The sequence below is a fragment of the Grammomys surdaster genome, unplaced genomic scaffold (assembly GCF_004785775.1).
Source record: "Grammomys surdaster isolate TR1022 unplaced genomic scaffold, NIH_TR_1.0 126048, whole genome shotgun sequence".
Classification (NCBI taxonomy): Eukaryota; Metazoa; Chordata; class Mammalia; order Rodentia; family Muridae; genus Grammomys; species Grammomys surdaster.
The window spans coordinates 4,299,714-4,370,775 of NW_021620860.1; the positions used below are offsets into that span (position 1 = coordinate 4,299,714).

At 46.5% G+C, this 71,062-nt stretch overlaps 2 protein-coding genes across 4 annotated transcripts; both read right to left on the reverse strand.

The window, feature by feature from the left end:
* Positions 1 to 5,096: 5,096 nt before the first annotated feature.
* On the reverse strand, positions 5,097 to 11,917 carry Slc35b1 (solute carrier family 35 member B1). Of its 2 annotated transcripts, none has more exons than XM_028755039.1 (9): positions 11,660 to 11,917; positions 10,858 to 10,961; positions 10,146 to 10,251; positions 9,525 to 9,555; positions 8,842 to 8,999; positions 7,569 to 7,695; positions 6,374 to 6,480; positions 6,078 to 6,231; positions 5,097 to 5,394 (listed from the first exon to the last, which is right to left on the reverse strand). In XM_028755039.1, the coding sequence occupies exons 3-9, from the start codon at positions 10,191 to 10,193 to the stop codon at positions 5,342 to 5,344; spliced, it is 678 nt and encodes a 225-aa protein (XP_028610872.1). In that variant the 5' UTR covers positions 10,194 to 10,251; positions 10,858 to 10,961; positions 11,660 to 11,917; the 3' UTR covers positions 5,097 to 5,341. The 2 variants fall into 2 exon arrangements, with proteins under 2 accessions (XP_028610872.1, XP_028610871.1); XM_028755038.1 differs by having other exon boundaries at positions 10,146 to 10,276; positions 11,660 to 11,911.
* Positions 11,918 to 14,471: 2,554 nt separating this feature from the next.
* Fam117a (family with sequence similarity 117 member A) lies at positions 14,472 to 58,944 on the reverse strand. Of its 2 annotated transcripts, none has more exons than XM_028755007.1 (8): positions 58,704 to 58,944; positions 32,051 to 32,220; positions 24,370 to 24,465; positions 20,969 to 21,079; positions 20,401 to 20,535; positions 18,647 to 18,845; positions 17,377 to 17,527; positions 14,472 to 15,691 (listed from the first exon to the last, which is right to left on the reverse strand). In XM_028755007.1, the coding sequence occupies exons 1-8, from the start codon at positions 58,897 to 58,899 to the stop codon at positions 15,391 to 15,393; spliced, it is 1,359 nt and encodes a 452-aa protein (XP_028610840.1). In that variant the 5' UTR covers positions 58,900 to 58,944; the 3' UTR covers positions 14,472 to 15,390. The 2 variants fall into 2 exon arrangements, with proteins under 2 accessions (XP_028610840.1, XP_028610841.1); XM_028755008.1 differs by lacking the exon at positions 58,704 to 58,944 and adding an exon at positions 42,092 to 42,279.
* Between the last annotated feature and the right edge of the window lie 12,118 nt (positions 58,945 to 71,062).

Consider the following 71,062-nt stretch of genomic DNA (forward strand, 5'->3'; position numbering starts at 1 on the left):
ATCATGTCTGTCAGATGGCTTAAACAAGGAAGTGGCTTCTCTCCAGAATATTCTGGATGACATAGGGGAGCCCTGTGACTAAAGCCAGTCCGAGAATACTGTAGGGAGGTTTCAGAAAGAACCACGGGAGATTTCTTGCAACCCTTCTTGAAAAGCCTCTGTAGCCTCCACAGCCTACCCTCCAGCTGGCCGCATAGAGGAGGTTGAGGCCAGGGGAGGTGATCTAGGGCTCCCAAATTGCTCTAAATGATGGACACTCTCATCTCAGGTCGCTCTCTTAAGTCTTTTTCAGCACACTTGACCTTGAGCCTCTGCAGGGTTGGCTGCACTGTGGAACATGGCCTCTGAATTGCAAGGGATTTTGGTTTTCCAGCTCTATGACTTGATCTGAGGGCTTCACTCATGCTAGGTAAGTGCTCCTGTCACTGAGTTACACTCTCAGCCTTTTCTTTTTTCTTTCTTTTTTTTAAAATTTATTTATTTCATTTATATGAGTACACTGTAGCTGTCTTCAGACACACCAGAAGAGGGCATCAGATCCCATTACAGATGGTTGTGAGCCACCATGTGGTTTCTGGGAATTGAACTCAGGACTTCTGGAAGAGCAAGCAGCCAGTGCTCTTAACCACTGAGCCATCTCTCCAGCCCCAGCCTTTTCTAATTTTTGCTTTGAGACAGGGTCTTGGGAAGTTGCTTAGGCTGGCCTTGAACTTGCAATTGTCTTACCTCTGTCCCCTCAGCAGCTAAGATTCCCAGGAGTGAGCCACTGTACTAGCTCAAACTGAAAAGCACACCACATGAACTCTCATAGTAAGATACCTTGCGATATCTAATCAGAGACTATGTTTATTTGTGCAGTACTGGGGATTGAACCTGAGGCTCTGCCACTGAGCTATATCTTGAGTCTCTGCTCCCCTTTGTTCTTGTCCTTTGAGACAGGATCTCATGTAGCCAAGGTTGACCTCAAACCTACTGTTTAGTTAAGAAGGCCTTGAATTTCTGGTCCTGCCACCTTCATCTCCTCCAGAATGCTGGAGATACAGGCATGTTCTGCCATGTCTGGTTTATGCTATGCTGGCAATCTCATGGACTTCACGAATACGCAGGCGATAACTCTTACCACATGAAACCACACCCCCCAGTATCACTCATGAGTTATTTAAAAAAAAAATTAAGAGAGAATCTCAGGTAGCCCAAGCTAATCTTGAATTCTGCATGGAGCCCAGGGTGACCCTGAATTCCTGATCATCCTGTCTCCAACTCCCAAATGCCGGGATTCCAGGCATGCTAACTACGCCCCGCACTCTCCTTCTCCATTTGTTTTTTTTTTGAGTCAGACTGTTATTAACTCACCCAGGATAACCTTGAACTTGCAACTCACCGTAGCCTCATAGCTGAAATTGGAGGCATTTGCCACCAGACCTGTCTACAGAGAATAACATTTTGTCCAACATCTTCTACAATGGAAAATTGAATTTATCACCAAGATAGTGGGATGATTGTATTCTCTTTGGAAGGGACTGGATAAAATTTTCCCTAAAATGTCCAGTTTTCTAAACTGTAATGGTGTTGGGCATGTATTACACACCATGTAATCGTAGCCCTTGAGAGGTAAAGACAGGAGTTTGTGTGTGGGTTGTTGTTGTTGTTTTATTTTTCAAGACAGGCTTTCCAGGTATAGCCCTGGCTGTCCAAGAACTCACTCTGTAGACCAGGCTGTCCTCGAACTCTGAAATCTGCCTGCCTCTGCCTCCCAAGTGCTGGGATTAAAGGCATGTGCCACCACTGCCTGGCTTGTGTTTCTTAATTATATGCATGTGTGTCTGTGTCGGGGTGTGTGCATGTGAGTGTGAGTGTGAGCCACCACCGTGGATACTGGGAACCCAAGTTCAATACTCTGCAAGAGCAGCAAGTACACTTAACCCCTAAGCCATCTCTCCATCATCTAGACAGGAGGAGTTTAACTTTAGTCCCAACTACATATTGACTTTTGAGTTTTAAGCCACCCTGGGCTAGATGAGACCCTGTCTCAAAAAATAAAACAAAGTAAACTATAGTAGATTTAGTTATACATACATACATACATACATACATGATAATAGTATTATATATATTATATACCCTAATATATATTAGTTTTACATATTACCATAAATATTTTTTATATAGTATTTGTTGTCAGTTCCCAAATTTTTTGGAAGTTATACTAGGAATTGCCAGAAAATCTGCACAGCTGAGATCCACCAGCTCAGCTTACTGAGGGTAAAAGTAGTCTCTGACCCAATATAACCCAATATACACAGACCGTTTTTGCCACACCCCCACCCGTCTTCCCCATCCCACCCCAGCCCCCCAGCCCTCAGCTGAACTGTGTTCAATCTTCAGCTGATGAATTTCAGACTTGGTGAATTTCAGGCTTCCTACTTCAGATGTGGGAGGCTGCTTCTGGCCCAAGCTCTCCCCAGGAGTGTCTTAAGGATAAAATGGCACAGCCTAAAGAGCCCTGGCAAAGCAGGAGAGTTATAAACATGTGAGCTCACTGTTCCTGAAGACAGCTGCTCTGTTGTCAATGGGAAGGACTAAATGATCCCACAGAGACCCGGGGGGCAATTTCTCTGCCAGGGCATCTGGGGAAAATGACCAGTTCTGCTTGTAAAACATACAAACTGTTCCCTGACAAGTGTAACTAGCTATTGAAGGCAGCAGGCCTCCTGAGGGACCTCACATTCCTCCTTTGGAGGGCCCAGGTTCAGGAGACAGCCACAACTGAAGACACAACAGGAACCTACAGCTGATCAACTAATCTTCCAGCTTGCAGGTTCTTCCATCTCTAAAAAACACAGACATTTGCTCAATGTTCCTTGCAAGTGTGTTACAGGGGAGCGAGGGAAGAAAATCTGTTCCTTATGCATGATCTACAATGATACTTAATACCCGCCCTTCTATATCCTTTTAAAAACAATATATTTTTTTTTATTTCTCTGTTTGATTCCAGAATAGCAATCCCTAAGATTACACCCCAAATAGCACTTGTGGGTCACCAGTCCTTGCTGTAGGCCAAAGTGGAAAATCAGTTTGTCAGGAGTACAGAGATCCAAACTGAGAAAGGGAAGACCTGATGCTTTGACCAAAACAGAGTTAGGTACAATGCAGCCAGCTCTGGTGAAAACACAGGGCTTAGGGACGTCTGCAGGCTGGGTTCCTCCTTCTGCACATAGCTGAGAATTAACTGCAGAGGAGGTCTTTTGATCTTTTAAAACCTGAGGCATCAGGTTGCCCAGGGTTAGCAGATCAACATCACCTGTTTGAACTTGCCTGGTATTTCAGTATCAGGCCTGTAAGAGACAATAGGACTGATTTTGTCAACTCTGGCTTTCCGTTTCCCTGCTCCAGGAGGTGAGCATGCCAGACTGAACGGGCTGGCAGCTTAGCTTTTAGTCTTTGAGTAGAATGCTGTCCCATCTGAAAACCATGGTCCTGCCACATGCTCTCACAGAAATTAACCGGACACAGCAAAGCAGGCAAGAGTTCGAGGCAGCTGAAAGGCACTTTTCCTGCTTGGCAGCGAAGCCAACACTCATCTATCCAGGCTTTCATCTTCCCACACAATAGTCAAGCCTCACCTTGCCCGAACACCTTCCTGTTTCTGAGAGGTAGTGGTTTGTTTTTCAGCCTTACTATTAGACCATGGACCTCCTAGAGGCAAGCACCAGTCTTAGCTACCACTGAAGCTCTTGCATGCTCACAGAAGGTGGCACCAGCAGTGTCAGATAGGCAGACAGGAATACCCAGAAACTGGACTCCCAAGCAAGCAGCTGGTAGGACAAGCTGATCCTAGGAGCCTTCTGATCTTAAACTTCTGAAAGCATTTTCGTTTGGTGGCCAGTGTAAGACACCTTCAAGACAGCTAAAGGGCATGGGGAAAGTGGTGGAAAGGGTTTCTTGTTAGGAGACACAGATGTTGGCCACCTGTGAGGCCCTAGCCTTGCCAACAGGATCTAACCGCCATCTGACCCATGGGAGAATGAACACCCAGGAAGGCACTGTAAGTGCAGCAGAGGAGCCAACAACCTTCAGCTTGATGAAAAAGAACAGGGAGGGGGTGGAGAAAGTCACTTCTACCAAATGGATTTAAAACTCTCCCTAAAAAGGAAGGAGTTCAAGGGGGGGGGGTGTTAGAGATGGAGCTTCATGATATCCAGCCCCTAGGAAGCTTGAGAAAGGAAGGGTTTAGGAGGCTGGGCAGAAGGTGTCGTCCAGGCAGCACACAGGAAGGAGGCCAGGCTCCCATCTGGAGAGCAGGGGGGTGGGGAGGGTGGAGCTGCAACAGATGGAAGGAAAGTTGCAGCTGGTGGCAATGCACTTTCATGTGTAAAGTTTGGTCCTCAGAGGATTGTGATCCAGCTCTGAAGGCAGCAGTGGGCAGGTGGCTCTGCTCCATGCTCCTCCTTTCCCCCCCACCCCCCATTACCACCCAGAGCACTTGACAGCTGCTCTGAGCCAGGACTCAGCCACCCTGCCTTCCGCCAGCATCCCTTTCAACAGGCAGAAGCTGGCATGGTGACACCTTGGCACGCTACAACGGCAGAGGACTGAGATGCTTCTGCCGAAGGGGGTAGGGGAATAGAAGGAATGAATCCAGGCTCCCCAGAGGGACCTGATGGACAGGAGGAGGGGGTGGGGGAGTCGGGGAAAACACGTTCATGATTCATGCACAGGTTCTGGGTTAAGTTCTGGCTGAGGGGTGGCAGTGAGGGACAAGACAAAAGCCAGCAGACTCTGAGGCCCTGGGCCCATTTCAACCTCAAGGTGTTCCTTGAGAACACACCTTTCCACTTTTTGGCAACTCACTTGACGCCGTGCTTTGCCGCCACCGTGCTTTGAAGTGATTTTACATCCTCTGGCTCTCAGGGCCAGCCACCTGTCTCAGCATATTTAGAGCTCGCCAGTGGGAACAGAGGCTGCTGGCTCAATCCTGCCAACTCCCAGAGCTCCCCCTGCTCACATACACTTCTGTGCACTTCATGGGGGAGCCTCACCACCCAGTCTCGCCCAGCCCAGCCCAGCAAGCAGCAGCAGGGTCTCACACTTCCAGCTCGCCTTCCTTCTCTTTATTTGTGCTGGTCTGTGCAAAACCAGAAATTAGCAACATGTCTTGTTAAACCCTAAGCGCTTTGTTTAGAATATTCCATCTTGCATCCTTTGATTTTCTTTTTTTTTTTTTTTTTGTATAAAAAGATTAGAACCCAGTCCCTTATCGTGACTGAGTCCATTTTTCCAAGATGTCACGGTTGGAGATAATAATTTAAGTGTTTCTGGAGTGGAGGAAGCCTCTCTCTTCCTAGTGGGAGGTCTTCTTTGTTCCTTTCCCAAACTTGGCATCAAGACCGAGACCTATGGAAAGGAGAAAAGCAGCTTAAGTTTCACAGGAGGCCATGAAGCCACCAATGACCTAAGAAGGCAGCCTAGCATCCCTAAGGTAGGCTTTAGATGCCACAAACTTTTTTGTTTTTATTTGTTTCAAGACAAGGTCTCGCTACATAGATAAAGCTTTCCTGGAACTCACTCTGTAAGTAGAGACCCGTCGGTCTCTCTGCTTCCCAAGCACTGGGATTAAAGGCGGGCATCATTTTGCCCAGCTTTAGGCACAACACACTTAGGATGACTAGTTGTGTATAGCTTCCTCAAAGACAAGAGAATGCCAACAAATGAAAAGTCACCAAGACACTGCTAACACACACACACACCAATACCAGAATCAAAATTCCCGAACTGTTTATAGCTTGTCTATAAACACAGACAGACAGACAGACAGACAGACAGACAGCTATTTCTTTCAGCTCTTATATAACATCACGGGTTAGCAGGGGAGTAAATAACAGACTTTGTCCCACTCGTGATCCTGAAAGCCCATGTCATTAAAGGACATCACTAAGATGGAATGCACAGGAGGAAGGCTGCATTACAAAGACTGTTTCCTTTACTCCTTTAGGAACATTTTCTCTAAAATAACAAGGTAAGTCTCTGCCACTTTTCCTCTGTGGCCCCTGTGGGCACTTGCTCTGGGTAGAACTCACCCATGAAAACCAGCACAGTGCCCACCCACTGCATGGAGCTGATGGGGTTGGCGAAGAGGATCACGGAAGCCAAGATAGTGAAGAACTTCCGTGTTGTGGTGATGATGGAGCAGGTCAGGGGACCAAAGTACACGACTGTCATGAAGATAAAGCTCTAGGAAGAGAAGACGTGTGAGACTGAGCACAGCCCTGAGGTCACCAGAGATACCAGGGCTAACTAGAATACCCTCTGCTCCCAGCCATTCTTTCTGAAGGACCCAGGAGGGAAGCCAACTTGCCTCCTCCAACAAACTCACCTGACCCAAGGCACTAGTCAGGCCGAAGAGCAGGATGTTATAGGTGATGGTCGGGTACCTCTCTGCGAAACTCAAGAACTCCCAGAGCTCCCCAGTAAACAGGATCCCTAAAAAGATCAAGCAGTGACCAGCATGTCTTATTCTCACCCATACACTGGATGCAGCCTGCTTAAATACCATGAGGGTGGCTGGGTGAGGAACCGTATGTGGAGTTTATTCTGGCCTGGTATGCATCTTTCTCAAACTCTTACCTAGTTACAGAAACCAACTTGATTTTCCAAGAAAGACTTCGAAGTTAATGGTTTTCTTCTGTCAAAGTGATTGATGTTGGGTATGTCTGGCTTGTGTCTATAATCTCAGAGTTTGGGATGCTGAGACTGGAAGGATTGGGAGTTCTAGGTTAGCCTCAACTAGAGTGAGAAAATGCCTCAGAAAACAAAAGTAAAAACCAAATCCAGCGGGTTAGAGAGATGGATCAGTGGTTAAGAGAATTGGCTGCTTTTCCAGAGGTCCTGAGTTCAAGTCCCAGCAACCACATGGTGGCTCATAACCAATGAGATGGGATCCAATGCCTTCTTCTGGTGTGTCTGAAGACAGTGTATATGAAAGAAATAAATCTTTAAAAACAAAAAACCCCAGCAATTTAAAAAGTGATCGAATGCAGATGTCCTTAGATGTTGCAGAAACAGTGACCATACATAAGCCTGCAGTGCAAGGAAGCTCCAGGAACTGGTCACCTCTAGCTGTCAATAGTCTTCTCCATTAACCTGTGTGCTACATGAAAAATACTTTCTCAGACTTGAGAAAGTTAGGAGTCACCGACTCCAAAGCAAAGACCTTCATCTGTGAACTCCACTCAGTGTAGTCAAAAGTCGGCAAGCACTATACTCATGTCTCATTTGCCTCATGAGAGACACTGTTCCTAGATATCTCTGTGTGGTTCACTGTGTATCTTCTCAACATCTGGAACATGTCTACCCTTACAGTGTTAGTAACAGGGGGAGGAGAGATATTGCCAGCACTGGTCTTTCCAGGAAGGTCTCTCAGGCATTGAACATAAGTAGGGCATGTTGGAATTAAGTCAGGCCCTTGGCCTGCATGAAGTTAACAACTGGAAGCCAAGCTAGGGGATAACTGGATGAGAGCAGTCTGCCCTCTGGTGATCTGTGCACAGAACAGCAGAATGGCTCCTTACCAGCACCCAGCAAGACCGTGGACCAAAGGTTGATGTTCAACATCATGTGGTTGGAACCTGTTTGGTAATGAGCCCGCATATGGTCCTGGGAAACACCTGTCAGTCCATCCAGGGTCAGAGATAAGAGCTGGGAAAGGAAAAAGAGCAGCCGGCAGTGAGCTGGCCAGCAGGGTGCCTCCCTAACCCAGGACACAAAAAGTTGCTACCGTAAGACAGAGTCCTCAGAACTATAACTGCCTATGGTGGGGGGGGGGGGGGGCACATCATCACCCTTTTTTTTTTTTTTTTTTTTTTTTGGTTTTTCGAGACAGGGTTTCTCTGTGTAGCTCTGGCTGGCCTCGAACTCAGAAATCCGCCTGCCTCTGCCTCCCAAGTGCTGGGATTAAAGACGTGCGCCACCACCGCCCAGCTAATGTCAGCCTTTTTCCTGGCAGGCACCAGACTGATCATAATGGGGCTGTAATCAGAGTAGAGCAGGAAGCCCACTGGTTCTCAATATCAAAGCCTACAAGCTGGTGCATAGGGACTGAGCCAGGGAGCTGGGCAAGGGCTGCTTCATCCTACAGGCTGGCTTTCTGGCTTGGTAAGAACTCTGTTCCAGCTTGGCAGTGGTGGCACATGCCTTTAATCCCAGCATTTGGGAGGCAGAGGCAGGTGGATTTCTGAGTTCGAGGCCAGCCTGGTCTACAGAGTGAGTTCCAGGACAGCCAGGGCTACACAGAGAAACCCTGTCTTGGGGAAAAAAAAAAAAAAAGGAGAGGCGGTGGGAAGAGGAAGAGAACTATGCTCCAGAGTCTAGGTTCTGTGATCAGATTGCCTGGCCTGGAACCCTGACTGCCACTTAAGTGTGTGACAGTGGCTTCTCCTCAGTTTCTTCTCTCAGTTTTCTTCACATCAATGACCATGTGAAGCACTTGGGACAGGGCTTAATACTAAACCATAACTCTCATTCATTCAAGTCTGGCTTCTGTGTTGCCTGGAAACCCAGGGATGCACACTCCATTCTTTCCTCCTCAGCTCTTGGGTGTCTCTGAGCTCACACGAGGATCTAGGCAGACTTCAGAGTGCTCTTCTACAGGAAAAGCTTCCTTAGCTATGGCTAAGTATTTCAGGCTTCTTGTTGTGGCCATAGCAGAGCCAGGGACCTTGCAGCAAAGATCAGCAACAGGAGTCAGGGGACAACACACCCTCCCTTGGCTTTCTGCCTGCCTTGTTGGGGCTGTCCTTGGTGGAATCTGCTAGAAAAGGCTGCCTTCACAATAGGGCTGCATACCAGAAGGAGCTCGCCAAAGCCGACAGTGTGCTCCTCTATCCCAACCACTTTCTTGGGCTTATACATGAAAAGAGCCACGCCAGCCACAATTAGCAATACACACAGGTACTTGGCCAGTGGGTACTTCTTCTTCAAGAGGGTCACTCCGAGGAGCATAACTACAGAAAAACAAACAAACAAAAGACAGTGAAATTCAAGTCCCACTGGTGTCAGTGATCCCAACACCCTCCTCCTGAGAGTCATGTCAAGACTGAGGGAGAAATGTCTGAAAAAGAAGCCCTACAGAGGGTGAGGTGGGAGGGGCGTCAGGCCGGCACCCAGATAAAGATGATTGAGCAACAGGGCTTGAGTAGTGCACAGGTGGGGAAAGGAGAGGACAAAAGTCAAAGGCCCAGGAGGGACCTGGGCAAGGGTAGAGAACAAGGAAGGGAAGACCAGACACTGAAAAGAGGCCACTTGCCCCAATGGGATCCCAGGTGTGTGGTGACAATGTAAACACGGGGACACTACAGTAACTGAGGACACAAAGTGGGCACAGTCAGCCTCTGGCTCCCACTTGGCCTTTGCACACCACAGGAGGCAACGGCGATAACAGGAAGGACACTAGAGAGACCTATGATGGGATGACGATGCCCAGAGCCACTCGGAGAGAGAGGAAGCCGGAATTCAGAGTCTCTGCTTACCTGGAATTGGCTTGCAGGATTTACCAAGGACCTGAAATAAAAGTGAGCAAATAACTTCTGAGCGTCTGTAGTGTGCCAGGAAGTATGTCAGGTGCTATATTAAGAGGTGCTAGCATTGGACCCGAACCCAACAGTTTGGCCTCAGGAGGCAGTCCTCTCCTGGCCAAACCCAAACCTGTACCCCAATTCTACGTGCTAAACTCTACACTTTCTCAAGCATACACTGCTTTGAATGTTTCTTCCTTCCTTCCTTTTTTTATTTTTTTATTTTGAACATAGTTTCAAGCTTTGTTTTGAACATAGTTTCAAGTAGCCCAGGGTGACTTTGAACCTGATACACTACTACTGAACATGATCTTGAGCCTCTGATTCTGATCCTCCAGCTTCTATCTCCCGGGTGCAAGGACTGCAGGCGTGTGACACCATGCCTGACTCATGCAGTGCTGGGGATGGAACCCAGGTCTTCACGCACGCTAAGCTACCATGTGAGCTAGATCCCTAGCCTTCTAGGATTGTTTCCTTTTATTTACGTCACAGACCTGAGGGGAAGATGAGGGAAGATCCCCTTAGTCCTGTCCACACAACTTCTGAGCCAACTCTCATCTCACCCTGAGGTTTCACCTGAGTTGGATAGTTGACAAACTGCAGTGCTGAGTTGCTGGAAACCATGGCACCCACATAGGAGACAGAGCAGGCAGCATAGAGCCAGGTCCTAGTGCGATCCACCCTGGCAGTGTCAAAAAACTGGATCACTGGGAGAAGACAAAAAATAAAACAAAAACAAACAAAACATACAAGAGAAACCGGGTGGGGCAAGGATGGACCACTAAGCAAAAAGTCGAAGCCATAGGAAGGGAACTGGCCTGTCAAGAAAGACCGATGTTTCTATCCTCTTAAGCTGGGAAATCTCTGAAAATTATTCATCTCCCCAGTTCCCCTTAAGCCTAACATAACCACATGCAGAGTGGAGGTAGGGAGTCATTGAGTTCAAGAAAGAATGGCTTAACTCTGCTGATAGGAACAAAGACATGTTTGAAGCTGACACACAAAGCAAAGTCAAAGGGATAAAGGGGAAAATGTTCTAAGTATTTTCAATGGGGATTTAGAATACTGAAGGCCCAGTCATTTCTAACTCAAAAGTTGGTATAATTTAAAGACCTAATATTTTAATCTCATTTCACAGCCATTGGTTTTACAGACTGCAGAGAAGCTGTTTAAATACTCAAGGGTATGGAGGTGGGGAAAACTTTGATTTTTAAAGATGAATCCACATCTATGCCCAGAATATGGGAGAAAGGAGAGAGCACCCAACAAATTACTATGAGGTACTCACAGATCTTGGCAAACATAGCATTGATCACACACTGGATGAAAACCAAAGTTAAGGCAAAGGTGAATGTCTCCTGTTTGGGTCCTTCTCCATACTTTCCTCTTGTTCTAAGATGAAACACATAAAAGACGAGGGGAGAAATTAGTTTGTGTCACTCGGTATCATCAAGTATGTTCAGTGCCACTGAAAGCTTTGGAAGTATCATGCTTTTGTGGTTGTAGTTAGAGTTAGTAAGGGTTACTGAACTTATTTACCCACAGGGACCGATTTGATTTAAGCCTAAAAACTAGATGCCAGCCTACTGATACCACAGCCTAAGGAAGAATATCCGTAAAGGACACAGGTAGGGGCAACAAGCAAAGTCAGACAGCGGAACAAAAGTATCCCCAGTAGAAAAATAAAGCAAGAAAAGCAAGACCGAGAGCACATGATTACCGGTCTGCAAACACCTCAGAGCTTTTTATTTTTATTTTTTTTTAAGGAAAAAAAAAAAAGATCTGGTTCAGGTCACGGAACGCTCTTGGAATCAACAAAAGTAAAAATATCTAAAGGAAGAAAAAAGAATCGCGTCCCAAAACTCGTGAGGCTGGCCCTGGAATTTTAGAATTACAAGGATGCTCAGCTAGCAATGCATAATAGCAGGGTGCAAAAAAAAAAAAAAGTCAGAGGGCCGAGCCGGAGAAGAGAAAAACCTGTACCAGACACAGGAAGCCTGAGGACTAGACTGTAAAATGGACGGTGGAGACTGGATCCCTGTCCTGGCTGGGGGCTGTTAGCAGTCCTGCCCCCTCAAAGGTCTGCTCACATCTTCTCCTGTAGGATCCCATAGTAGAAATAGCAGACAAAGACGCCCAAGAAGCAGAGCGGCAGGCGCAGCCGATCAGGCACCAGGGATCTGCTAGCGGCCATGAGACGCACGGACGAGTCGGCCGAAGATCCGTTCAGAGCAGGTAGCGGTACCGGCGGCGAAGGCGAAAGCTCCAGGCGGACATCGCCGGCCGGCGGCAGGGACCTCATAGGAGCTGCGTGCGACTGCCGGCTCGTAGGCCGGAGCAGCCACCTCCAGATATGCCCGCTCAGAGCTTCCGAGAGGGAAATGCCTCTCGCCCAGACAGGATCGTTTTAGGAAAGAAAGCAGGCTTTAAGACCTTGGCTCCATTCCTGGTGTCCAGGAAAGCCAGCCATATGAGGTTATTGTCTCATCATTTAGATTTTCCGATCAGGCAACGCCAAGGACACCTACAACACGGAGCTCGGCGGGGAGGCCTAGGAGATTATGCGTCGTATAGTGATGACGTACAAGTATGTGGATGTTATCAATTGGCTACGAAGAGCGAAAATAAGACAGATGGGCGGAGAAAGAGGCGGTGAGGCCAGGAGAGTGAATCAAAGTCTTTTTTTGCAGTTGGCTGTCAGGCATCGGCTGGGTCCTAACGCCAAGAACGCCTCATAGAGCCTTAGCGCCCTCTAGCCGCTGCCCAGCGTCAGCGACTCCAACCCTGTCTACCCTGCCTTTAAGACCTGGCTGAGACGTACCAGGTCCTTTGGGCACTTCAACTAAGTTTTCATGGCAGGGAGACACTAGGCAGGCTCCGTGATAGATCAGGCTCTTATCACTTAGGGGCAGCACAGTAGGTATTGCTAAAATTCCGAGCTACAGTTTTCTCACTCTGTAAACGAGGGGTAATTAGTAATAACCACCCCGTCACTCATTGAATGTTCTGAGGATTAAATGAGCTAAGGATTGCCAAAGTGTTTTATAAACTGTAAAGTGTGCTGTGCAAGTTTGAAGTATTATTAGTCATCACATTTTCTCAACTCTAATCGTATTTCCTCACCTCTTCGAGGTGAAAAATTCAAGTTTACTGAAATGCCTTTTTAAAACAACAACAAAAAAGACATGATCTCATGTAGCTCAGGCTGTCCTTGAATCTGCTATGTAGGAGAATAACGTTGAACTCACAATCCTTTTCTCTCCACCTTCCTTCTGAGTACTTAAGTAAATTTTCTCCAAGACCTTCCAACTCTCCAATGAAGTATCCCCCCACAACATACCCCTTCCTATTATTGGTCTCATCCATGGACTTATCCCTGATTCAACAGTTGGGTCTCCACCTGCTTTGCTAGAATTGCAAAAGCAAGACTAACATCAGATGACCAAGTCCCCTACCTAATAACAGTCCCAATTTTTAGGCAGTTGTGGGTCTTGGGGTTGCTTTTCTCTTCTAGCAGGCTTGCTCCTCTGGCATGGCCTCAGGCAAAGGAAGGAAAGGCAGGCAGCACCACACCCATCACTGGGGACCTGACTCACTAATGCTTTGGGGACAAGCCAGACATCTTTCAGGGCTAGGAGGACTAAGAGAAAATAGGGTCTGTCCCTTGTCTAGTGTCTCCTTTTTAAACTCTCTTACCCTTTGATTTACTCTACTCAATCAGCAGACACTTCCAGGGACCTAAACAGTAACTGAGTGAGTCTGGATTCCATTTCTGCCTTTTATTTACCAACTGGGACCTGAAACAGTTCACTTCACATGGGTTGAGTTTCCCGTGTGGTTTTTATTTTTATTTTTTCCAAGACAGGGTTTCACGGCTGTCCTGGAACTCTAGAGCAGAGATTCACCTGCCTCTGTCTCCTAAGTGCTGGAATTAAAGGTGTGTGTTGTTGCCACCACCACCTGGCTGAGTTTTCCTGCTGAGATCAATGGTGACAACCAGCAGGGGAGCTCGTTGGTTAGAAAGCACCAGCTGTGGAGCCATCAGGGTGCCAATCCTTACTCCCTGACTTGGTACAGTCTTTTGGACAAAGCTGTTTAATCTTTTGGACATTCCTTCACTCACAGAGTGGTTCTTCTCTCACCCAACAGTTGTCATATTTTCAATGACATTCTCTTAAATCCTTAAATTTGGTTTGCTGGTGATTACCAAACCAATGGATAGTACTTGGGATAGCTGGGGTGAGGGGGAGGTTCTGAGACAGATATGATTGTACCCTTAGGGTAAACTTTCCACCCAATAGAATGGAAATGTCTTTTGCTGAAATGCTTCATAAATTCCATGCACTAATGCACTAACAGAATGTTGGATGGCGATTCCCACAGAGCTCTTACATCTGAGAAGCTATGAAAGGACAAGGATGGTTTCTGTATCCCCTCCAGGACGGCACACTCTTGCCATGGGTACTCACTGAAACATAGATAGGCATGGTAGCTACAGCCTTAATGCTGTCCCAGCTGCAAGTCATTCCCTGGTCTCTCCTCCCTGCAAGTACAAGGAGTACCTGCAACGCCAGACTGTCTCCTTCAGTTGTATTCATGTTCTCTCTCAAGTCCACTGTCCCTCAGGAGCCTGTGGGCATCCTTATTAAGATGGGCCCCTTCCCTAGTGACTTCCATGTCCACTTGCAGGACACATCATGTTCTCCATTCCAAACAAGACTTCATGAGTCTACTGTTAGTGTGTCTTTGTGAAGAGTCTCTAGCAAGGCCCCATCCATATAGCAACTAGACCGTTGTATGTTAAACGGAGGTTCCTTCTCTTGAAGACAGGCTAAAGTGATGGATACAATACCTTCCATTCTACCTCACTCCTCCCATCCCAGGTATTCAGAAAACTCAAACTCCTGGAATACTTATTTATTTGGTCTATTAAAATCAAGATCTGCAAAAAACAAACAAACAAACAAAAAACCACAATAACCTCTAAACACAAGATAAGAAACCTTGAACATTAACATTCTTCAATTTCGTGTAAGCTCTGCAGTACAGAAAATATACAAACTTCAAATAGCTGCAAAAATAGTGTCTTTGGGAGAAAATAGAGTTTCTACATCGATACAAGAAAAATAGGCATTTTTCTAATTCAACCCAACCCTGGAATGGGTAGAGGGTATAGAGCTGCTATATGCCCCCTGGGGCAGGTGGAGGGTATGAGGCCACTACATGCCCCTGGAGGAATGCCAGACCCCTCTTCCCACTATTCATTTTGGGCTGGGATGCTGCTTAAGACAATCTTTAGTCAGGGTAAAATTGAGATGACAATGCCACTTGGGAAATCTCATGGTCCCCTGCCAACAGCTGACTGGTCAAGTGTTCTGGCCCTGAGAACCACTCTGGTCAGCTCCTCTAGGAGGGAGGCATCTGGTCTGCCTTTCTGTGTCTCTAGAAGTGGAGCTGTCAGGAAGCCTGTGGCATTTCCCCTCTCTCAGTCACAGCCAACTTGTTCCATGACAAGAGCCTCTTACAAGTCATTTGAACTCACATCCTAGACCAGAAGATTCAAGACCTTCTAGTGGGTGACGGAAGCTGCAGGTACACAAGTGTAAGTTGTGAGCTGCCTAGCTGCTAGTGGAGGAGCTAAGACTCCTCCCTTTTGGAGGGGCTGATGTCCACCAAAGGACCTGGGGCTTTGACACAATAAATGAAAGTGCTCAAAGGCCAAGAGGGAAGGGCTCCTCCATCCCCCAGCTTGGGAAGCTAATGAAGAGCTTGCCGCCAAGGCACTAGTCTCCGTGGTGAAGTGTGGTAGGGTCTGGGGGACTCAGACTACCAAGGAGCTCTGGAAGAGCACAGGCTCTTCTGATGGTGGGGAGCGCTGCCATGGCTCAGATGGCAGTGAGGAGGCCTTGGAAGCTTCTGGATCCTTCCGAGGTGGTGCCCTGGGGCTTGCAGGGGGAAGAGGAGAGCCAGGGCTGGAGGGGCAGTTGCGGAAGATGAAGCCCATACTGGGGAAGAGGGGCTTGATCAAGCTGACAGGGCAGAAGGCAGAGCCAGTTGGGTTGAAATGAACTTTGTTCTTGTCAGGACAGGAAGTCAAGAAGGCCAAGTCAGGACCTGGGGACCTGAGGGATGGGGAGAGACACAGACACGTAAGTACAAGAAAAATTGCCAGTGAAACAAGGGCGGATGCCTCAGCAGGGCATCTGGGGAGCCAGAAGGGCAACTGCCTCAGCAGGGTGCCTGGGAGCTGGGTCACTGCTCAGATAGGACAGTAACCTGGTCAAAACCTGGAAAGCTCTGCCACTTTTGAGGCCCCTCAGGTCTCATTGCTGCTGTGGTAGGTTTTGCCTGAAGCAGGTTCTCAGCCTTAGCCATATTGACATCTAAGGTTGAATGACTCTGTTTTGTGGGGATCATGGTAGAAAGCACTTCCCTACAAGTCACAGGACATTTAACAGCATCCCTGGACTGTACCAACTAGCTAGCAGCAGGATCATGCCCCTTCTCCCTCACTATGACAACTGAAAATGTCTCTTGGGCAAGGGGTGAATGTACAAGTGTTCTACTGGGTTCTACTCCCCAATATAGAAATATGTTCACATAAGGAGCTTCCCAGTAGGAAAGTTGCTGACATGAACAAAGCCCAGGAGTTCTTAGGAAATAACTGATCAACACCACCTTCTTTAAAGGTCTAAAGCAGAGTGGGAAGCTAGCAGAGATGACCGAGAGGCTATTCTAGCTTCATGAGTCTGTGACAGAATGAGGACCAGTCACAGCCTCACTTCCCCCTGCCTCTGTGGGCCGGGGGGGGGGGGAAGCTAGAGGAGTCCAGCCTGCATCAGCTGCAGTACAGAGCCTCTTTCCTCTACAGTGCCTCAGAGGACCAGGAGCCAGAAGAACACCAGGCAGCAGTGGGAACAGTAATGAAGACCTGCTGACAGTGGGTTTTTTTTTTTTCCAGAACGCCTACCCCCATGGGTTGTCCTCTCCCTCAGTTGAGATACAAATGGTGCCCTCAATCCCCAAAACCCAGACCTAGCCAAATCTTTACTTCCACACCATGACTAAACTTCCTGGCTGCTATCGAAACCACAACTTCCAGTGTGAATCTACCTAAACGAATATAAAGCTACAGGAGAAAAATAGAGCAAGCTCTCCCAGGCCTGCAAAAGGGACTGGGGTAGCCTCTGGAAAGGCCACAGCAAAACCACACAGACGGTAAAGAGATCAGTGCCTGGCTTCTGAACCATCCAATAAGATTTGAGAATATTCCAAAGTTCTTTCTTCCACAAATTAGAAATTTCTCTCTGGAAGTTTACAACACTGGAACTGAACAGCCAGGGAGTAAAGAAATACTGATATGTTCATTCTCTCTCACTCATTCATATTCATTGTCTGTCTATCTCTCTGTTTCTGTCTGTCTCTGCACTCCCCTTTCCCCCGTCCCCCTCTTACTTTCTGATTATGGTCTAGCAAGTCCTCACACTTTCCCCAGGGATGGTTAAAAAAAAAATAGAAGGAACAAAAGGCTTAGGTTTCAGATCTCTTTCCCTTCCAGCTCCCGCTGTGCCTGTGGCTGGCATGTGGGCAGAAAGCAGGTTTCTATGGAGATAATGATAAGCAAAGATTTAAGTGCTCAGAGTAGGTAATGTCAACAAGTTTGATCATGGAAAATCTGTGAGACCGATAGTCTGATGTTGACAACCTCTAGACACTGGAGACTGAAGAAGGACCTGTCAGGTGGGACAACATGCTCCCCTTCTGTATTGTCCCTCCCTCTCATACCTCATCCATGGGATGTACTCACGTGGCCTCCTCAAACACACGCACTCTCTCACAGCCTTCTGGGGGCTCCCGTTTGAAGACGTAGCTGTGATTGGGCCGAGGGGAAGCAGCAAAGGCAAGGACTGGAGATGGACTGCCATCTTCTAGGAAGGCTGGGCGGCCTGGAGAGGAGGCTACAGGGAAAGCAGGGCTGAGTTAGTGGAGACAAAGGAAAACCTCTACTCTCCTCAGCTCAAGCCTTCTGTACACAGGGGCCAGGCATCTGCTATTTGGGCTTGTGTGTTTCATGCTATACCATTGGAGACAGGGGTTGTAGCTTAGCTGTAGAGCACTTGTTAAGTAAGCAGTATGAGGTCATGGGTCCTACTCCTAACAGCACCACCAAAGGGGACAAAACTTGTTGAATTGATGGAGAAGATTTCTTTCAATCCTATATTCCCAGGAGCCAAGAGAATGCCTGGATCTCTGACATAAAGGGAATTCCTGCTGTCCTCTGCCTTCTCCCGGGGTCAATGACCTGCCCGAGGAGCACCATAGCCTCATCCATCTGTATTTTGGAAAGCTAGCCCCTTCTTCCAGAGGACTCCTGCGTTAACTCCAAGAAGTAACCTTACCTTGACTCTGCCCCACTCAGAGGATAACATTTTTCTCACTTTTCATCCTGTGACTGCACTTTGCCTAGGCTCTAAATATTGACTTCATCTGTATTTCTTTTAACAATTATTCCTTCTCATTTGTGCTCTGTTTATTTCCTGTGTATATTGTTAGACCACGCCCTTGAGTAGCCTAGCTTATAAGGTTACTGTGAATGAGTCAGGTGGTGTGGGCAACAATGCTTTCTAACATAGGGTGTTGGGATTCCTGCCTTATTCTAAGTGGAAAGCCAAAGTCTGCATGGGAGAAACTATGGATTTAGAATCAGAAATTTGTGGAACCAGTCTGGGTCAAACATGCAGGGCTCTGAATAAGAGACTACATTCTCTTATCTAATTTGTAACTGCCTTGAAGCTCTTGCTGGATATGAGTCAAAGCTTTCTACCTTAGCAGCCTGAACCTCAGCCAAATAACAGGGATGGGAAAGGCTGCTCTTTTGGGTAAGAGACTTTATAATATAAACTTGGAGTCAGAGTGCTGTAAGGACCGTTATTATCACAGGTATGGTGTGCAGAATGACAACTCACACAGATGCTGGCTGGTTCATAATGCTAGGCCTGGAATGCTTTACAGCAAAGGTCAGTGGAGGCCCTGCTGTAGCCCAGAGCCAGCTCTACTGCTCTGGCTCCATGACTTACCTTTGTTACTGTGGATGGATGCCAGCTCCTCGGTGGCACTCTGGTGCTCCTCACGGCTGGCCTGGCCAGGAGGCTGGGGGGATGCCAGTGGCATGGAGGGAGAGCTGGTCAGGTTGCCTGGCTCCAGGAGGAGGGGATGGTCACAACTGCTATTCTGTGGAGGAGCTGGGGCACGGTGCCCATCAGGGACCTCAAGTATCTAATGAGGAAGGAGAAGAGACTCAATCCAGGGCCTTCCCAGGCCTGTGACATTGCAGTGACCCTCAGGGGACTCCTTGCACCTTTTCTCTTAGCCTCGAGGATAGAAGAATGTCACTTCCTCAAGTCATTTATTCCCTGACCTACCTGCAGTCTAGGAGAAACTCTTTCTCCTCGAGACTTGTTAATCCCATGTACATTTGTGTGATGTGATCAGTGCCCCTCTGCGTACGAGGCTCTTGGACACAAAGGCGATTGATATACATGGTGACATAATAGGGACAAGGTACCAGAACACCGCACATGCTATATGTCACTTGCAGGACAAGCGTGCAGATGGTCATCATACATTAAATACCTTGTACCCTCCTTTTTAAACATTTGATGGTATTTGGACCCACAGTGAACTAGTTGTGTGCATGTGCTCAGGGGCATAAGGAATTGAACACATATTCTTTTAAAATCAGCCAAAAGCTGGGTGTAGTAGCACATGCCTTTAATCCCAGCACCCAGATAGATCTCTGTGAGTTCATCTCTGTGTTCTTGAACTCACATAGACCTTTCTGCCAAGATCAGACTGGTCTACATATGGAGTTCCAGGACAGCCAGCGCTACATAGTGAGACCCTGTCTCAAAATAAACAGACAAATAAAAACAAACAAAAGCTAGGCGGTAGGTAAATAACAAACCAAGGCTGTGCCCACCAGAATTATGTTCATACAGCTCAACTGCTGCTCCCTAACTGAACTGTATCTATCTAAAAATGGACCCCAGATGGCAAAGGAGGCAGCTGGTAATTCTGCCTGGGAGTAGGGTAGGAGGAAGGCTGCATAGGGCAACTGCGCATGAAGGGTGATGGGTGCCCGTCAGTAGTAGACAGAGAGGGAGGGAAGTAGTGACTGAAAGTAAGGTAGCATGAGCTGAGGCACATGTGGGTAAGGGTGGCAGTCAGCTGACGGTTTCCTTGTAGCAGGGGCCCTCTCTGTACTCATCTGTGATGGTTAATCTAACTTTATGGACATTAAAATTCCAGCAGAAACAATCTCTGAGCATGCTTGTGAAGTATTCACTGAATTGGGCTAACTGAAGTAGGAAGTGCCACCATAAATTGACATGGCACCATTCCCAGGCAGGGGTCCCAGACTGAATAAAAAGTAAAAACCCAACTGAGCCCAAGCACTCATTGCTTTCTGCTTCATGACCACAGATGCCATGCGTCCCATGGCCTCACCCTCATCACCATGACTGCCCACCATGACAGATCTCACCCTGGAACTCCAAGCCAGAATGTGCTTCCTTCCTTGAGTTGCTTTTGTTGGGTATTTGTCACAGCAAAGACAAAGAATTAACATGCCTGTCCCTACCACAGGCCTTCCCTAGTGACACCCACCTCCCCTGCTGCTCCTGTGCTTAAATGAACTCCAGCTGTGTACTGAAGGTGATGTTTACATGTTGTTGTTTCCAGACCTACAGCCCAAGAGTTCTTGAAGAGTGGCACTGCTGTCACCCTCACGCAGGAACAGCAGGCCAGGACCATCGGGGCAGCCATCACTCACCCTCAGCAGCTCCTCCTCACCCTGCTCCTTCACAAACACCTCTTCCAGTTCCTGGTTGAGCCCTTCTAGGCTTCTGTGCAGACAAGGGCTGAGTCGAAGGACAGGGGATCCTGGCGGGAGGCTGGGAAGGGATGCCTAAGGAGAGGCAAATGAAGCAATCAGATGATGTCCCCACTTGGCCCCAGACAGTTACCAGCTATGACTGGAGGGAATGATCATGTCCATATAGCTTTTTTCTTCACCTGTTTTCCAAATTGAAAAAAAAAAAAAGAGAGATGAACAGGAACAGGATATCACCAACTAGGGATTGCCAACAAGCCCACTCAGAGGGCATTTCTCCAGGAACTAGAGCTCTGAGACACCAGGAAGATGCTGCTAGTGTCACTGCCTTTATTGTGGCAGAGGAGAAAGACACTAAGGCCACTCAGTGGAGCCCAACTTTGGACTAAAACTTTTCCTGACCATCCATGTGGCTCAGTGCTGCACAGCTGGACAGAACCCTATACACTAAAGAAGCCTGCCATGAAGGAAGCCAGAGGGCGAGCTGGTGGTTGGGAGGACAGCATACCCTCACTGCTCCCAGTACAGCATGGTCCCCTTGGACAGGGGAGCTCCGCTCCTTCTCCTTCCCACCGCGGCTCAGCTTTGTCCTCTGCAGCTGTTGCTTCAACTTGGTGATCTAGCAGAAGAGATGGAGGGGAAAGGCAGTGAGGCAAAGCCAAAGGACACTGTTCCCCCCCTCGGTGAGGCCCCGCCCATGAGGACTCCTGAAAGGGACACAGACATGCTAATTCACCACAGCCAGAGGCTCAGCTCAGCCAGAGACCCTTCTGCTAGTCTGGATTTTTAAAGTGTTATGCATCTCCTATATCAGCAGTTCTCAACCTGTGGGTCACTCCCTCTTGGGGGTGACATATCAGACATTTACAGTATGACTCCTAACAGTAGCAAAATTACAGTTATGAAGTAGTGACAAAAATAGTTTTATGGTTGGGGTCACCACAACATGAGGAACTGTATCAAAGGGTCGTAGCATTAGAAAGGTTGAAAGCTGTTGCCCTGGATGAGTCAGACTCCAAACAGAAAACATACAACATCATGATTATGGGTTGTAAGGGACACCCTTCCACTAAGTGTATGAGGGAGGCATGGCAGCATACAGTTTAATACCAGCACTTGGGAGCCAGAGGCAATTTGTAAATTGCAGGCCAGCCTGTCATTTGAAGGTACTTGGGGGAAAAGGCAATGTCTCAAAGGGGGCAGGGGCAATGAGTAGCCTTTTCTTTTCTTTTTTTAAGATTTGTTTTCAGGAGGCTGGAGAGACGGCTTAGTGATTAAGAGCACTTGTAGTGGATCTGAGTTCAATTCCCAGCACCCACACATTGGCTTACAACCATCTGTAACTCAGATTTCAGGAAATCTGATGCTTTCTTCTGAATTCTGTGAGCACTAATCATGCATACAGTAATAGACATACATGTAGGCAAAACATTCATACATCTAAAATACATATTAAAAAAACTAAATTTTTTCAAAGGCTTATTTTTAATTGTGTGCGTGTGTGTGGGTCTGTGTGTGTGCAAATGTGTGTAGGTGAGCATAGAGACCAAGGCACCGAGTCCCTTAGGGCTGGAGTTACATATAGGTGGCTCTGAGCTGTCTGACATAGGTGCTGGGAATGCAACTCTAGTCCTTTCCAAGAATAATGAATGATCTTGACTGCTGAGCCATTGCTCTAACTGGCTGGTTTTTTCTTTTTTCTTATCTTGAGACTAGGTCTCATTCTGTGTAGCCCAGGTTGTCTTGAACACAACAGTCTTTTTCCCTTAGCCTCCTGAGTGTTGAAATTATAGGCATTCACCTCCATACCTGGCTAAAAGTGGCATTTCTGAGGGTCAATAACCTTTCATTTCTCAAATGATTTTCTCAAGTATCCCAAAGACCTTGAGACCAGGGATTATGGACATTCAATCCTTTCCCTCGTTTAAAAATATATTATCAGGCTGGATAGATGGCTCATCAGTTAAGACTGCTTTTTCTAGAGGTCCTGAGTTCAGTTCCCAGCAACCACATGATGGCTCACAACCATCTGTAATGGGATCCGATGCTCTCTTCTGGTGTGTCTGAAGACAGAAGCAGTGTACTCATAAAATACTTTTTTTTTTTTTTGTTTTTCGTTTGGTTTTTTGAGACAGGGTTTCTCTGTGTAGCCCTGGCTGTCCTGGATCTCACTCTGTAGACCAGGCTGGCCTCGAACTCAGAAATCCACCTGCCTCTGCCTCCCAAGTGCTGGGATTAAAGGCGTGCGCCACCATAGCCTGGCTAAAGTACTTTTTTTAAAAAAGTAAATTATACCAAGAAGAGAGAGAGAGATGCCCAGGCCCTGTAACAACATAGGGTATCACTGCATTTCTGCAGGTGAAGGAACAAGTCTACTGGAACCCCAAGCTCAGAAGGCTGAGTCAGAAGTCTTAGTTTGAGACCAGACTAAACTATAGCCCTGTCCCCCACCAACAATCCCCAAACCAAACAAATGAGCAGACAAATACTTTTGAATGTGGTTCCCATCACACGTGTCATTCTGGGCCTTCACAGCCTGAGCAGGATGCAGAGCATTGTCAACAGGTGAGAGCTTGATGGAACTCAGAAAGTAGACTTGCTACCCACTGCCGTAAAAGTTGTGATAATAGTCAAGAAGAAACAGATTTTATTTATTTATTTATTTGTTTGTTTGTTTGTTTTATTGGTTTTGGTTTTTCAAGACAGGGTTTCTTTGTGTAGCCTTGGCTGTCCTAGAACTCACTCCATAGACCCAGCTGGCCACAGACCTGTCTGCCTCTGCCTCCCAAGTGCTGGGAATAAAGGTGTGCGCCACCACTGCTTGGCTAAGAAACTGCTTTTTTAAATTATTGTTTTAGGTATACTTAGTGTATGAGTGTTTTGCCTACATGCATGTGTGCCTAGTGTCCATGGAAGTCAAAAGAGGGCATCAAGTCCCCCAGAACTAGAGTTCCTGATGGTTGTGTGCCACCATGTAGGTGCTGGATACAGAACCTCAGAAACAGCAATGCGAATTCTTAACCTCTGAGCCACCACGTCAGTCCCTAGAAAATGGTTTCTAATCATACTGCTGGGGACTGGACCCAGGGCCTCACCATGCTGAGGGTGGCTCTACTTCTGGGCTGCATTTCCCAGCCCGAGGATGTGCTTTTAGACTTGTCACTGGGGACCAATCAGACCATGAAGACCATGACTCCCCACCCTTCATGTGCACAATTTGTTTACTCTGCCATTCAAGGCTTTAAGAAGTTCTATGTTTCCACTTGGGTTGAAACTTACAGTCCAGTCACCGTGCGTTTTCTCAGCGCTCTGAACATCACAGAGGGCAGAAACAACTTCCCTCTGTGAATGGGTCAGGGATGAGTCCTGCTAAGTCGACCTTTCCTTTAGAGCTGCCACAGGACATATCAGAAGGAGCTGGTTTAGAAGCCCTGGAATTTCAACCTGTGGCTTTCTCTCCTTGGTGTCAATGTCTCCAGCCCTCCTAGGGCAGAGGGAGGAGGGCCAAGAGAATGTATTAGGAACCTAGGATTATTTTTCTCTTCTTTTAAAAGGAAACTCGGTGGATGATTAAGTAGTAAATGAGGCTGGGGGCTCCTGATTGCCAGGACCTTGTTCCCTGTCCTCCTTCAGTCTCTGACTCACTTACCAGAGTCCAACCTCAAAGGAACTAAGCAAACGACTCTCCTAACCTGCATGCTGCTGAACTCCTCAGCAGCCACTGGCTGGAGTTTCTCTAGCAAGAGGTTCTGAGGCCCCACACCTAAGCCATTGGAAGCCTGGGATCCAGTTGAAGAGCTGCTCCCTCAGGAGACTGGCAGAAGAAGAGAGGATGGAGATGTAGCTATCTTCAGGATAAAGCTGTCACATAGTGCCAGAAGATGGAGATTGTAGGGAGAAGGCAGTTACCTCTTTTCGGTGGTCTGTGCTGCCCCACGATGCTGATCGCTTGTGCATGCAGAAGCTGGCCCGCTCACCTTCTGGCTCTTGCCAGGACAGGGGTGTCTGTAGAAAGACATACAGTAAGACAGGCAGCTCCCCAGGCAGGAAGCAGCCGGGCGGTTTCCTGGATAGAGGAGGTGGGCTGTACAGCCTCCTCACATCTGCTCATCAACCTCATGGACGCACCCAGCACGCTTTATCCTTTCAGGCATGAAAACCATGTGCGTGGCCTCATCCCAATTTTTACTCTCCAGGAAACCTTCCCCAAGGCCCGACAGTGCTGACCTCCTCTCTCTTTTATTTTTTTATTGTGAGTTTGGTACTGGGGATGGAACCCAGGGCCTCGCAAATGCTAGGCAAGTGCTCTACATTGAGCTACATCAGCCCTTCCTGATTTGTGTACAGTCAGTCTGAGTGCACTCCAGTGGTCCCTCTCCCAGGCAGCTTCAGAAGAGCCCTGTATCTTTTATTCTCTCCCCATGAGCCCAGCTAAGGCCAGGTGCCTGGGAACCCATGGAAAACAAGTGTACAAGATCCCAAAGAGGAAACAGGAGGAAGGCCTCCATGGGTGCTCAGGATAAAGCAGGTGGCAACTGTGTAGCGCCATGCCTCAAGCTTATTCCATCACACAGAGGGAGTGCCAGGGATGCCGAAGTTCTCCAGCATAGGCAGGGAGAGACAGCTTCAGAAACATGGAGCCAGAATTCTCAGTCCAGCACTGGTTCTTGGTCTGTTCATGCCTCTTCCTCCCCATGGTCCTTCTTTGTTCCTTGTGGGGAAGAACATTCCATTTGCTGCCTTCCCTCTGCGGCATAAAGACAGGGGACCCAAGATGGTGGTGGAGGAGCCTCCACTGAAAGAGGAAGTTATTGGCTCCAAGCATGAGGCTCAAGAGGCCCAGATCCCTCCCCATCACCAACATCCTATTTCCATTCCAAGGGAGCGGCTGAGGGGAGTGCTCTAGTGGGACCAGCTCCTCTCTGACTACTGTGCACAAGCTGCCAAAAACACAGGGCCTGGGAACCAGCTCCTCTAAGAGATCTGCTGACCTCCCCCAGAGGCTGCTGTACACAGAGAGGGGGAGGATCGGGGAAAACAAGACTCCTCACCACCCAACAGCTGCTAAGAGGAGCTCACAGGGCAAGTCTGAGCCAGGATTGTGAGAGCAGACTGCCTGGTGCGACAGCTGCATGCGGAGAAGCCACTGCAGACTGAGCTTCTGGCCCTTCCTGTCTGCAGCTGCCCATGAGCAGGACCTTTCCCAGGCTGTGGAATACAGCCAGGGTGAGACAACTGGCATCACCAGGGAGCACATCCTCAGCTTCATTCCCATCATTCTTCCTTTATGAAAAGTGCAGCCAGGAATGCAGGCGTGTACCCCAGAGCCCTCAGGTGACGCTGGCTCACAGTCTCTGGAAATCGAGTAGTTGATCTTCCAAATGCCCGTGTCTCTTTAACCCAGAGTATCAGACCTCAGAGGAGCTATACAAACTGACACTGGAAACACAGCCCATCTCCTCTTCAGCTACTAGGACTCTGCAGTAACACACATGTCCTCCTTTGCTGGTGCCTAAGCCAAGCTTGCAGATCACCAGTGCTGCCAGTATAGTCCAGTCCTGCACAACTGTCACCACTGGAAAAGGAGCAAAGACCACAGAGGAGAGATGGCAAAACCTAAGAGGAGGATGTTCCCTTCTCACCACTGAAGATACTGTGCTCACAAGTGGGTGGTGAAAGGAAAGAAGGACGCTGCCTCAGGTTGCAAGTGACTACTACCACCTCTTCAAATGTTTCAGCTACCGTCTCCTAGGAGATGTGAAGGAGCACCAGGGGTGGATGGTACAGGAGTAGAGGAAAGAGGTGGAAACAATAGTAGTTGGTATCATCTCCTCTCCTAATCCATTTCCAACCTTTCTTTCTTCATCAACACCTTCCTACCAAGCACTGAGTACTCTGTATACATGTGAAGTTGACGGCATCACTGTATCTCAGCATCCACCGCCTGCCCATGAGAATCATCACCACGTCCCTCAACCCAGACAAACTCATCTTTCTCTCTCTTTACCTCACCCACTGCTCTCTAAGCTTCTTCCTTCTATGATGGGCGAGCCTTACTGCCAATCCCTGCCTCCAGAGTGCTCTTGTAAGAGAGAAGCTGAAGGAGCCAGTACATGCAGAGGATAAAGCAATATGACCGCTAAAAGCAGAGGCCAGTGCAAGGTGCCATGAGCTAAGAGAAGTCAACAGCCATTGAAAGCCAAAAGAAGCAAGTGGTACAAAGACTCCCCAAGAGCACTGTGTCCCGAGCTGGGTGCCATGCACCTGTATACAGTCCCAGCACTTGGGAAGCTGGGGCTGCAGGGTTGCAATCTTCAAGGCTAATTTGAGTTCCGTAGCAAGGACTCTACCACAAAAAGAAAACAAAAACAGCTCTGAGATATATTTGTATCAAGTCACTGCAACTGAACTTGGGGTCTTCTGGAATCTAAAACTCTGAGAGAATACACATCTGCTGCCATAAGCCACGAAGCCTGGGGTAACTGTCAAAGCAGCCCAAGGAACCTAACACACCAGGGCTGCTGGACTCCAAGCTGCTTACAGGCTGGTGTGAGTACTGTCAAGCAGGGCAGGTACAAAGGTCTAGCTTTCTGCCTCTCTAGCTGCAGTGGGTATGTCAAGAGGGGAAGTGTACCCCACATTGCTCAGGATCCTCCTTTCTAAGCCTCACTACAAAGGCCTTGATCATGGTCTCCTTGGGGAACAGTAAAGTCACAGCTAAGACCCATTTCAAGGAGGTCACCAGGACAGGGTCAGGCCAAGCTGTGAGGCAGCAGTGTAAATAGTCATGCTAGATGTCCCTTTGTGTGGAGGAGAGTCTGGGCATACGGGACCAAAACTCCATGCTTCAGGGGACTCACGCACTAGAATGGACTTTCCTCATACCCTGGCTAAGAGAGTAACTGAAGGAGGGGTAAGATTACTAACCATGAGTGAGTGGCCAGGTCTGCAGCTGCTGTACAAAACCAGACATGAATGGGGAGAGGACAGTTGTCTTGCCAGGGATTGTAAGATTCCAGGACAGCGTGTGGAGGGATAGATGGGTATGGAAGAGGAAGACAGGTTCCCACAGAGCTAACAGAGCAACAAAACCAAGGAGGATGGGACCCTCCACACTGGGATGCCTTTCTTGGCCTCCAGCCCAGCTAAGTTTCTACCTAGAGGTCATGATCAGGAGGGGAAGAGTCCAAGCCTTCAATGTCTCTAGTGACCTTGGGCTCCTGATCATGCTCCGTGTGCAGAGCCGGGCTGAGTCCTGGCAACGTTACCTGTTAGGAGTAGAGAGCAGCATAGGACCTGACTGGGGATAGACGGCTGGTCAGAGGGCACGTGCGGAGCTCAGTCCAGAAGGAAGCCAGTCCCTTAGGTCTCTGAGGCTCTGAGGGTGGTCTACTGGCCAACACCAGAACTGTGGCTACAGGTGGCCAAAGCCACCAAGTCTAGCTTAGCTCAGATTTTTCCATCATGGCCCCATTTTCAAGTATTTGCTGTATTGTCAAACCATACACTGAACTACTGGTCTTGGTCACTAGTTTGGAAAACAGGCTCTGTGCCCAAGGCCTTATGCCCACAAAAAACAAAAACAAACAAGCAAAAAAACAAAACAATTTTTTTTAAAGATCTGTGATGATCACACTGGGTCATGTGCCATCAGTGAACACTGAGGCAATAGCTCAGGGAAAGGGAGGACCTCACCCTCTGAGGCATGGAAAGACTGAAAGGAAGTCCTCTCTAACCAGTAGGCTGCCTTAGCCTCTGGCCTTTGGGATATTCCATGATGATGTCTGTTAAGAATTTAAGACTAGCCGGGGCAGTGGTGGCGCACGCCTTTAATCCCAGCACTTGGGAGGCTGAGGCAGGTGAATTTCTGAGTTCGAGGCCAGCCTGGTCTACAGAGGGAGTTCCAGGACAGCCAGGGCTACACAGAGAAACCCAAAAAACCAAAAAAAAAAAAAAAAAAAAAAAAAAAAACTTAAGACTAAAGATAAGTCAGAGGTAAATGGGACCAGGGGCGGGATCACAGAGGTTTCCCATCTTACCAACTAATGAAGCAGAAATAGGGATGCAAAAAGCCAGAGTGAGTGGAGCCAGCCAGGGGAGGTCCCCAACGTCCCTTTCTGTGGACAGGATGCCACCAGCTGGGGAACTTTGCTCACACAGTCATCCCAGCTGTGGGAAGACCACTTCCTCCCTCCAGAAGAGTACAAGGCACATATACTTTGCCCAGTAAGAAGGGAGAGAGGTAACCACAGCCACTGGCATGTGCTGCCATCACTAGCCCGGGCCAACGCCCAGCCACTAGGAGGAGAGGCCAACTCAAAGCACTATGGTAACCAGCTCTGGGTTACCAGATGGCCTGGGGGAAGGGTGGGCCACAGAAGAGAAAACACACTCAAATAAACTGAGACAATTCTGAAAAACTCCTCTCAGTCACAGAACTTCCTGCAGAAGATGGAGATGTCACCGGAGGTGGGGTTGGGGGCGTGACTCCCTAGTTGTCACTGGCCCTGTTCTCATGAAGCCAATGCTGGAAAAAACCATTCACACCTTTCACATTGGTCCTCTTGGCTCAAAATAAGCCAGGCTGGAGGTCTAGCTCAGGAGTACAGCATCTGGCTAGCATGTGCAGGCCCTGGGTTCCATCCCCAACACTGAAAAAGATAAAAGCAATGAGGCAGTGGCCCCTCCCCAGGTATCATGGCCACACCCCTTCCTCCTTTCTAGAATAACTGTTTTTGTTCCTCTTGCCTTGTATTCGAGGAGTCTAGCTCCTATTCAATGTATGGCTGCCTAAGGATTGACTTTGTACTTGACTGAAAGCATGGAACATGGCCAGGAAGGGGATCTTGGGATTATTGATGACATTGCCATAGACCCAAGGGCTGGGCGCTTTTCATTCTCTTCTGGCCTATGCAGCGACAGGCCTGGAGTACACAACACGCCCAGGTCTCTAATGGCAGGTGTTCTGTGTCTGGGGCATAGCTCTGACACTGGCTTGGAATGAGCAAGGCCCTCTAGGGGAGGTTCTGGGAAAGAGCTGCTTAGCTTCAGCCATAACTGAAAAGCATATCCCTGGGAGTGTCAGGAATGACACAGCCTTCAACACAGGGAGGTTAGGCACCCAGGAGAACAGTAACAAGTACCTGCCATTAGGCTGGATGAAGCAGACCATGAAATATTTCACTGCTATGGCTAGGAGAAAAAGGGCGTAAGTGAGGGACAGGGTAGGAATGGCTGGCTTGCTCAAAGCAACTGGGAAAGGTCTGGCAACCATCCACTCCTAACAGCTGAAAAGCTTTTAATGAACTCAGGATGTAGCTCAGTGGTAGAGCATGAGCACTTGCCTTGCCTGCCTGAAGTCCTAGGCTCTATCTCCAACATGACAACCTAACAAGCAAACCAACCAACCAGACATATACATACACACATTCATATGTACATACACACACACACACACACACACACACACACACGCACACACACATAGGTATGCTTTCAAAGACCTTCATAGATCTAGAGCCTCTGCTCCCTTTTCCTTTCTCCACATTCCCTGGAAATTTCTTCTTTAGCCATCCTTCTGGGTGATCTCTTGCTGTTTAGAAGGGAAGCAAAGCCTTCTGGGGAGATGGCAGTTGAGCCTAAAGCTTTCACAGTGTAATGCCAGTGCTAAAAACAGCAGCTTGTGCCAGGCACAGGGGCCTCAAGCAGGAATTTGAGTGGAACCCAAACCTAGGAGCAGAAAATTCCCTCAAGAGCAGGCCTGGGAGGTGGGCAGAGCACATACTTGGGGTTGGATGCTTACACTGATCAGAATTCTCCCACCTCTTGCCTGCAGCCACAATATTGACAGGTTGCTAAGAGTTCCTCGAGGGCTGGAGCCCATCCCGGGAAAGAGGAAAGCTAGAGGGCTGGGCCTTGCCAGACCCATGGAGGCACATCGCTGACCTCTGTCTTGCTGTGGCAAGAAGCCCAGACTTGTTATATAAAAGATCTGGCCTGCAGCTGGAGTCGAAGCAAAAACATGCAGCTCAGAACCCAGGCCACTCCACTTGGCCAGAGGACGTCTGAGGCCAGCCCTGCCTGGGGTGACAAAGAGAAAGCTACATGAGGAGTGGGATGGTCACTGGACAGAGGCTGGCAAACAGGAAATGACTGAGGAGGGAATATGCTTGCTGCCTGATGTCTAACAAAGCCAAGATGCTCATGAGTCCACCTACTTGAAGCAACATCAAGCCCCACCTGCAGGAAGCCCTCCTTGATTAACTATATTATCTGGCCTGAGCCACAGAGAAAGGAGTGTGTACTACCAGGCCCAGGTGGGATAAAGCATATCCCTTTCTCCTTGCCTAAGGATAATGGGATACCAGTGCGGGCTCCCAGGAGGGCGCCTGCTCCCCTTCACCTCCTTCCTGTACATCTACAGAAGACTGGCCACTGAGAGCATCTTACTGCTTTAAACTTGTTTCAATTCTTTTTGGTGCAACAAGGGGCATTTCTGGAAGAATCTTGCTCCTCTAAACTTTGCCAGGCATCAGTCCCATGCCATCCCTTGGCTGTCTGTTCTTAGGCCTTCAGGGAACTGGAAACCAGGCTCAAAGAAACCAAATCTTGTTCCCATTGGAAGAATGGGCATTCAAACGTTCATTAAAAACATTTGAAAGTGGATCTCATAAAAAGAAAGGGGCTGATGAGATGTGCTGAGGAGGCAGAGGGAGTCGCATGGAGCATGGGGTCCACATCCCCCGGTCGCCACGCAGCATGGATGTGGGCAGAGTGGGCACACTCTACTCAGCAAAGGAAGAGCTGCCTCACCCCGTCTTATTCTGTTACCCAGAATGGAGGGCTGGGCCAAGCTAGGTGTTCTTCCCTGCAGGTTGAACAGGACTCAGCTTAAGCTGCCCCCAAAGGGAACCTTACTCTTACCAACTCAAGTGCTAAGAAGACTGACGTCCTAGGTCAGAAACATCTTTGGGTAATTTGCAGATGAGATGACTTCTTGCTCAAGTTAATGAATTGTGTCCAAAAGATGGACACATGGACTGGATGGTCTGTGGAGAGCCCTTCCAAGGGCAGGACTCTTCATGAAAACATAGGAGAGAAAGCTGGGCTGTGCAGGACTCGGATTGGTGCCCTGAAGCACCCCTAGCCTGGCTGCTGGCAAGGTGTAGCTCTTCATGGGAATGCCCTACTCTACAGATCCAATGGGGTCGACCCTGGCTCAGCACCTCTTTGGCCACTTCCTCGGATGGATGCCTGGGGAATGCTAACTGGATCAAATGTTGGCCTGAGTTTAACTTCAGGAAGGCAAATTTCATTTTAAAAGTCCCAAACTCCAAAGTCAGCTGCAGATTCTCCACATGTAAACCCTGAAATCCAAATCGTCAGCCCCAGCTTGACGTCTCTTTTCCACCAGGCAGGTGGAACGCAAACTCATTTTCACCTATGTTGAAACAAAGACGGAAAAAACCCTGGTAAACAGGAGAAGAAGAAAAGTTTCTATGTACACCCAAGCCCAGGACAAGTCACTTCTGTGACACAAGTCACCAATGGCCTCCTCAGCCAGCCCTCCCACCCCTCCTGATCCCATTACCTGGGTGGCCTTGTCATTGGTACAGCAGGTAAAGGCCCCATCAGCATCTCGTGGCCACTGGCCCAGAAGGTAGGAACTGAGGATGGTGTCCAAGGAGAACGTACGCCGGACCTGGGGTGGCTGAGGCCTACACACTGACTTTTCTGGGGCCACCGAACAGGGGACGCTAGCTGAAAGAGAGCACAGTCCACAAGGCCTTGGCATCAGCATGGAGGAAGGAGTCATGGCAACTAGCCTCCTCTCTCCCAGGACACCTCACCTGCCTGCCATGTCTTTCCTCCTTCCTGAAAGAACTCACAGGAGCAAAAGCACATCCTGTCTGAGCAGTGATCCTGACTTCATCACTGTGATCCCTTCCTACCACTTCACAGTGGACACAGGTGTCCCTTCATGATGCCCTTTATCCCTGCTCTAGGAGACCCTGAGCCTGGCACTCCAAGCTGTTTCCCAGCCTTAGAGGGAACTCCACGTTCATAAAACACAAGCCTTTATACATTTGCTGCCCTCCTTCCCTCCTCCTGCTTCCATTTTGAATCTTCTTTGCTGCACAAACTTGGCTCAATTAATTAAAAAAAATTCTTTTCTTCTTTTTTGTGGTTCCAGAGACTGGAGCCAGAGCCTTACATAGGCTAAAAAAGAACTGTAGTCCACAGCCCTATTTTCTTTCCACTTTTTTTTTTTTTTTTTTGAGATAGGATCTTGCTATTGCCCAGGATGGCCTTGAATGAGCTGTGTAGCCCAGGCCCACCCTGAATTTACAATCCTCTGTCTCCCAAACAGCTAGGATTACAGGTGTGTACCACCATGCCCAGCATGAAGGACTCTTACTACTTCCTCGAGCCCAGGCAGCTCCAGGAGAGCTATGGCACTGGCCTGGAGACAGGCACAAAGCTCAAAGAAAAGGCTCGCAGTAGAGGACAGTCTGCATGTCTTTTCCAACCCTTCTCTGCCTTTTATCTGAATGGCAAAAACAAAAATACAAGGGAGGGGCGGCAATTATAAATGCATTCATTTTATTTTATGTTGGCATAAGATTTCTGGGAGAAATTAAAAGTTGAAACTTTTTAAAACATAAGACTTCTGGGATTATCTGGAAGTCTCAGGGGTCTGGGTTGACTCTGTTTTCTATGTCCACGTTCAAACACTCCACTATAAAGATCTATAAAGACTCTCTTTTAAACAGAAGAAACTGCTTTCACATCTGTAGTAATCCCTTGGTGATTTATGTGTATATTCAGCAGAGCAGAAAGGACTGGGAACTGTAGGTATAAATAGACTTGAAGAGGTTTACATTAAAGACACAGAAAGATTGGCAGTTCCCCAAAAAGTTAAACAGAGAATTCCCTTAGGGTTCAGAAATTCCAACTCTAGGTAGAGACTCCCCTCAAAACAAAACAAAACACAAAACCCTGAAAGCAGAGATTTGAAAAGTTATTTGTACACTTATGATCACAGTAGCATCAATTATAATATCCCTAAATCAGAGACAACCTGGTGGCACAGGGTGTAATAAACCAGATACAGACAGACGGCAGATCTCATGTGAGTCCACCTTCATGAGACATCTGAAACAGGCAAATCCATGGGGACAAGAAAGAGTAAGGTGACCATGTGCACAGAAGGAAGGGGAGGGGGGGTTCTGTTAATAGATACCTACCCTCTGGGATGGTAAAACATTCCAGAAATGATACGCCGATGGCTACACTATAAATGTACTTATGTCACTGAACTGTAAACTTAAGATGCTTAAAATGGTAATTTTGTTGTTGTTGTTTTGCTTTTCAAGACAGGGTTTCTCTGTGTAGCCCTGGCTATTCTGGAACTCACTCTGTAGACCAGACTGGCCTGGAACTCACAAAAATCTACCTGCCCTCTGCCTCTCCAGTGCTGGGATTAAAGGTGTAGGCTACCACTGCCTGGCAGTGAATTTTGCATTATTTATGCTAACCAGTTTAAAAAAGAAAAAGATAACAATATGAAAAATTTCAAATTAATTTATTTACATGTGTTTTGACAGGCTTGTAATCAATATAAAATATAAAATATATTTCACATTTTTCCATACATTACAAAATCCCAATTCAAAATATCAATTATCTACATATTTGCCATTTTTAAAGATTTTATGATATCAAACAGTGATTTGTTTAACCATTTCTACTTTGTTGGACATTTGGACTGCTCTCTAATATGGAGCTCACTAATGTTGGTTTGATGAGCTTTATTCTTAATTTTTAATGTAACCTTTGTCATATTGTAAATCATCTCCCTCAACCAGCAAATAAATACTCACTTAGGAGAGACTAAAAAAGACTTTCAATGACAAAAGTTGTAAGTATTTATTGTCAAGAAACTCAAGAAATAGCCGGGCGGTGGTGGCGCACGCCTTTAATCCCAGCACTTGGGAGGCAGAAGCAGGCGGATTTCTGAGTTTGAGGCCAGCCTGGTCTACAGAGTGAGTTCCAGGATAGCCAGGGGTACACAGAGAAACCCTATCTTGAAAAACAAAAACAAAAACAACAACAAAAAAAAAAGAAACTCAAGAAATATATGAACCAAAGAACACACACACACACACACACACAGGACATCACCTCCTCACCCAGAGATAATCATTGTTTATCATGAAACACTGGTGGGTATGGTGGCTCACACCTTTCGTCTTAGCACTCAGGAGGCAGATTTCTAAGTCAGGCCAGCCTTACACAGTGAGCTCTAGGCTAGCCAGGGCTGCATAGAGAGACCTTGTCTGGAAAGAAAAGAAATTCCATCATGTAATCTTACTTTCTGAATGTGGACGCACACACATTTTAAAATTCAAAAATAGGCTGGGATAAAAAACAAACCAAACCAACCAAACAAACAAACAAACAAACAGGGCTGGGTATGCACTCAGGAGGCAGAGGCAGGCAGAACTCTTGAGTTGGAGGCCAGCCTGGTCTACAGAGAGAGTTCCAGACAGTCAGAGCTACACAGAGAAACCCTGTCAAAGATGATGATGATGATGATGATGATGATGATGATGATGATGATGATAAATGCAAGCACATCATAATGTTGTCTGGCTGTGTCTCTACCTCTTTTCTAAATCAATATATGCTGACTACAACATACTTTTACCAGGAAGCTTTTTTTGTTTTTGACACAGTGTCTCACTTTAGCATCCAGGCAGACCTTGGATGGTTTTTTTTGTTTTGTATTAAGACATGGTTTCTCTGTGTAGCCTTGGCTGTCCTGGAATTTGTAGACTGGGCTGGCCTCAACTCAGAGATCCATCTGCCTGCCTCTGCCTCCCGAGCGCTGGGGTTAAAGCCACGCACCATCACCGCCTGTGTTTTTGGCTTTTAGCTGGTCTCTTATATAGCCCAATCAGGCCTTAAACTTGCACTCCTCCTCTACCTCCCAAGGGTTAGGATTAGAGGTATGCACCACCATGCCTGGCAATATATTATTTTAAATGTTCATAAAATCTCTACTCTAAAATTCTTCCAAGGCCCTTTCAAAGTTGGAAGTCAGGAGCTAGCAAAATGACCCAGGAGGAAAAGATACCTGATGCTAAGCCTAAAGCCCAAGTTTGATGCCCTGGACTCACTGATGGAAAGAAAGATCAACTCCTGAAAGTTTTCAGGTTGTTCTCTAACCTCCACTTTCATGCCTTGGCTGTGCATGTGTACAACACACACACACGAGCACATGCACAAGCACACATATATGTGCACACACGCAAAAGCCAGCTGTCACAGACCCCATGCTCTGGCCTACTTACCTGTCCTGTGCATTCATTCCTTCTTCTACATTTCAGACACAACATACTATGCCATTTCTCACCACTAACCCTGCCTTTTCCTCTCCCTGTTGTTGATGTCTGAGCCATCCGCCAGGCCAGGCTCACTGCCTCCACCTCCTCCCCAGCCAGCAGATCCTGGGAATCCCCTTCGAGGAATGTTTCAGAATGTTCTGGGTTTGCTCAGGATACTTTGTCCTTTCTTACTGCCTCTCTCTAGGGTTGCAGGCATTTGTGACTCCTAGATAATGAACAGCCTGTGAGGTCGGGCTCTGATTTAGCTTTGTAGCCCCCAATGTCTCCAGTGTCTACAGCACAGAGCCCAAGTTGGCAAGAACCCAAGCACTTGAATAAAATTGAAAAATCTATAGTGGAAAGATAAAGCTTCTGTAATTACACCACTGCACCTGTGGGGATCCACAGCAGTCGTTCACCTTCAATAAAGACCCCATAGCCACTTATCTGTCCCTGTCTGAGGCTCTGGGGGCCACCTCCTCCTTCACTTTCTTGTGACCTTGTTACTCCAGTTTACTGACAGGCCCACTGGTTCAAGCCTCAAGTTTACCTTCTACACAAGCAATTCAATCATTATTCTGAGTTGGGCTTAAGGTGGAAAGGTGGTAATGCAAATATTTCTGGAGGCTTCTGGTCTACTATGGAAACCAGCTTAGACACTGAAATCCTGTCCTCTAGGCCTCCTTTAAGGAAGTCCCTGAGAACCCAATTAAGAGGCACAGCCTCTAGAAAGCACCTTTGCAGTATTACATGACAGATAATCAAAGAGGCGGGTAAGAAAATGACTGGCATGTAGGCTGGGATGTCACAATCCTAGTAGCTGCTTCTTCCTAGTTCTGAAGGGCAGAGACTGCCTCCAGGGCTGAGGAACAGCGATGGGGGAGAAAGGTCAGTCAGAGTCACCTGCCCCATCCTCTCAGCAGGAAGACCCTGCGGAGATCTGAAACATCTCATACTTAGAGGATTACCTTTCAGTCTTGCCCCTTTACTACAAATTACGTTGGTCTGTAGTCACCGTTTCCTCTCCTGTTGGCCCTGGAAAGGGAGACTGAGGGATGTCAGACACGGAGAGGCAGTACCTGACAACACCCACATCTCAAGAAGGAGGCTACATCCTATACCTAAACCAAGCCCCCTTCCACCTGCTCTGAGGCTGCTGGATATCTACAGGGAGACTGCCCTGTCAGCTCCTCTTAGGGATGTGTGTGTGGATACATATATCCATCCATCTATCCTTAAGTGTGTGTATATGCGTGTTCATGTGCATGTGTATATATCCCTAAGTGTGTGTGTGTGTATATATGTGTGTGGAGGGGTAGGCAGGCCTGATTTTGGGGTCTGCTGTAAACTGTATATGTTTTCGTTTGTTTCTTGTCAGGCCTTTGAAACCTGTAACAGAGGAATCTATCATCTAGCAACAACTGCTACTACCCTGATTTTACACCAGTTCTCACCACCCTCGGAACCACCCTAGTCAGCAAACTATTTAGTTGGGGTCCAATTTCAACAACAGGGAACTGAATGGTATTTCACTCACAGTACTGACAGACAGGCTCCAGGAAATACTCAAAATCCTGGAATCGGCTTGAGACCCAACCATTATTCCACCTGACACCACGTTCTTCTCAACTGCCTCTGATCAAAACCAATCTCAAAAGCTGTGTGTCCTGTTCCTCCATACATACATAAAAATAACAGAAATGGGAAATAACAGAGATTTTAAGGTAAAGAGCGAGAAGGGGGTGGGGGAAGGAGAGAATGGAATGAGGAAAAGCAAGTGTCCACATGGAAGGCTGCCCTGCCTCCCTCACGGCAGTCAGACCTGCAAAGACCTTGCTCACCCACCTGCAGGGCCCACCTGCTTCTCCACCCCCTCAGATGAGGTCACAGCTGGGCTCCAGCCTTATCTCCACAGCAGCCACATCCCAGCACAGGGTGCTGGCTCAGCTCCTAGCTAGCCACAAGGTAGAATTACCTCCTGTCTCAGAGCCCTTAGCAAGGTTCCATGGCCTCTCCCAAATCCCCAAATTCTTGGCATGTCCCAACCCCTCCGAGGAAACTAAAATGCCATGTTTCTTTCATGCCCAGGAAATTAAGGAGAGGGCACTTTTAAAAGATTAGGTTTTTGACTAAGGAAAAAAAAAACCCTACTGCTTATTTTGTAAACATCCCCCCAAATGGCTTGGCAAGCACCTGTTGTTTTAGGCACCAAAACTGAGTAAGAGCTGCTAACACAAGGCATTGATTTCCCCCAAGGACAAACCAAAGCCAAAGCTACATAGTGATGTGATCCTGTGCCATCCTTAAAGGGGCTACAGACTATCGGGCACAGTGCTGGTCCCCTGAGACTTAGGAGGGGCTATCCAAACAGCGTAAGTCTGACACCTATTTCCTCACTGCAGTGTAACTGCAGCCAACACTACCATCCTCAGGGGCCTGGTTTCCCTCTGCCAGCAGGGTCCATTGGCCCACCTTACCTCCTAGGGATTCTGAAGAGGAAAGAAATGCAAATATGCTTTTATTCCCGAGGAAGATATACGGGGAAGGAGGTGAAGAAAGAGAAGACTACTGAGAAGTCTGTTCTGAGACGGTTCTAGCCACAGTATCTGGAGGCCTGTGCTTTCCTAACTGAGAAGGTGCATCACAGGCCTGGGAATTACACCTAGGGCCTCACACACACCAGGCAAGCACTCTATCCATGAGCTATGGCCCCAGCCCTCTGTTTACTTTTTATTTTGAGACAGGGTCTCACTAACTTGCCCAGGGTATCCTTGAATTCAATCTTTAGCCTAGGAAAGCCTTGACTTTACATTCCTTCTGCCCTAGCCTCCTAAGTAGTTGTGATTACAGGCCTGTCCCACCAGGCCTGGCAAGGTACTTGTATTTACTGTTAAAGTCCTTTTCTTTCTTTTCTTTCTTTCTTTCTCTCTCTCTTTCTTTCTTTCTTTCTTTTTTTGTTTTTTTGTTTTTGTTTTCAGGACAGGGTTTCTCTGTGCAGCCCTGGCTGTCCTGGAACTCACTCTGTGGACAAGACTAGCCTCAAACTCAGAGATCCGCCTGCCTCTGCCTCCCAATTGCTGGGATTAAAGGCATGCACCACCACTGCCTGGCTGAAAGTCCTTTTCTTTACTAGGGACAGTCCATTGTTGTCCTGGATATAGTCTGAGAGAAGTTTGCAGAAAGGAGATTAAACAGCTTTTAGCTAGGCAAGTAAGTGATACTCGCTTGTAATCCCGGCACATGGAACGAAGAGGCTTTAGGAACGTGAGTTCCAGGCCAGCCTTGGCTACAGGGAGATCCCTTGTCTCAAACTAACAAAAATCAATAAAGCTTCTTGGAGACTTGGACATCGGCAGCTGTAGACAAGCACTTAGGTTCCACTGCTCACAAGCATCCCCTAGCAGTCCCACAGCTGAGAGGGAAGTGGGTGCTTACGAGCATACAGGAAAGACCTGGGGAGTGGGCTCTGTCCTGCACTCGTGTGATTACAGCTAAAGGATAGGAAGCGTTGAGAAGTCAAAACGGTTGCTTGTGGCTGAAAGATGAACTGGTTTTATTTCTGGAAAGCGCCCCTCTCAGATTTGGGAACCTGGGAGAGAAACAGAACAATCATGCTCCTGTATCAGAGAAGACAAGCCAGTATCATGACAGGCAATGACAAAGCAGCCAGCACTGGGGCATGGGCTGGGTGTCTGCAGGAGGGTGGAGTGTCCTGTTTACAGCACCATGGGGTATTATCGGCCCATCGCATGCAGCAGCCTCCACAGCTCAGCCACCTGGCGAGGCACCCTGGCATCAGGCCAGACCATTTCACCACACAGCTGAGCAGTGGCGGATGCTTTGGTTCTTGGGCAACAGCAAATGGAGAAAACAAAACAAAACAGCACATACTAGATAAGAAGCCTTAGGTGCTATCTTCCAGAGCCACTTGGCCCTGTCTCCCAACTGCTACACTTGTATGGCTCTAGGGAGAGGGGCTAAGAGAGGCCCAGCAGTCAGGTGGTGTCAATGGAGCCAACAGCACACAAGGCAGATAACACCTTTAGTAAGTAGGTATGAGTGCCCACTAAGCGTCAACTTGCTGATAGTCTCTGTGATGAGAGAGGAGTAAGACAAGAAGCTACTGGCAGGGTAGTGGAGGGAAGAGCTGATGCCACTGCCCCATCAATGCCAGCTATCCGACACCAGGCACACTGTTGGGGGTACCCCCTCCCAGCAAATGTGCTTTCAGAAGGGCCACCAATTCATCTCTGCCTCCCTCAAGATCTCTCCCTCAAAATCAACTCAAGCCTAACTCCAGCAGAAGAACTCAAAGGAGAGGTAAGAGTTCTCAGGATGAAGACTACAGATAATGTAGGGCATGAGACATTTCTGGTTCTTCTCAGCTTGGCCAGGGGTGGAGAGAAATCAGCTCTGACCCAAGACTTCTGGCTGAGCACCTGGAGGGACAAGCCCATCATTTTGCTGTCTTTCAGGCCATGTAGGAAGGAGAAACCTAGGATGGGAAATGCTCTTAATCCCACCGCCAGCATGTGCCTAGCCTTCCTACTATACCTCCAAAATAGAGATATAATTTTACACCCAGCAAAAACTCAACAACTAACTGGTTCAACAAACAAGGTATGAGTGAGTCACTTTCTCATGCTGTCAGGAGTTGAAGCGTTCTTAGCACTAGCCTTCTCCCTTATCCTCTTTTAAAGAGAAAATAGCCTTTATAACAAAATAGCCCTCATGACAAAAGCTACAGATACACTATAGGAAATAAGAACACACAGATGAGTGAAAACACAAAGCCAAAAGCTATTCACACCCCACCCTGAGAGCAGCACCCTGAGAGCAGCACCCTGAGAGCAGCACCCTGAGAGCAGCACCATGCTACAAGGATCCTTCTTTCTCTCCATGCTCATTTGCATGCTCATGTTTCCTTTTGTTTTTGTTTTTCTTTTTTCTTTTTTTTTTTTTTTTTTGGTTTTTCGAGACAGGGTTTCTCTGTGTAGCCCTGGCTGTCCTGGAACTCACTCTGTAGACCAGGCTGGCCTCGAACTCAGAAATCCGCCTGCCTTCCTTTTGTTTTTCAACCAATGATCTTCACTTAGGGATGAGAGGCAGGCAAAGCCAGGGCAGTATAGTGGGACCCTGAGGGCTTCTGCCCTACCTTGTCCACTTGGGGTACAACACTTGAGAAATCTGGAGATCAAAATACAACATTTCCCCAAGAACTGATTTGCAGGACGAAGGGGAAGTTCCTCCAAACAGCCTCATAGGGATTGACTTTCTATTCTGGACACATGCTGGGATTGAACAGGGTAGATGGCCTTGTGAGCTCCCTGTGGTTTGGGGCCACTTCACTGCTTAACTCAGAACTCGTGGGTTTTGGAGGAGAAGCTTCGATGAAACTGAAACCCTCAAGATGACTATCGGGGGTTAGAAGACCTCCACGGAGAGCCCACGGAGACCCCATCTATCCCAGCTGCTATGTTAGATCTGGAGTGAGAGGGTTTTCTTTGTTCTGTTGTCTAGCACTGAAACTCAAGGAAGCACTCTATCACTGAACTATAACCCCAATCCTGACTAACATTTTTTTCAACACTAAGCCACAGCTAACGTCAACCTTCCAGGGAGAAGAAAGTCAAAAGAACTAGACTGGAGGGGGAGAAAAAGTTCCATCACGCTTCCCCTACCAAGGAAACTTTACCCAGAAAAGAGCAATGGTATTTGTGTACACTCCAAGAACTGCTCAGCCAAACCCTCCATCAATCACTTTGACTCCATATTTAAACGTACAACTCAAAAGAGAACCAGCAAAACAATTTCTGGCTTCATGTCTCACTTCCCAAAATGTAGATCCCGTCTGCAGGCAGCTGGAAGAATGGGCCAAGAGAAGCCTTTCTGGAGATGTCACTGTGGGAAAAAAGACATAATGAATCCACTAACTCTGTATCTTCCAGGAGGCAAAGGGTAACCCCGGAGTGTATGCGCAGGCATCAAAGCAGCAGGCTGCGGGGCTCTGACATTTGTTCAGCTCTCAAGAAACTACAGTTAGAAGAAAAGGAAGTAGTGTGAACTTTTCACCCTTTATCTCGATTCTCTGAAGAGGAGTTTCTGCAGGATCAGAGCATTCTCAAGACACAACAATTGCCAGCAGTTACTGATGGAAGCAAGTTTCCCTTCAGGATCTAATGGAGCCTCTGTAAGAAGAGCCTGCACAGGAACCTAGCCTCCTCCCATGAAACAATCCTCACCTTGCTGTGGTTTGAAAGTAATAGGTTCCTTGGGGCCATGCGAACTCAAAGGATGGACAAACATCCTTTTCCTTGCTTCCCTTCTCCACAGTAATCTGATTTCTATCAAACAGAGAAGAAATCATGACATCCAGTCAGCTCTTCAGTTAGCTTTTAAGGTAAGTGGAGTGAAGGGAGAACCAGATTAGGGAGGTTCATCTAGAATGAGTTTTGCAAGAGGACAACTGTGAAACTGTACCCTGGTTTCTGTTCTGATTCTGTGCACCCCACATGCTCACACACTGCACTGTGGGGCAGAATCTCTTAAGACTTTGCCACCTCATGGTGAAGGTGAACTTATCTCTCCAAGGTCAAAGTGCAAAGTGAATCCTTTTATTCCCTGAATAGAAGATTTTTAAGGAACATTTCCCACACTTGTATTTTATTAAGACTCAACTGTTTCATGGCTTCCTGGCTGCCTTGGTTTGGGAAACAATGTGAACTAAAAGGTTCTGGTCTCTTTCCTTGCTAGGAACTAGACGATCCTACTTGGGACTCAGGAACAATGATTTTAGTCTCTGGGCATGTTGGATCGGCCAAGGAAAAATGAAAATAATTTAAAAGTAAGACAAGTTCTAGTGAGGAAGGTAAAACGAGGTAAAAGGGAAATAAGATTACAGATTACTATCAAGTAATTTCCTCAATCAAAATAAATTCTGCTTTATGAATAAACCATTAGTAATTTTAACTCTATCCAGTCTGCTTTCTTCCTGGCTTCCAGCAAACTTCTAGGTAACATATGTTTAAGCAATGGGTATGCAATTCAGTATCAGCCAAGTTACACAAAATGCTTATGAATGTTGACAAAATATGACAGCCCTGTTTTGTCACCTTCCCCACCCAAAGGAAACTGTTTCTGTCATTCCTCCTGTTGAACTGGTCATGTCAATATTCTTGTCAAGTTACATTAATTCAGAACTGTCTTTATCAAACTCTCAATGAAATACCTCAATCATGAAGAGCCAACAGATGCCAAGATTACTGGGCCGAAGGTTATGGGGAAAAGAATATTTACACAACGGCAAAGTATCACCACATAAACCACTTAAGAGGAGAATAATGTGCTTTTACATCGAGAGATCTGGTGGTGACCACCTAAAGTGATCACATTTAGCATGATGAGGATGGAAGCCCAGTTAGTGACACGGTGTTTGTGTATGAAGCCCTTATGCTCAATCCCCGTCCCATCTTCAAAGACAGTATTACCACTTAGGAACAACCTGGTACCACATACTTCCTAAAGTAACCAGTATAAAGACACACCTTTACCCATGAAAAGCTTATTTTTGTTTTGAGGTAACATCTCACTATGTTGCCCTGGCTAGTCTTGAACTCACAGATGCACCTACCCTATCTTCTGAGGAAACATGAATAGAACTAACAGAGTCTAGAAGAGCTCTAAAATGACTTTTTTTTGTGTGGTTGTTTTTTCCTAGACAGGGTTTCTCTGTGTAGCCTGGCTATCCTGAAACTCACTCTGTAGACCAGGCTGGCCTCGAACTCAGAGGATCTACATTTCTCTGCACTGCCACCACCTGGCCTAAAACGACTTTTGAAAATGTACTATGGGGAAAGAGTTGTGAGAGGTAAAATACATTGTTTATATAACTCTCAAAGAATAAAGCATTAAATTTGACAAGGAAATGTTATTTAAAACAAACATGGGCTGGCAAGATGGCTCAGTGGATAAAGCACAACTTGAATTTCATCCCTAGAACTCACTGTAAAGGTGGGAGGAGAGAATGGGCCCCAAAATGTCCTCTGACCTTCACATGGGCACTACGTGACTGCACAAACCACACAAACACAGGATAGAGACACAACAACAACAATGAAATAAAGGGACGAGCTGGGAGATAGCTCAGTGGGTAAAGTGTTTACTGACCAAGCATGAGGCTCTTCCATAGATCCCAGCATCCATGTAAAAGCTAAGTGCATAGCAAGCATGTGCCTGCAATCCCAGCACCCAGAGGTGAAGATACTTCAGGCATTTGCTGGCTACTTAGATTAGACCAAACAGCAAGTTCCAGGTTCACTAATAGACTCTGCTAAAAGAAGGAGGAGGAGGAGGAGGAGGAAGAAGAAGAGGAGGAGAGAGTAGATGACAACAATGGAGAACAATTATGACATCGGTCTCCAGCATCCACAAGTGTACACACATGTACGAATGCAAATCATCTCTAAACACACACACATACACACACACACACACACACACACGCACACACACGGAGTACGGAGAAAAGATTTAAGTGAGTAAGATTCTTTACACTGAGGATATGGGAAGAGCACCCGTCCAGCATGTGTAAGGCCTGAGCTCCAACCCCTACACCAAGGTTACAAAGCAAGCCACCAAATGGGAAGTGTGAAAACAGACAGGATATTAAATGATACACAGGCACAGTTAATTTTCTTAGGCATGACAATATTGTGAGGCAAACTGTCTTTATTGCCAGCAGAAGCTGCAGACCTGAAGGGGGGAAGTGTCACGATAGTTTCAAATTAACTAAAAGGACTGCGTGTGGATGTACACAAACAGAGGTCTGTCTAGACACACATACACTGATGAACACAGGACAGCACTCGGACAACTTGCCCTATATATCTAGTGCTAGTTCCAGGCTAGCCAGGGATACACAGCGAGACTCTGAATTTTTTCTTTTTCTCTTTTTTTTTTTTTTTTGAGGGTTTCTCTGTGTGGTCCTGGCTGTCCTGGAATTCACTCTGTAGACCAGGCTGGCCTCAACTCAGGGATCCACCTCCCTCTGTCCCCCACGTGCTGGGATTAAAATGCTGGAGATATCTTGACAATGGGAGGAACTGTACTTATCACCACTGACCGAGGGAGATTTTAAGGTAGTCTGGCCCTGAAAACAGCACCAGGAAGAGACCATTACAGGATCCTGACTCAATTTATTTGCCCTTGAGGGCAGAAGGTTCCAACTCCCAGACAGTAAAGAAGAGAGGGCTGCTGACCAATGCAGCTCAAATGGAATCTCAGAACTCATGTTATCATCTGGGGCACAAGGGAGAGAAAAAGAAAACAGGACAAAGTCAAGGTAAACAAGCCTTCCAAGCAGCTAAGGCAGCTGTGTTGTAGGCTCCCAGATGTCCCTGCCCACCTCCTCCCAAGCAGGAAAATATAAATAGTGCTCAATTTACCTGTGGCTGGCCACAGCAGAAGGCCTGGTCACATGACTGGGCGAGGTGCAGTAACCACCAAGCTTACTCAGGAGCAGAGGGCACACAGGGTGCTGGCTTGCTACACTTTGGTAGCTTGGACTCTGTCAGGATCCGGTGCACTTAACCTTGGTTTTTCATTCATTCTGCTCTGGGCTGGTCTAGGGACAAGGGCTCAGTTAGGTTCCTCAGAACCAAGAACATCAGTCACCCAGTCTGTTCTGCATCATTCATGAAAACTTGTGTGGAGGGTTTTTGGGGGTGCAGCTCAATAACAGAGCACTTGCCCAGCACGTCTGAGGGCCTGGATTCAATCCCCAACGTGGCTAAACAAAATCAAAAACCTGTGTGAACTCTTGTTCCACTTGCAGAAAGCCTGGGTCATGCTCACTTAGGCTCTATTTCATGTCCCAGCGACACAAGGGAGATCCCAAAAAGACTCCTACATCCCACCCAAGTGAATCCGTACACCTGGGTCCTGACCTTCTAGAACCGAACTGGAAATCAGTGGCAAATTACTATGCTGTGCCCTGGCTATGGAAAAACCCCAAAGTGTGCTGGGCAACACTCCAGGGCAGCCCCTGCTCTGAAGTCCTGGTCTTGCCAGTTGTTCGGATTTCCTAAGAGAAGCACAAAGGTTATGCAGTGCCTCCAGGGTAAACCAGCCTGAGAAGCAAGGCTAGGTGGCCCCGGTGTTTAGAGCCTTGACAACTGCAGGGAAGAGAAGGAAGCTGCCAAGGGCCTCCTAACAGAAGGCTGTTCCCTGGTTACCTCTCTACAAGCAGCTTTCCCGAGGCAGAGGGTGTGGCAGCACATGTTACTTGGAAGGTGACAGACCAGACCTCCTCCCCCAAGCTACTTCATGGTAATGCTACCTTCTATAAGTAAGGAAAAGGCTTATTTTACTGATACAAATGAATAATTGGATCCAGGAGGACAGTATGGGATATTATGTCCTATCCCATCTTCTGAGGCCCAGAAGGCAAGCCCAGGTTAGTCCTTTGAAAGCAGACAGCACTGTTATTTGCAGCGGCTCCCACACAGACATTTAGGCTTCAGACAGCCTCCTAGCCATTGGGTACAGTCTCTTTCACCTTCCTCCTTCTTGCTGTGACTTTGATTGTCCACCATCCATTAATTACTTGAGTCAGGGCACAGCCAGAACAGTGGAAGACACCGATATGTAAAGAGGATCACGGAGGGAGTCTATGTAACTTGATCATTTCCTAAGGACAAGCAATCTGAGTACAAGTGGGGACACTTACATAGTAAATGGCCCACGGCTCTACTTCACATAGCTAGCTAGGCCATGAAAAAAAAAATCCCTTAAGGACAGCTTAATCACAGCCAGGCTAATCAAGTCTATGGCGGCAACTGTAAGCGCCTGAGATAAAAGATACACACCACAGCTGAAGATTTTTCAGAAAGCTGCCTTTTAAAAAAAAGATTTCTTTTTAATTATGTGTGTACTTATGTGTCTGTGTGTGAGCTTGTGTATGTGTATACAGGTGCCTATAAAGGCCAGAAGGAGGTGTTGGATCCCCTGAAACTGGAGCCCTGGGTGGTTGAGAGCTACTCAACAACTGGTAACTGAACTTGGATCCTCTGTAAGAACAGCAAGTGCTCTTAACGTCTCTCTAGTCACAGAAAACTTTTAACAAAGAGAAGGCTTTGTTAAATAGTAGAGCCTCGTGTGGTGATCTATAACCTGTAGTCACAGCAATCAGAGAACAGAGGCAGGAGGACTGCAAACTCTACAATAGCCTGAGCTACATAGTAAGAATCTGGTTCCACTGACCAGACTAAATAGAGTAGGGTTCATTCATTCCCTGCAGCATAAGCAAAAATGACTGGATGCCTTTAAGGAGCACAGCCAGGTGGCTGAGGTGGTGTGGTGTGTGAGAGGGAAGGGTGGGAATACAACCGAGTCAGTCTGCTCCTCTGACTCTGCTTAGTAATCCCAGACCCGGCCGGTTTCCTCGGGCCTGGGGTTAAGGGAAAGATGGACCAAAGGGCACTTCCCTGAGTGTAAGTTCTAACTCCTGCCCCACTTGGTGCAACATCCGGTACTAAACCACACAAACTCCCCTGAGGCCTACCATATTCACAAGGCAGAGGGTACAACTGCCTAGTATATAGGCCCAGAAGAGCCATCTGGACTGGGCCTATAACCTGGCATCATTTCCTAAGCCAAACTCACTGACTTGCCCTTGTCCAATTCCATGTAAGTATGCAGTAGTGTTACTGTATGGCTACAGCACAGATAAGCCTTCCAGTTCCGTGTATTTTAAGAATCTGAAGAGCTGAATGCAGACCAGGGGAACACAGTACTAGTATTTCATCTCCAAGAGAGGAGGCATGTTCCTTCAGAAGACACTGGGCATACAGAGCATGCTCAGTATGGGATCATGCTCAGAGTGACAGCATGCTGGGGCAACCCTGCTAACTCGAATGCTGGGTCAAGATGGAGCAAGGGCTGCACTTGGCAAACATAGAAACTGAGAACTGACCGGGTACCAATTTTGTCCAGGAGGAGAAGGGTAAGCTGCAAACTCCTAAAAGGCAATCTAACATAAAGAGTCAAAACCCAGGCTCCACCTCAGCATGTTATGTGAACTCAAAACAGGCCCCATAACTTCTTGTTTATCAACTATCCCATCTGTTAAGTGGGGAGAATAAGAGATGTTACAAGCATGTAGAAGCAACCTGATAGTCACATTGGTCTAGTAGTTAGTGGTTAATTGTTTTTATTTGGAAATGATGTGAAACTGATTGTTCAAGAATGAATACACAGGACACATACATGACCGTGACTCAAATTTTCCTACGAGCATACATGCCATTTGCTCTACTGATGGCTGGCTGTCACATGCATTTTACATACACTCACATACTTCCTACACTCATACTTGATACCCACACGTTCACTCAACACGCACACGGGGGTGAGGTGGGGTGGAGGGAGACCTTGAAAGAAAAAAGCAACTATGACAAAATGGGGACAAAGAGAAAGTAAAAGGAGATCTTGTTAATTGTCGGGCTTATGGGCTCCACTCCTTTCCCTGAACACGACAAGCATTCAAACATTCTATTTTACATGGACAGTGACCACGCAGCTCAGACAAGTTACATAAAGTGACATAAAGCCAATTTCTATCTCTTTCTGTGTTCTGATGTATGTGTACTTGTGTGGTTGTATTTGTGTGCAAGTGTATGTACACATAGAGACCAAAGTCTACATCAATTGCTTTTCTACTAAATTTTAAATTGTTTGGTTTGGTTTTGGGGGACAGGGTCTTAACTGTAGCCTTGGCTGGCCTGCAACTCAGAGAATTGCCTTCCTCTGCTTCTTGAGTCCTGGGATTAAAATTGTGTTCTATCATACTGAAACTTAATTTTTTTTTCAATCATTCTTTCTCTCTGTATGATATATGTGGGAATACAGGGAAGTGCACACCACAGTGCATGTGGAGGTCAGAGGACAACCTTCAGGAGTCAGTTCTCTCCTTCAACAATGGGATCCGGGGCCTCAAGTCAGGTCAAGCTTGTGAAGCAAGTGCTCTTACCCACTGAACCATCCTATCAGCTCTATCTCACTTTTGAGACATGGTCTCTCACTAAACCTGGAGTTCACAAATTCAGCTAGGCTAGCCAGCCTATAAGCTCAGGGATGTCCCTATGCCCACTCCCCGCAGTGCTGGGGTAACAAGGTAAGTGCACCCTGCTTTCACATGGGTGCTGGGACTCTGAATCAGCTCATGCTCACACAGCAAGCACTGAGGCAACTGAGCCATCTGTCCAAGCCCTTCCTTCATTTTTTATTTCTTACTTAAAGACACAAAACATACAAAACAAACAACAAAACATTATATGCATGGGAACTTTATTATACAGAAATGTTTTTTATAATATTTGTTAAATAAGATTTTGCCTTATAAGGTTGAAAGTTACTGGAAAAGAAAGTGTACACACAAGCATACAAACATTAGGACATAACTGACATAAACCTATAGAGAGGAAAGTGATCTTGTAGAGGAGTCAGTTAACTCCAAAAAGATACCAGGCAAGGCTTCCTAGATGGAGCTTCCTCCCAGAGACCAAGCCTTTGCTGTTCCCTGTACTGGGTGCTATTAAATACCACAAGAACCCCACTCCTGGTTAACCAAAAGCAGGAAGAGGGCTGTGCTTTGGCAGATCATGTGCCCCAGGCTTCTTTCCCATCAGAAATGTGAGAGCGGTGGTGCCAGGAGTTACCCCACATGGAGGGCTAAGTTGTTTTCGTGGCACAATGCCACTTGTGCCCACCCCTTGCCATAGGAATGCACCCTCCACATTTCTTCCCAGGTGCTTTTTATGGTTTTACTCAGTCACATATAAGAAAGATACCCTTTTACAAGCACCATCTACATAGGCATATCTTCCCCATACCATTCCAAACGCAGTACCCATAACCATGACTCCAGAGGCAGGAACATCAGTCTGCCCCCAGTTCCCTGCCTGTCCTTGGTGAACTACTTATTCCAGATGGCAACTGGATACCTCAGGACAGCCAGAAACACTGAAAAGCCACCACCATACCACACATGCAGGGCTTCCCACTATCCACCAGTCTACAGCTCACAGGATAAGTCCAACGTGTGGAAAATCCATTGTGTGATCACCTTGGGATGCTGAAGGAACAGATTTTATCCCTGTAGCTCATTTCTAGTTCTCCTTTAATCAGTTTATCAGGTGCACTTTCAGCCTGGAATATAGATACACATCAAAAGGACAACCAGAGCTGGAGATGTGCTAGGCAGGCAGTGGGGATGCCATGCTGCAGCAAGTTAACAAAAGATTTCCACGTGTGGAAAGAGACCTTTGCTTAACCATGCAAAAGGGCTTTGTCAGTCACATGGTTGTGGGCAGGGTTTTTTTTTTCTGGGTCTCAGTTTCCCTGTCTGTAAGAACAAAACAATGCCATCCTTACCAGTAGGGCATGGTGAAGGTGGAGGTACAACATCTGAGTACCAATTGTCTCAAGTTCTCTGAGCAGTGCAGGTGAATCTAGGGCCTTTTAGATCTGGGATTCTCAGCCTCTTATTACAGAAATAGCTGTATTATTACTTTCCTGTTGTGAACACGGACTGATTCATGTGACAGTTGCACTGGAGAAGCATCCAGTGCTCCCCTCAGGTTAAGAGGTGCTTGTCCCCAAGCATGCAGTTCCCACGGCCCTCTTCTCCCCTCTCCATTCAGACTATGCTGTTTTAATGTAAAAAGCCTACTGGCTGCATCCCCTCCATCTTCTACACGATCCACACCCACATCCCCACCTCTCCACCTCCCTCCCTGGTCCTGAGAAATGTCTGTCTGCCATGCATGAGTTAAGCGGATGATTCCCCCATCTCAGGACAGTAGGACAGGTTTCTGCCAACCTACAGCTGTGGGGCAGGGAAAGCACATATTATCAACAGTGGTTCTCTCAAAACCATGAGGTTGATCAAACAGGCTCAGAAAATTCATAGTGGAGGGAATGTAAAGGAGGGTCGAGGGAGGAAGGGGAGGGAGGAGGGAAGAAGGGAAAAGAAGCTGCCTCCCCTCCTAATCCTTTGAGTTAGCTCTGTTCAAAGTCACAGCCAGCTGAGCAGGTTTATTAAACCATTTTGTCTAAGTCACTTGACCCACGGTTAGAATTAGGGAAACAGACTGAAGAACGGTCTAAATGTCTAGGGTTAGGACAATGATCACAAACACCTCTCCCCTGCATTTCCCCACTTTAGCAGGGGAAGAGAAGGGAACAGCAGTACCTGGGATGGTGCCTGGCATGGGGGAGGGGGCTTTCAACCTGATCACCTGGGAAAGCCACCCCAGGGCACCCTATAACTCTGCTGCCTAGCCTAAAAAGCCACTGATCTTGCAATTCCTGCTTCTCCTTGCTGTACAGTATAACACTACCAAAAAACTGGCACTGGTCTATCTGGTGTAAAAGGACACTGGGCACTCGTCTCAGTCTCCTTGACCATCAACCACACCTATTTCTAGGCCAAAAGCCTGGTAGCTCAGACTTTAAAACAAACTATATCAAAATCCTGTAAATTGTTTCTTTCCATGGATCAACCTGGTGACTGCCCATGTTTGCCCCTGTGTTGGGAAGATAACCTACAGGCCTAGCAAAGACTTCCATGGAAATGCAACATCTTTGTTACCAGCTGGGCTTGAAGCCCAAAAGCCAGGCTGAAAAGAAGTCCAATGATTTAAGGAGAGAACACTGACTCTTTGGAGAATAGGCAGGTTGTTTTGCAAATAGCTGGAGAAGTATTCTAGAGGGGGAACAGTGTATGGGAACCAGAAGGGGAAAGGCCATTACAAGTGAGCCTGGGGGAGGTGTGGCTTCCTTCTGCACTCCACTGCCTCTCCAGCAACTCAATCCAACAAGTATTTATTGAGCATGACACTCCCCACTTCGCCCCAGCCCTCCCTCAGCAAAAGCACTCAAATGTGTTCAAGCTGCGGGGTTTGTTCCACTGCACTTTAAATACTAGGTACCTACTTAAAAAGGCACGCACACAATTTCCAAGATGGGCAGAAGGCACTACAGAGATTTGAGAACACTGTTGCCCCGACAAGACTACAGCAATGGCATTCTGTGTGTGTGTGTGTGTGTGTGTGTGTGTGTGTAGTGATGGGGATAGAACACAAAGCTTTACACATGCTAGGCACATGCTTTACCACCATAATACATCCCAGGGTCCAAAAACAAGGTCACTTTTAAAAGAGAAAGGAGAGAAGACAATAGAAATCTAATTGGAAAATACATTGGCCAATTTAGAAAGAAAGAGAGAGAAAGAGAGAGAGAGAGAGAGAGAGAGAGAGAGAGAGAGAGAGAGAACTATTCAAACCCCTGTAGTTCTATAATTAGCCCAGCACACACTAACTAGCCTCTCATTCTGCATCCTCTCCAGCTTGAATTTAGAATGCATTTGCTTGTGGATATGCTACAGCTTATGTCTTACAGTTGTGTGTCAAATCCCACCTTTGGCCTTAACACTTCAATGCTCTCCTGAAGGCTGTCATTTCAGATCACAGGACAAGGGACTCAGAAAGCAGAGCTACTGGTACACTAACCTGGTCCCTAACAAGGTGGTTCTCTGGAAAAAGTTGCCTGCCATTAGCAGATAGGGAGCTATGGTGGGGAGGGGGGCCCTAAATTTACAACACTACCATGCCAATAATTGTCCACCATTTAAGATGACACATTCTTACAACCTCCAATAGAATGCACCCCAATTCTTAACCATGGCCCAACTGCATGAGAGCAATCAAATCCTTTAGAAGAATCTTCCCAGGATTCCACACACTCCTTTTACTAGGAAGGTGGAAGCACAAACTGCTAATGTGCAGGCGGGTGAAGCCTAAGGCACTCCATCCTCCCCCAGTGTCAGCTGTCTAGGGCTTGGGAGCAAACCCACAGACCTGTATGCCTGAACAGGGCAGGGTAAATGTCTGTACATGGCCAAGACTTCAGTTCCAGGTTCCCCAGGGCTGGACTTGCAGTTTTCCTATTATGAAATACTCTGATAGCGTTCTTTTAAGTTCATTTAAGCTGCTCTTGATTGGCTGTGGTACTCCCACACAGGAAAAGCAACTGAAGCTTACTCAGCCTGAGGATAACCATTTAAATGACTCTAAAGCTAGACATGCAGCTTTGTTGTGACTCTAGGGAGAGAGCAACATGCCAGAAAGCTAGGATGTCCAGTGGGCACTGTCAGCTGGAAGGCTTCATGTTCACAGCCAGCTGTGCCCAGGAACGACAGCCCATCCGGAGCTCTACACGGCAGCAGGAACTGGAGCACAGATAATTTATGAACTTCAAATAGCATCCTCAACTCTTCCCTCTCTGAGACCAGGATTTGTTTTTGACCTAACTATGTGAATAGATTTGGCTAGTGTTTGGTTAATTCATACTCTGCAAACCAAATAATGGAATCTCTGTAAGGCTGCAACTCAGGCAGAGGAGAAAGCTGAGAGCAGTTCCTACTCAGCTTCCCTTGGCTTCAACTCCCTCTTCTAAGACAGGGAAGAACAACTTCTGTATTAGAAGGGCAGAAATCCTATACCAGGAGGGTTAAAATTATTAAGCCATCAAGAGATTGTCCACACTCTTTAAACAAACTTGCTGTTGGGCATCTCTGGTGGTTAACTGTGATTGCCACCTTGTTGGAGCCTAGAATCGTGGAAGGAACAAGCCTCTGGGCATGTCTCTGAGGGACTGTCTCTATTAAGCTAATGAAAGATGGAAGACCTACACTAAATGTAGGTGACAGCATTCCTGGGACCGCCTATAAAGAGAGCTGAGCACCAGGATTCTCTCTGTGTTTCCTGAGTGCAGATGTAACACAGGCACCAAGCTCCTGCTCCCTGCTTCCCTGTCCTGCAGGACTGTACCCTTCAACTATGAGCCAAAATAAACTCTTCCTTCCTTTTCAGTCAGGTATTTGGTCTCAGCAACAAGACAAGTAACACATATAGTATCCACCTGTTCTATGAAGTAGGAAAGAAACACTAGGTTTATCTTTCCAGCCTTAGAAGAGCTCAATGCTGCCCACAGAACAAGAATAAGACAGGGGTAAAACCAGGCAGAACACTTGAGCTAGTGTCAAGTAGTGTTTGATACACATGACAATGTATATAAAACGCCAAAACCAGACCTGTCAGACAATGTCACATCATGAAGTCTGAATCCTTTAGCACAAAGACTCAGTGTGAGATTGGTAAGAACCAAGAGGCAGCTGTTTCATTCCCAACTATTGCTATGATCGAGGAATAGCAGGGACCTGGGGCCTACCATATGACTCAGAACATACTGACCTCAGCACTGAATGCAGGCAGAGTTCTTTTGGCTACTGAGCCCACCAAACTGCTTGGGCAACACTCGAATTCACATCATCACCATGAAAATTTTGTAACCCTGCCTCATATTTCCTAGAGATCCATATCTGAACCAGAGAGAACAATATCCTCTTACCACCACACCCCACAATGTTCTCATCCCCTTTCTGCCAACGTCTTAACTCTGCGTTATATAAGGATTTCTCATACTATCTAATACTGTGCTATCCTGAAGAATACACAGACCCACACTGCTTTGGGTACCCAAAAGATTGCACTCGTCACTACTAATGACATCCTAGAAGCTGGAGGCCGACTTCAAGAAAGTCATCACTATTGATAAAATACTTAAGGGTCAGATGATTCAAAAATACATTTTATGACCACACCTGGGCCTGGAAAATATGGAAGACAGCAGTTAGCAGTATCAGGCTAGGGAGAGCCCAAGAGTTCAGTGCTTCCCAAATAGAAGCCATCTCAATCACAGGTTACAGAAATACAGAAAATAGCCACTCAAGAGAGCAACTCCCTATGTCCCTCTGAGGAATCTAGTATTTTAAGGCAGCCATGACTACTATCAGCTCTCACTGATTTGTTGAGAAAACTAAAAGGTAATGAGAAAAATTCAAAACAGGAGCTATGCCTCACATGATTTCCATTTAATTTTTAAAATATGTTCTCTGTAGTCTGAGTTGTTAGGTTGAGGGTAGGGGGCCATAAGAAAAGAGGGGGAACAAATTTGCTTAACTGTTAAGCTTTTATGTAAATTCAAATGAGCTATGTCTACTGAACACATGTCACCTGACAACCATGGGGGTGGGGGATCTGTACTCACACTTGCTGATCTGTCACAAAGACTGGGAACTGACTAGAAACAGATGGTTCTTTTTCCCCTAAAATACGAGTAGGGACCCAGGATTGTTACCTTACCCTACCTTAGGGTTTTCTGAGGAAGTGTACATTACATACACTTGAAACTGAGTTTTATATTGTAGTAAGAGTCAGGTGTATTGTTCAGGACAAGGAGGGATGAACTTTTATACAATGACTCAACTCTGCCACTGACAGCATGAAAACAGACATAGCCAATATCTAAAGAGTGTGGCTGTGTTCCAATAAAACTTTATTTACAAAAACAGGCTCAGGGCCAGACATAACCTACAGGCTATAATTACCAGCTCCTGGTTTAAGAAGGTTCTTGGTGGAGTACGGTAGTTCCCAGGCAGCATCTGGTTTCCCAGGTTTGGAGAAATAATTAGCATAGTTTAATTAAGTGTTATCTTCATGGGGCAGGACATGTGGCTTTGTGGTAGTGTTTGTGTAGCACGCACAAAGTCCTGGGTTTGATCCTAAGCACCACAAAATAAACGACAAAGCTGTTGTTTCCATTCTAGGGATATGGAGAAGGAAACTCTAAAACTCTAAGGATAGGTAAGACTAGAACCCAGAAAAATTCAATTCCTACTTCTCTTTTATCTATCATCTTTGGCTCTGGAAGAACACAAAAGTTAGCAGTCTCAAACTGGTTTCACACACACACACACACACACAAACACACACACACACACAGAGAGAGAGAGAGAGAGAGAGAGAGAGAGAGAGAGAGAGAGAGAGAGAGAGAGACATATTTAATTTAATTCAAGGGGCAATTGCAGTAAGAAATATACCTTGGGTTTCAATTACTCACCAGTGCCTCATGGTTTTCTCAGAGTTGGCCCTCATTTGTCTCTCAGCTTTCCCAGCTCCAGCTCATAAAAAAACGAAGCCGTTACTCGCTTTATGAAGACATCCCTTCTGGATGAAGGGTCACAGAAGGTAAGCCCGCTCTTTGCACCATAACCCTTTAAACGAGGCCTAATCTATCTTGTCAAGAACACAGCAGGGAGTGTGGTGCAAGATAACCGCACAGGCAGAGTATTACATCTTTTGGGATGGGAAACAGAAACGGTGACGACACTTAATTGTTCCTGAAACCCAGTACAGCTCACAGGCCTTTTTAAACAGCTGTGTTCCTGAGCCCCGTTTAGAGAGGTGTTCTAAAAGATGACAGAATCAAAATTTGAGAGGCCCTGAAATTCTGAAACCTGCAGCACTGGTTTCAGAGCAGTCTGGGTTTGCTCTTTGAAGCCTGAAAAGGCAGTGGGCTCTCCCCAACAGTGCTCGTACAGTAGCTCAGTGCAGAGAACAGCAGCACTTTTTACAGCACCTTTCCTGTGCCAGGCACTCTTCTAAGCTCTTCACAAACTCATTTAATTCTTATGATGTAGATATTCTTGTCCACAGAAGAAAGGGAGTCCAGAAACTTCCTCAAGAATATACACCAGCTAGTAAGTGGAAGAGCCTGTATTTAAAACCCAGACTATAAATCTCATTCTTTTTAGGGTCTGTGAGAGCAAAAAATGTCCCTGTTACATGCCCTAAAGGCCTGGGGAAAAAACTCCTGCACACTTCCCAAGGCATAGAAGGAATAGAAACAACCAGAAGATACAGGATCATGAGTGAAGTTAACCTGCCCAAGGCTAATAGGTCCCAAGTCAAAGACCAGGCACACAACCCCCTCCCATCTCTCTGTAATGCTTAGCCACAAAGACCAAGAGGCTCAGGCTACTACTTCATCCCTCTCCCTCTATGCCTCCTGAAAACATAATGATAATCCCACCCCATAAGCAAATGTCTTTTTAATACCTCTGAGATACTAACAGGTGGAGAAACAATGGACCAACCAAATACATAATGCAGGAATCCATTCAATCTGCTCTAAGTCACCTGACAAGTTACACAGACCTCTGGTTTCCTGTTTTCATCAGTACCTTTAGAGACCCTGACCCAGCAAAAGGAGAAGACCATGTAATGAAACCCAAGCATGCAAACCTACATTCCCCCCTTTGCACAGCCCCCACCGCTGCTTTCCCTTTTAATGCTAGCTCTGTAGGAATCACAAAACAACTGCTCTTAAAATGATTGCTAAACGGATTTCTAACTACCCCACGGGCAAGGCTTCTGTCGATTTCTACCGAAAGTGAAAAGGTTCTGGTGCTTGCTGCTCTAGCTCCCCTGGGTTTCAAGGAAGCCCAAACAAAACCAACAGGTTTGGAGTCTTGTGGTTTGCTTTATAGTTGATGATAGGCATGAGTTTGTCTGGGCATTGCCTTCTTCTACACCACCAGATTCTACACATACTTTGACTACTTGGTCACCATCTTGCTACCAGATTTCACCAAGTTCTGCGTTCCAGAATGTGATACTAACACATACAGTGAGGTCCAAATAGACTTGACTTTCTACCTCCAAGACCTGATCAATCCCATTCCCATCTAGCAAGACTCTTGTAACAGAATACCTTCAGGAAGAGGATATGCAACATCCAAGCTTAGTAATCTGCAGAAAGTGCAAGAGTGGTGTAGAGAATGTCACATTAGGATGGCAGGGACCATAACTTCTGTACATTTGGTACAAACTCAGGCTTAGGAAGTGTGCAATGATCCTTTCACATCTGGTGTGAATCAAACGCAAACTTCACTTTTAACTTACTGCCAACCTCCTCATGCAAGTAGGTTCCCTTTCCGTTCCAAAGGGCCTGCATTTGTGGGTCCCATCACAGCCTTGAGTGTGAAAGCAAGGCTAAATTTGCTCCACCCTAGTTTCCCCACACCCACCACATCAAGCTGCTATTAAGAAACTGCCTCAGCGCTGTTCAGAAAGTGGGGTATTTGCCACAGCATACTTGATTGTAAGCACTCCACTGCCACGTTGGCTGGGAATGCTCAGGACAAAACACCTCCGGAGAAGGTGAGAAGTAGGGTGCAAACTGCCCAAGTCCTGTACATAAGCACACAGGCACAGAATGATTGGAAAGAGACAGCCATATTAAACAGGTCAGAGATATGGGAACATACAACTTCTGGGCTACACAGAGAGGAATGTAGAAAATCGGTAACAGAGGTACGTTTGCACCGAAGTAAAAGCCGTTAAACTAACTTATTCCAACGGGCTGGGTTCAAATCATCTCCTGGAAGAAGCATGATGGAAAGCGCACGTGAAGTGGTAGAGAAAGGAACTCGAGAGCCATAGAGAGGGACGCTGGGGCCAAACTCAAGCTGGAGAAGTAACACATGGCTCCACCCGGCTCTCTTCCATGCCCCTCCCCCTCACTGAGCAGGCGTCCAGCGCCCACCGGTTCTGGCTCCCAGTGAAGCTCTCGACTCAGGGCGCCCACAACACTCCTTGCACGCGCTCTAGCACTTCGCACACCGCCCAGGCGGACACATAGGACCACTTTTCGGTTACGCCCCCCAAAGCTAGTTTCCATCTGCCAGGTCCCTCCCCTCTGGTCCCGGCCCAGACACCCGGCACCCCGTCCCGGAGTTGCACCTCAGGTTCGCAGCTGCTCGCCTTCGCTCCCTCCGCCCTCGCGAACCCTGAGCGCCCCCTTTTCTCTTCTCTCACCTCCCATCCACTTCCCCCTCACACTTCTAGTACTCTCCAGCCCGTTGCCCCAGCACCCGCTCCGGACCCGGCTCACCTGCGCGGCCACCCCCGTCCCGGCGCTGGTGCGGCTGCTGCAGCTGGAAGGGAACTGTAGCCCGGAGTGGCTGCAGACCGACCCGGGGGGAGCCAGCGGGCACCGGTGGAGAGCAGCCCCGCCGGAGACCCCCCGCCCCTCCGCGCCCCGGCCCCCAGGAACCTCCGCCTCGGCCGCCCGCTGCGGCCCCGGACATGGCCCACCCGGCTACCTGCCGCCTCAGCCCCACGGCGAGCCCCACACTGCCCCCAACCCCCGCGGCCGCTACTTATCTGCCCTACGGGCGCGGACCGGCCCCCTCGGCCCAGAGTTCCAATTGGTCTTGAGAGTCCCAGGACCTCCCCCTTAACCAATCCACCGCGGGACTCTTCTCTTTCCGAGGATGATTGGTCCATGTGTTTAGCCATCAACACAAAACCCCACCCTCCTACTTTTCTTTTTTTTTTTAATGTCCTTAAGGCTGCCGATTGGTCCTTCCAGTAGAGGGCTGGTTCCTCAGCACTGCCAATGAGAAGGCTCAAAGAGGAGGATCGTCCCACCCAGTCTCAGGTAGTATGCAAATATATGCCATGTGATGTCAGGCTGTGCAGGGGGCGGGGCTGGATGTAGACTGGAATCAAATACTAATGAAATCTTTAAACAGGGTAGTGTCAAACTCTAAGTAGTTTCAGTGGGACTGAGAAAGCCTAACTTCAGAAGCCATTACATTTAGTTTAACCGAAAAATATTAGTTTTCTATTCTTATGAGATTTCTCTGCAACTGGCAAACTCCAAAATGAGATTTGATAATTTATACAAGGTTTGCCTATTGTTTGCATGAACTTTGCATTAAATTTGTACATTGAATGGCTACCTCGCCTCACATGACACTCATTTGTCTTCTACATTTCCACGTCCTTTCCTGAAGCTAGTCCAATCTCAATAAAAACAGCTGTTAGTCTGTAAATTAACTTGAGACTTTAAAAGGGAGCTGGGAATTTCCCTTCAGAGCCTTCCATTGTAAGTGTACCTAGCAAAACAAAGTGACTGATAAATCTGATCAAGTTTGATAGTGACTCCATTAGGAAATCTTTGTCTTTCCAGCTCAGTTGCTCTCTGACCTACAAGTCAAAGACCAGATGGTCTCCAAAGAGAATACTAGCAAGTTGTGAAAATTATATGCTATATATATGAAGGCATTTTCAGAGAAAAGAAAGGGCAGTATTTAAGATACTATTAAAACAGTGCTTCTCAAAAAAAAAATTGATTACCCTTGCTATTTTGTTCTATATATGGGGGGGGGAACAGAGTCAATCAACGCTGGTCTGTCTGTGAGAAGGGACCATCCAAGTAATTGGATAATTCCCTCTAGATTTACATTTAGTTATGAATTCTAATTTTGACCTTGCTACCGATTTGTCTTTCTATTTCAGTCTTTGCTGAGTTTAGTGTTTAAAAAAAAAAGGTATTCCCTTGAAGCCACACTTACTAATCAGAGGAAAGGAAGTAAACTGGGCGTGTGCTACAAGGGTACTGTGGGATCAAATACTGAAAGCAGATAATGCTCAAAGTGGGAATTCAAGAGTTGGTTGAATATTAAAATCAGCCCATGAGCGCAGAACAAATGGAGGCAACGGAACATTCTGTGAAAAGATTGTCTTTGCAAAACCACTCCTTTCATGTTTGAAGGATTTGCTTTGAGATCTGACATACAGATTCTCCGTGAGGGAAGAACACAGTACTCCTTTTCCATGAGGAGGACACTCTTACTAAATGCCTTACAGGGACGACTAAACCCTGATGGTTGGAATTAAAACTCAGCCATTCTTGGGTTAGCTCAGCTTTAAAAAGTACATCTGATGGCTGGGGATGGAGGTCAGGGGAATGACACTTGACTGGCATGCTCAGAGCTCTGGGTTTGATTCCGGGTATGGAGGGAGGTGAGGGAAGCAGGTTGTACTCTCAACTTCAGTTAGCTCAATGTTTTCATGCACTTCAGATCTCTGCCCTTTATCACAGCTTATTCTGCCCCTGGGTCTCACACTGTCACTGAGAAAATCAACAGCAATAGCATCTAATAGTCAACGATTCCCTTTCTGCATGCCGGATATGTATCAAGTACTTTGCATACTATTTCATTTATTCATTATGACTGAAACTGAGAGGTTGCTACTGTATCCTCCTTACTAAGTCTTTGGGAAGAAGCATCACACTCAGGGTTACCCTGGAGGCATACTCCAGAGCTGAGCCTTGCTTGATCTCTATACTTATAAAACTTTTCATCCCAGCACTTGGGAGGCAGAGACAGGCGGATTTCTGAGTTAGAGGCCAGCCTGGTTTACAGAGTGAGTTCCAGGACATCCAGGGCTACACAGAGAAACCTTGTCTGGAAAAAAAAACCTAAAAAAAAAAACCCTGTCTAGTGCTTTATAGCTTACACATCATCGCATTGTCTAATTCTCACTATAAACATGGACTATACAAAGTGCAAATATGATTGTCTTCACTCTACAAGGGTCACATTGGCTGAACTGCTTGCCCAAGATCCTTTGGCAGACATAGGACTTCAGCTTCCAGTACTTTCCCCCAACTTACACTCAACTTCCTGACCACTGGAACCACCTGAGAGGGGAAGGGTGAACCATGCAGTCTCTTGAATATCTGTCTGATAACATATGCTATTTTAGGACCCCTCACATGGACATAGATCCTTAGTCTCACACAATAATGAGTGGTTTTTGTTGGATGAGCGTTTTAAGTGTGTGTTACAGATAAAAACCTTGGACTGAGGGATTTTGAAACACATTAGGCAAATAGCTTCTTCTCTGTGTAAGGGTCACCCTGATCCATCAACTTTCCAGACTTATTATAAGGATGAATTGACACATTATTTTATAGATGTAATTTTGCCTCGGAAAGAGGAGTTAGATAGTTAAATAGAAAAAAGTTTTAAACATTTCCCCAAAGCCATGGTACCAATACTGAGGACCTAGACAGTGGAAAAAAGAGTCACTAAAAGCAGTACAACTGAAGAGTTGAATCTTCTGAATCCAGAAAGTTATGGTCTTTCCAGATAAGTTGCTGGCAAAAGACACTGAAGTTAACCCTAGCTCAAGGCACAGATGGCAAGCATGTGTGTAACTCCTATCCTCTGTTGGGTATCATGCCCAAACAGCTCTCCCTTGTTCACATCTCTGCACTTGATAGCTTCCCCTAGCATGGGCATCATAGCTGGATAAGGACCTCATCTGAACATTGGTCCTTGTCTGCTTCCACTAATGAAAGAGTCCACAGTCAAAGCTCTGGAGAGGCTATGTGATGCTAAGGGAGATGTTCCCCATTACAAAGCACTTTCTTGCTTGTTATTGTTTTCATTGTCATCCTTATTGACATCATAGCCAATAATTCACTCCTCACAGATTTGTTGAAATGACTACTATGTCAGACTCTGAGCTTATGGAATATAGAAAAAAATGTTCCAAGATGGGGTTCCTAGGACCAGGGAGATGGCCCAGTAAATATGATTATCAAGCCTGACAGCCTGAGTTTGATCCCTGAAACTCACATAATGGAAGAAGAAAACTGACTCTCACAGTCATCCTTTATATCTCCACAAACATGTCATGGCACACACACATTCACACAATTCGTGCGCACAGGCACACACACACACACACACACACACACACAAAATGTTATAAATAAAAAAAGATGCTCTTCCTACCCTGAAGTTCACAGCCTAGCAGGCTTTGAAGCTTATAAACGGAAGTGGTACAGGATAGATGCTATTGCAATAGGAAGTCGTGACCTGGTTTCTGCTTTCAGAGGCTTTGGTTGAGATGTAGCTCAGTCAATAAAGTGCTTGTCTTGAATGCATAAAGCTCTGGGTTCCATCCCTAGTACCACACAGAACTGAGCATGGTGATACAAATATGCCTGTAATCCTTGCAACTGATCATATACAGGAAGGAGGACTAATAGTTTAGGATCATCCTTGGGTTGTTGGGTTGTTCTAGGATACATAAGACCCTGTTACAGAGAGAGAGAGAGACAGAGAGAGAGAGAGACAGACAGAGACAGACAGAGACAGAGAGAGACAGAGGCAGAGAGAGACAGAGACAGACAAAGAGGAGAAGAAGGAGGAGGAGGAGGAGGAAGAGAAGAAGAAGAAGAAGAAGAAGAACAACAACAACAACAACGTTGGCCAGAGGCAGGTACACAAAAGCATTAAGAATAGAGAATTACATATAGCAAGTATGTATATCAATAGTCTTTCATGTATTTCCCACTAAATTGTTTAAGGCTTTTGAGACAGCTTCACTATAGAAACCTGGATGGCATGAAACTCTCTATGCAGAGCAGGCTGGCCTCCTAAAGATCTATCTGCCTCCACCTTGGTCCCAAGCGCTGGGATTGAAGGTGTGTACTACCACACCTGGTGTTTAAGGAGTCCTAACAGCAAATACGGAAGCCCCCCCCCCCTTGATCTCAGAAAGCTCTTAGGATGTCCTTGGAGGCTGCAGAGACTCAAGGAATTGGAATTATTTCTCCTCAGGCATGAGTCAGAATAGCCACTCCTCAAGCAGACTTTGTACAGGGGCCTTAAAAGACCCTGAGGGGATTGCCTAGGATAAAAGGCTCTGAGAATTGACTGGTCAGAGTCAGCAGGAAGGCCTTCTCCTAGTGGCCATTGGATCAACAAAGGATACAGTTGTCACAGCCAACAGGAACTTCAGTTCTGAAGGCTCACAAATATGGGGATTCCAAATTTCTACCATCGAAAATATAACAGGCAGGAGCAATTGTTCATCGGAGATTGGAGATGCCTTGATGGGCTTCTGTCTCTGAACTTCCTGGTAAATGTCTGTGTGCTTACATCTTATCTTTGGCCCCATAGTTCCAAAATAATTAAGCAGAATATAAGATGACGCAAACACACACAGTGTCTCTTTCTGACCTACCTCCTTTCCTCAGCCTCTGTCTGAAATGTCAGGCCTGGCTCCTCAGGGAACTAAATCCTGAGGAAATGGGGTCAGAGCTAAAGGAGCAGGGCAGCCTGAGAGGGATTGGGAAGGAGGGACAAGGAAATGAATGAGGTTATGGGAACAGAAGGGGGGGTCCTATCCCTTAACACCTTTTCCCATTCTGGTAGCTTCTTTCTCCCTGTAACCCTTCCCTTACTCCCACGATAACCATAACCAGCTGGCCTGGATTTTGACCTTTTGTATTCTCTGACACATTTTGTCCCTTGCTGTGACCCATACATTGTCTCCTTTGTTAGTGCTTTCTCACTTCTCCCTGTGTGCATCACTCCCTGACTCTCATTTTGTCCTCAGTAAGACTCACTTTTCTTGTTAAACCACAGCCATTTTTAAAGTCATCCTTGGCCTGAACAAGAAAGGCTATGGTAGAAACTTTCAAGTAAGTAAAAAGTAAATATAGGATCAAAGACCTTAAAATTCTAAAACTCTGGGATGTTGATTGGCACTCAATAAAAATATAATTTACAATTTTTTTGTAATTGTTATTTTATTTGTTTGTTTGCAATAGGGTCTCATTAGATAGCGTTAAACTCTTGATCCTCCTGCCTCGGCTCCCAGCACTGAGATCATATGCCTGTACCACCATGCTCAAGATTCAAGGTAGATTTTTTTTTAAGGATATAATTGTGTTGTTTTAGAAGTAATTAGAGGGCTGGTGGGATGGCTAACTGGGTGACTTAGTTACTTTTCTATTCCTATGACAAAATACCATGACTGAGGCAAATGATTAAAAAAAAAAAAACATTTAATTTTGAGGCTTATGGTTCCAAAGGGTTAGAATTCATGGCCATCGTGGCAGGCAGAGTGTGCTGAAACAGTAGCTAATCTGCATCTGATTCACAAGTTTGAAGCTGAGAGGGAACACTTCCACCCACTGTGGACCAAGCATTCAAATGAGCCTATGGGGGCCTTCTCATTCAAACCATCACACTGGATTAAGGCTCCTGAAACCAAGCCTGACAACCTGAGTTTACTCACTGAGACTCACATACTGGAAGGGGAGGATAATTCAAGCTATATTCTGACTACAACACAAGTGCCCTAGTGAGTACAGAAACACACACACACCATAAATGAAATTTTAAAAACTTAAAGAAGGGGCTGGAGAGATGGTTCAGTGGTTAAGAGCATTGGCTGCTCTTCCAAGAGGACCTGGGTTCAATTCCCAGCAACCACATGGTATACAGACAACCACAACTGTCTGTAACTCCTGTTCCAGGAGATCTGACACCCTCACACTGACGGATACACATGCAGGCAAAACGCCAATGTATGTAAAATAAAAATAAATAAATTATTTTTAAAAATTAAATAAAAAACATAAAGAAGTAATTATAAGCCAAGCCTGGCACAGAGGCCTATAATCCCAGATACTTGGGAAACTAAACCAGGAGAATTTCAAGTTTGAGCTGCCTGGGCCACAGGGTAAGTTTCAAGAAAGCCTGGGCAAGCCAGTGGCGCACGCTTTTAATCTCAGCACTTGGGAGGCAGAGACAGGCAGATTTCTGAGTTCGAGGCCAGCCTGGTCTACAGAGTGAGTTCCAGGACAGCTAGGGCTCCACAGAGAAACCCTGTCTTGAAAAACCAAAAAAAAAAAAAAAAAAAAAAAAAAAAGAAATAAAGAGAGGACTGAGACTAGAGCTCAATGGCAGAACACCTGCCTAACAATGTGAAACCGTGGTTCAATCCCCAGTACCACACCTAACATATATGAAACCGTGGTTCAATCCCAGTACCACACCTAACACATGTGAAACCGTGGTTCAATCCCCAGTACCACACCTAACACATGTGAAACCGTGGTTCAATCCCCAGTACCACACCTAACATATGTGAAACCGTGGTTCAATCCCCAGTACCACACCTAACATATGTGAAACCCGTGGTTCAATCCCCAGTGGTTCACAAAAAGACAAACATAATTAGGGAGACACTATGGTCTAATACTCGATTAAAAAGATAAACAGGCTGGGCATGATGGCACAGGCCTTTAATTCTAGCAGTGGGAAGGCAGAGGCAGGAGGATCCCTGTGAGTTCAAGGCTAGCCTGGTCTGCAAAGCAAGCTCCAGGACAGCCAGGTCTACATAGAGAGACCCTGTTCAACAAACAAAAAAGAAAAATAAAGATATTTTCTTTTGTGTATTACACCTGAAAAAAATTATTGAAGAGATGTTACAGGCCACTCCTGTTACAGATGGAGACACCCAAAGGACGGACTTGCCTAAGGCTGCTGAGCTACACAGGGTAAGTCAGAGGCAGGACAAGGAGAGCGAGTTTTTGTTCAATGTTGCCTCCAAACACAAATAACTTTCAAGAAAAATTTGTTTGTTTTTCTTTTTTTTAAGAAAAAATTTTTCAGACTTATTTATTTTACATATATGAGTACATTATAGCTGTCTTCAGACACATCAGAAGAGGTCATCAGATTGCATTACAGATGGTTGTGAGTCACCAAGTATTTCCTGGGAGTTGAACTCACGACCTCAGGAAGAGCAGTCAGTGCTCTTAACCATTGAGCCATCTCTCTAGCCATTGTTTGTTTGTTTTTCAAGATGGAGTTTCTCTATATTTCCCTCATTGCCCTGGAACTCACTGTTGACTAGTATGGCCTCAAACTCAGAGATCCACCTGCCTCTTCCTCCTGAGTGCTGGGACCAAAGGTGTGTGCCACTGTTACCTGGATGACTTCTAAACGAATTTATATGGAATAGCATTGTCAATTTAAAAAAAAAAAAGGAGCAGACTACTGACACATGCTGTTAAACTATGGGTATGGATGAGAAACATTATGCCAAGTAAAAAAGCCAGACATAAAAGAGTAAACACATTATAAAATTCTGTATGTTTAGAATGTCCAGAAAGGGCAAATTTCTAGAGACAGAAAGCAGATCAGTAGCTGCCTAGGATTGGAAGTAGTAAGAGTCGGTATTCTTTGCAAACACACCCAAGGGGACTTTCTGGGGTCATAAAAGCTCTAAAACTAAAATATACTAATGGGAAAAACAGAAATACACATTTGCAATGGCTGGGTTTTATAATGTATAAATTAAATATAACCTGCCCCCTCAATGGATGTAGATGCATTTAGGCTTAGAGATGCACACTGTGAATAGCCTAGGCTACACTATGGATAGCCTGCGGTCTATGGTCATCTTTTCATTTTGTTTTTTTGAGACAGTCTCTCTATGTAGATCAGGTTGTCCTGGAACTCACAGAGATCTGCCTGTCTCTGCCTCCCAGGTGCTAGGATTAAAGGTGTGCATTACCACTGCCCAGCCCAGGGATGCGTCTAAGCTATGTAGGAAGCTCTACAGTGAGCTGCAGTGTGTGTGTGTGTGTGTGTGTGTGTGTGTATACATATATGCAGGTGCCAGCAGAGGCATCACATCCCCTGGAGCTGGAACTACAGGAGGCTGTGAACTCCCCACCTGATGTGGGTGCTAAGAACCCAATTCAGGTCATCTGAAGAGTAGCAAGTGCTCCTAACTGCTGGGCCATCTATCTGGCACCAGCATTTCTCATTTTTGAAAATAGCTTCTTCAGAAAGCTAATGGTTATCTTGTGTGTACGTGTTTTAATGTCTATAATTGTTTATAATGCATATAGTTATATGCTCAGAGTGAGTGTCTGGTGTCCTTGGAGACCAGAAATGGTTGTTGGATCTGTTGGCACTAGAGTTAGACAGTTGTGACCCACCATGTGAGAGCTGAACCCGTGTCCTCTGCAAGAGCAGTGATCACTCTTAACTACACAGAGCCTTACCTCCATTGCCTTGTGTTTCGTTTTTAAACTGAGGTCTTATATATCCCGGGCTGCCCTCTAAATCATTATATAGCACAGGGCTGCCCTTGAACTCCTGAGTCCTTTTGTCTTCACCTCCCAAGTGCTACCATGCCCAACTTAAAACAGAGGTGTGTCCTACTCATTACTTTACAGCCTTGCACTGTGACCAGAATGCAGACAGTAATTCACAGAAAAATAAACTAAAATACACTGCAGGGCAGGTGACATGGCTCAGCGGGGAAAAGATGCTTGTGGCCAAGTCTAACAACCTAAGTTTTATTCTTGGAATGCAAATAATGGAAGAGAACCAAGTTCTGAAACTTATCCTTGGGCCTCCACAGATATGAGGTGGCATATTTATGCCCCTCCTCGATGCCTGCCTGAATACATTTTAAAAGTACACTTTAGCAAGGGCTGAAGAGATTGCTCAGCCATTAAGAGAGCTTGTGGCTCTCACAGGGGATCTGAATTCAGTTCCTAGCACCCACATCAGGTGACGCACAAACACCTGTGACAACAACTCTAGGGCATCTGATGCTGTCTTCTGGCTTCTATGGGCACATACAATCTCATATGCACATCCTCACATGCATGTACAGAAATAAAAAAAATCATTTTTATAAATACACCTTAAACCTGGGTGTGATAGTTCATCCCTTTAATCCCAGTACTCGGGAAGCAGAAGCCAGAGAGTCTCTAAGAGTGTGAGCCCAGCCTGGTCTAGCTGGGACAGGCCAGGCCAGGCCAGCCAACTCTGCACAGAAAATGAGACAAAAAGAACAAACAAGTCACTATAGGTCTGTCATGCCTTGTGATTCACGTACCTCTGGGAGTCAGCTGACTTTCACAGCAACACCCTGGGGGAAGCAGTTTGCACTCCATACCTAACCCGTGCCTCCACTGAAAGTCTCTGGGGAGGTCAAGTCAGTTCAGTACTCTCAGGGGACTGTGTAGAAACCAAAAGACATATATGCTTCATTCCCACTCTAAAGTTCTCTCTACACCACTGTTGTTCTCACTGAGATCCTTTACGTCTGCCTCAAAAATGTAACTGCCTCCGGGGCAGAAAGCTTAATACTTTTGAAATGTTCCCTGTGATTTCACATGTAGGCCTTCTCTTCCTCTCATACCATGCGACAAGTCAGGCATCAGAATCCTATCAAAGACATCGTAAATGTAACAACAGGGAGGGGTGCCTTGAACATTTGTCTTTAGTCTGATTTCCTTCGAGCCCTGAGCTGAGCTCTGGAGCTTGACTTCAGAACCAGAATCCTCCTCTAAAGAGGCTTCAGTGGTTAGTGGGGTGGGGCATGCTGTTAGTCCCAGCACTTGAGAGGTGGAGGCAGGTGACTTCCTGCCTGATCCCCATGACTTCAAGACCAGCCTGGTCTATATAACAAGTTTTAGGCTAGCCAGGGCTAAATCATGAAACCTTGTTTTAAAACAAATAAAGCTTAAAGGCTTTTTGTAATAAATCCCTGTGAGGTCAAAACCATAGATTTATGTACTTACTTATATATTTTTCAGACAAGATCTCACTATGTAGCCTTAATTGGCCTGGAACTTACGCTATAGACCAGGCTGGCCTCAAATTCATAAAGATCTGCCTGTCTCTGCCTCGCCAGCATCAGTTTTTTCTTTGAGGCTTGGTCAATGAGAGTTCCCCCTGTCCTGTAACTCCATCTTCTTTACCACTGCTTGCTTCAGCCTCCACTTCTGTTCCAGAGTCTGTAAGCATCCCTCAGCTAACCTTGTCAGACCGTGACTGTTGTTAGGACTAAGGAAGAGGGTTTATAGTCCAGTATTTCATTTCATACTAGCCGCTGGGCACCTTTACCTTTTCTCCTAAGCATGTGTGTATGTATGTTTGTCCTTTATCTCTGAGTAAGGAGACCTCTGCTATCTTGTCAACAAGAAGTGCAAGCCAGTTCGTCCAGCACAGCTGAGGTGGGAGTCACGTAAGTATCTCTAGCTAACATTTCTGGTCATTGTTGAATTGAGGCTAAAAGCAGCAAAGGCTCCAAGTTTTGTGAGGCCCGATTCTACTGTTTGTTCTGTCTCTCTTCTCTCCTCTCTGCTCCTCTCCCTCCTTTTGTATATGTTAGGTGGTGAGTGCTCTACCACTAAGAGACAGTCCCAGGTCTTTAAAAAAAAAAGTGTGTGTGTGTGTGTGTTTGAGGATAGGTGTGTGCTTGAGGGTGTGTGTGTGTGTGTGCTCATGCATTGTGTAGGTCCACAAGAAGTTGCTGGGTGTCTTGCTCTGTCATTCTCTACCTAGTTTCCTTCTTTATGGACCTGGAACTAGGCTGGCAGGCAGCAAGTTCCAGTGATCCTCCTGCCTCCAACTTCTTATAATGCTAGAGTAACAGGCACCCACTCACCTAGCTATGCTTTTTTACACGAGTGCTGGAGATTTGAACTCTGGTCCCTAGCAAGCATTCTCATCCACAGAGTTATCTCCCCAGTCTCAGCCACAGCTCTTCTTTTTTAAAAAATTGTTTTAGTGTTCCTCTTAAAGAAGTTAAAATTAAAAAAAAAACAAAAAAAAAACAAAAAACAAAAAAAACCCAAAACCCTGTAAATATAGAATTAGGTGGAGAGCCTTGGAAGGGAACTTTGACACTGTTTCATTAGCATCTCAGTAAATCTGTTCTGACTAAAGGAATAAAGGTTGCTTACATCCCAGCCAACTCTTCAGATCTGACTGAATTAGGTGCCTATTCCTGGCTTTTCCTGTGGATTTCCTGTACCCAACACATTTATTCCATACTATGGCTCCAGCTCAACTAAATAGCCTTGACAACCACGTCTCTCTAGCTAGTGAAAAAAACCCACTCCTTCTCCTTAGTAACCTGGTGGCACTTAGAACCACGTTGTTTTCAGAGCAGGTGGTTTCTCCTGCTATATACCAAAACTCTTAGAAAGCTCTCGTACCTCTCGCCAGCGGTCTCTGGGAGGACCTGCTTCCGTTCACCTTTGGCACAAGCCTCATGGCTTACAAAGCCGTCAGCACTCTGTTTGGGTAGGAAGCAGCCTAGTCTTGCCTTTTCCATGGTACTCTGATACTACCACACAAGCTGGCACCTTTCCTGGAGGTCCCACCCCAAAATCCTGTCCAATTCTCTGGCCTCCTGAGTTGGCCCAGAAGGCTGAGTCAGAGTACAAATACCAATTCTGTCGATTTCATGGCTCCAAACACTCAATTCTGAATTTTCCTCAAACACATTAGAAACCCTAGGATTCCTGAGCCAGTGAGGGCATCTGCGATGCCAGGAAAAGACCAAGGAGCCCCTTACCTATTAGGGACACTGACAGCAGGGCTCTAAAGCAATGTGGCCATAATGTCATGGGATATGTGCTCCTACCACAAAACACAGAAGACAGGAAGCCACTTGCACACATTATCCAACCTAAGTGTCCTGCTGTCTTCATGATTACTCTCTAGAGTGGGCACTGTTACCCCCAGCTCACTGGCTGAGACTCAGAAAAGCCAGGAAAACCATCCTGATGAGTTTACACTTCCAGTGACAGCCCAAAGACTGCTTGCTGCATTG

Coding starts and splice junctions, on each gene's coding strand:
- Slc35b1 (XM_028755038.1), bottom strand. CDS start 11,871: ATGAGGTCCCTGCCGCCGGCCGGCGATGTCCGCCTGGAGCTTTCGCCT. Junction 9,556..10,145: donor TTGTCAACTATCCAACTCAG/GTGAAACCTCAG, acceptor CTTTTATTTCAG/GTCCTTGGTAAATCCTGCAA. Junction 6,232..6,373: donor TGACTAGTGCCTTGGGTCAG/GTGAGTTTGTTG, acceptor TTCTCTTCCTAG/AGCTTTATCTTCATGACAGT.
- Fam117a (XM_028755007.1), bottom strand. CDS start 58,899: ATGTCCGGGGCCGCAGCGGGCGGCCGAGGCGGAGGTTCCTGGGGGCCG. Junction 32,221..58,703: donor GGACGGGGGTGGCCGCGCAG/GTGAGCCGGGTC, acceptor GCTCTCTTTCAG/CTAGCGTCCCCTGTTCGGTG. Junction 24,466..32,050: donor CCAATGACAAGGCCACCCAG/GTAATGGGATCA, acceptor GTCTTTCTACAG/ACACCCCTGTCCTGGCAAGA.